This window comes from Myotis myotis, unplaced genomic scaffold (genome assembly GCF_014108235.1).
Source record: "Myotis myotis isolate mMyoMyo1 unplaced genomic scaffold, mMyoMyo1.p scaffold_m19_p_4, whole genome shotgun sequence".
NCBI classification, from domain to species: domain Eukaryota; kingdom Metazoa; phylum Chordata; class Mammalia; order Chiroptera; family Vespertilionidae; genus Myotis; species Myotis myotis.
Window position 1 is genome coordinate 90,045,744 of NW_023416346.1, and position 72,089 is coordinate 90,117,832.

General features: G+C 42.9%; 1 protein-coding gene and 1 pseudogene across 1 annotated transcript; both read left to right on the top strand.

The window, feature by feature from the left end:
- Positions 1–21,492: 21,492 nt before the first annotated feature.
- Positions 21,493–23,629, top strand: LOC118653515 (pleckstrin homology domain-containing family G member 5-like). Its single transcript, XM_036304182.1, is given in 6 exon segments — positions 21,493–21,573; positions 21,775–21,922; positions 21,925–22,917; positions 22,920–23,144; positions 23,147–23,323; positions 23,556–23,629. Coding segments are annotated over 6 exon segments (1,698 nt in total).
- A 21,325-nt stretch (positions 23,630–44,954) lies between these two features.
- LOC118653786 lies at positions 44,955–45,416 on the top strand (annotated as a pseudogene).
- Positions 45,417–72,089: the final 26,673 nt, after the last annotated feature.

The window sequence follows — 72,089 nt, forward strand, 5'->3', positions numbered from 1 at the left end:
TTCCCATAATAACAGGAAAAAGACAGGAATGCGCACTTTCACCTCTCCTGTTTGACATAGTACTAGAAGTGGTCAGACATTGTGATCAGACAAGAAGAAGAAATAAAAGGCCTCCAATTTGAAAAGGAGAAAGTAAAATTGTCACTATTCGCATATGACATGATACTGTACATAGAAAACCCTAAAGACTCCGTCAGAAAACTGCTAGATTTAATAAATGAACCTGGCAATATTGCAGGATATAAAATTAATACCCAGAAATCTGTGGCATTTTTATACACAAGTCATAAACTCTCAGAAAGGGAAACCAAACAAACAACCCAATTTACCATTGCAACAACAACAACAAAAATTAAATACTTAGGAATAAACTTAACCAAGGAAGTAACAGAATTCTATTTGGAAAACTACAAGACATTGAAAAAAGAGTTAGAGAAAGTTATATGCAAGTGAAAATATATACCATGTTCATGGATTGATAGAATCAACATCATTAAAATTTCCATACTACCCAAGGCAAGCTATAGATTCAATCCAATCACTATTACAATATCACTAGCATATTTCCCAAAGATAGAACAAATTCTCTGAAAGTTTATATAGAATAAAAAAACGAATAGCTGTGTGAATGCCACATCCATTTGTGGCTAGGGTTCAAGATCTGGAAAAGGGCCCTACACAAATGAAGACATTAGACAAGAAATATGAATTTAGAAATCATGGGAGGCCAGGCTGAAAACCTTTCTCTAGTGGAAAGGCTTCACTGGGGCCCAGGCCCGGTTAGCTTTTATTCAATTTTAGAATACTCATCTTGCCCTTAGTTAGGCAGGCAATGCAGTAGCAGACAGACTATCTTAAAGGTCAGTAAATATTAGTAAAGATTTACTTTGAGACTATTAGGTCAGGAAATTGCTTGAGCCACCATTGTCTCGACAGAACAATCAGTGCATAGCTTTAGCCTTTGCTAAATCTCAAGGTCTATCAGCCTTCCAAGTTCCCTGTTACACTTTCATTATAGTGTAGACAATGGATAGCTTCCACATCTCCCCCTTTTTGTTTTCTTAATAAATCTTGAAAAGTGTATGCCACCTGGAGGGCTGGAGTTCTTTTTAGACCCTTCATTCCGCATCTGCAGACTAGAAATAAACATATAAGAACAAGAATGAGACAGGCAATCGTGGTTATGCTAAGAGGCAAATGTAAGGAGATCCAGTGAAAGGGATTAAATTCTTTCATGTACTTTTTAAATTGCTGCCAGGCATCTAAGGAATTAGTTTGTAAGTTTGCCTGGGATAATTGTACAATATGCTGTTGTAATTCTAAAATATCAAGGGTTGTGATACCTTTACCCCAAGCACCAAGAAGGTGATTTTTTATTGATTCCCAAGGGTGTAAGGTACTATTGTAGGGAACGGGGGTAACACAAATCTGGGAAAAATTATAATGACACTTGCCGGGGTCCAGCCCCAGCAGGTCCAGGGGCGGCAGACACTGCAAGGATATTCTTTGCTCTAGGCTGTGGATTTTATCACCCATCCACAAAACTGTAGACTTTAGTGCTGATAATTCTATCTCAAACTGGCTGTCAATTCTTTTTTGTATAGACAAGGTCTTAGTTACATTTTCCTTAACTTGATGCACAAACTGAGAAGTTTGAACAGTTTGTACCATGGATGAAGCAGCAATTCCCACAGAAGTAAGTAACATTACGAGGGCAAAGAGTCCGGCAATTAACATTCCAAGAAATCTTTTTTGTCATTTTAAGATTTTTACTAGGTCATGTAATAGTTGGTAGGTTTGATGAGATTCCCAAGGCTCGGTTAGGTTAGTAGGAACCCAAGCGAAAGCAGGTTGTTTTAAATCATGAGGGAATCCTTTTGGAACGTAGAATTAATAAAATGGGATAGTGTGCAGCCTGTGCATGACACCTCATACAGATGGCTTGTAGCATTAAGGCACATCTGGATGGGGCCTGAGAGAAGTACAGAAGGATCAAATACACAAGTGGTGGCAAATGCTGTCTTAATTGGGAGTTCCCCATAAGGTATGAATGGAATTTTCTAAGCTATACTTAAAACTATACCATGTAATAAGTGCAAGTGTAGCAGTTAATTTCCATTGCATAATTTTTAGAGGCCAATTATCATGTTGTAATTGAAATCCAACAAATCCTCCTCCATACCAGGAGATGGCTTGATTAGCTTCAACATATAGATAGGATACAGTCCCATTCCATTTTAGGGTACGATTATTACTATATGGAGACCCATAGGGGCTCCAATCCACAAAGGAAAAACTGTTATTAAGTTTTCTGCTGGTGGGTTGGTCACTATAACAGTCTTGCTGATTGATTTATTCCTCTGAGGGGTGCCATTCATAAAACTTTTTACATAATGGCTTAGTGGGGGGACGTTTTAGTAATGTTACATTTTCTGTACTTTTCCAAGGAACAAGTAGTGACAGTAGATATATTTGGGCTTTTGCTTCCCTCTCCTTTGGTGTCCATGCTAACCAGAAACCTCTTTTTAATTCAATACACAAAGGAACAGTAGTTGGATTCTGTGTCATACAAAAGGGAAGCTGGGTGGTAACACCCGTGTAATTATATTTTGCCCAGATACTTCCTTGTCCCACCCGTTGTCCCCCTGGTTGACCAAGGTGCTTGGTATTATTGGTGACTACATTAGGCGGGGGATCAGCCCACGTAAGGGGTCTTACCCATGGAGGGTCAAGAACATAAGTCCAATATACTTCCCCATTTGCCCCTGGTAGTATTACCACACAACTGATGACTGCTAGCATGGCAAGAAAGATGTTCTCAGGCATTCTTGGGGGTACTGCTATCTGTGGCTGGAGTAGTCTATTGTCTGCAGCTGCAGGTACAGGGTGCGACTCCAGATGTAAGGTCCTCATGAATCTGGTCAGTTCCTCCCTTGGATTCATATTGAAGTTTAATATTTCTTGCAGGAAGCCACATGGGCTTAGAGAAGTTTTCTAGAAATACACAAGCATATCCTCGACCATTTGTTAACAGGGGGTCGGGGCCTTTCCATAAATCAGACTTGGGATCTTTCCATTTAACCAGACCATTTTCCTTTGGCTTATTCTGACACCGGTGTAATTCCATGGGTGTCTTGCCATCAGCATTACAAGTGAAAAAATTTAAAGTAATTAAGGCTTGATGTAGTTTACTTACAGGAGATTTCTCCACTATTCCCCTTTTTTGTTTTTTTTCAAGTTGGGATTTTATCCTCTGATATTGGCATTCTATAATTGTCTGTCCCGTAATTTGTTGGATTTTCTACTTTTTACAAAATTGCTGGAAATGACAGCTTGTGTCACTGAGTCATTTTAATTGACTAATAAATTTTTCATTTCTTCCATAAATATTTATAGATAAGGTCTTAACTAATTAATGTTTTTTATAATTTCTAAAAAGTCATTTAAGGTCTTAAGGCCATTCTTTTTGTATTTCTACTTTTTAAGGCCTAATACATTGACTTTTAATTATAGTTCCTAAATATTTGAAAGGTGTTTCCCTCTGTATTTCCTTCCAGAGTAATTTCTAAACCACATTTACAACTTTTGCAAATAGTTAACTTTAGAACTCATTTCTCTCTTCCAAAACGTCTTTTTTCCTTCTCATCATATACATAACCTTCATAAATTTCATACTTTCAAATTAATGTTCAAACTTTCTTTTTATGTCCTTTAAAAATGCATTTCTACTCTAATATTCTTCCTTTTTGTCATTAATTTGTACATATAAACTTTCAGATATTTGTATAGAACTTTTTCCTCCTTTTCCTTTAAAATGTATTCCCTGCCTTCTATTATTAAAACTATACAAAGTTTAAACCTTAATTTTCCAATGATAATTAAAAGTAAACATCCAGTATTTCTTAGATTGACATTTATCAACATACCTTTTGTAATTATTCTAAAAGACATTAATTAAATTTAAACCAGTTTTAATATTAAAAATTTGGTTCAGACCATAGAATTAATCCTTCTTTTTTCGTCAAGCCAATAAAATATTATATTTTAGGTTGAACTTTTACCACACATAGTACACATAAGGACTATAATATATTTTGAACTACTAATTTTTCCAGAGAAAATACAAGAATTATTTTTCTCAAAACTGAATTTCTATACTTTATGCATTTTGTTATCACAACTATATAATTTCTTCCAACTTAATTTGAATTTTAAACTTTTAGAAGCCTTAAATTTTAGGTGGCAAATTAAATACTTAGCATTTTCAGATTAATAATATTTTTATATTTTTAAAGATATATTTCAAATAAAATACAAGACATATTCAATTAATAGATTCAATTCTGTCCTCTAGATTTTTCATATGAGGCAAACTCAGATTAATATTTCAGTATTTTTGGGAAAACTAAGATGGCGGCGTAGATAAACACCGGGAAATTGCTGCCTCCCACAACAATTGAAAAATACAATCAAAACACAAAACGGACATCATCCAGAACTACAGGAAGGCTGGCTGAGTGTAAATTCTACAACTAGAAGGAAAGAAAAGCACACTGAGAGCCAGAGGAGCTGCGGAAGTAAAGTGCAGAGGTACGGGGGTTCGCACGCACGGAAAGGGGCTGGCACCTGAGGACGCAGCTGTCTTTTTGAATCGGGAGGGAGTCACAAGCTCCCGGCAGCTCTGAACGCTGGTTCCGGGAAGTCTCTGGGGACCCAGGACTCATACGGGGAGAAACTGGACTGTCTGGCAGCGGGCGAACTTGAGGGCAGCTTTCCCTCAGAGGTGCTTGCAGCTGTTACCGGGACACTGAGACGCGCGACTACTTAGGGCAGGGCTAAGGATCCGCCATAGCTGCTTGCTTCGCCCTTTGATTCCTTGAGACCCCGCCCCACCCAGGCTGGGGCAGAGGCTTTTGCATATGAATGACCTGGCCCTTTGCAACCTGATAATTACCTAACTGCAGCCCAGCCAGAGAGACCCAGAACTTCCAAGAGAAGGCCCAAGGCTCCACAGCAGCTTGCATTGCTTCATAGCTGAGCCTCATCAGGGCACCTCCAAACTCCAAAAAGGAAGGGGAATCTGCAGTTCTCTTCGTAGCTCCTGCTGTGTAACCTCAGGCAGAGGCTAAATTAGCACCTTCTTAGATCCAAGAGCCACTGTACCCAGTGGTCAGAGGGGGACCATCCAGATCACAACTCCTCAGATCCATAAGGGACACACTCAGGGTGCAGTCTGAGTGAGCACCAAAGCCCCACTGAAGCAAGTCTTGCCCCAGAAGGGTGTCTTCAGCACAGAAGTTCTCCCACTGTAGACACAGGTGATTCTCACTGCCAATTGGCCTGGAGGTCAATTCCTCCCAGTGATCCTACAACAACCAAGGCATAACTACAACAAGACTGTCACAAAGCCCACAAGGGGGTGGACCAAGAGTGTCCACCTCAGGTAACTGGGGAGGCTGAGACACTGGGCCCTACAGGACACCTAGCACACAAAGCCACTCTATCAACACAGGGAAGCAGCCAGAATGCGGAGACAAAGAAACAGGTCACAAATGGCAGAAATGGAGGAAAGCAAATAACTGGATATAGAGTTCAAGGCCACGTTTATAAGGTTTTTCAAGAATTTTATGGAAACCGCTGATAAATTTAGTGAGTCCCTCAATAAGTATAGTGAGACCCTGGAGGACGTGAAAAAGGACCAACTAGAAATTAAGCATACACTGACTGAAATAAAGAATAATTTACAGAGATCCAACAGCAGACAAGAGGATCCCAAGAATCAAGTCAAAGATTTGAAATACAAAGAAACAAAAAATACCCAACCGAAAAAGAAAAAAGAAAAGAGATTCCAAAAATATGAAGATAGTGTAAGGAGCCTCTGGGACAACTTCAAGCGTACCAACATCAGAATTATAGGGGTACCAGAAGAAGAGAGAGGGCAAGATATTGAAAACCTATTTGAAGAAATAATGACAGAAAACTTCCCCTACCTGGTGAAAGAAATAGACTTACAAGTCCAGGAAGTGCAGAGAACCCCAAACAAAAGGAATCCAAAGAGGACCACACCAAGACACATCATAATTAAAATGCCAAGAGCAAAAGACAAAGAGAGAATCTTAAAAGCAGCAAGAGAAAGACAGTCAGTTACCTACAAGGGCGTACCCATACGACTGTCAGCTGATTTCTCAATGGAAACCATGCAGGCCAGAAGAGAGTGGCAAGAAATATTCAAAGTGATGAATAGCAAGAACCTGCAACCAAGATTACTTTATCCAGCAAAGCTATCATTCAGAATAGAAGGTCAGATAAAGAGCTTCACGGATAAGAAAAAGCTAAAGGAGTTCATCACCACCAAACCAGCATTATATGAAATGCTGAAAGGTATTCTTTAAGAAGAGGAAGAAGAAAAGGAACTCTTACCATTTGCCACAGCATGTATGGAACTGGAGAGCGGATAAATACCACATGGTCTCACTCATTTGTGGAATATAATGAACAACATAAACTGATGAACAAGGACTGATCCAGAGACGGAGAGGCATTGATTGGACTGTCGGGCCTTGGAGGGAAGGTAGGGGAGGGTGGGGGTAAGGGGGAAAGATCAACCAAAGGACTTACATGCAAGCATATAGGCCTAACCAATGGACACGGACAACGGGGGGGTGAGGGCATGAGCGGGGGGGGGGGGGGGTAGAGGGTAACGTGGGGACAAGGACACATATGTAATATCTTAATCAATAAAAAATATATTAAAAAATAATAAAAAAAATATTTCAGTATTTTTGTCATTCTAAAGTACCTAGATATTTAATAATTTTTATTATTTAATTCAGCAATGTTCTAAAGTTTTAAGTTACCAAAGACTTTGGAAAACTATATATGAGGCTGGTGAAAAGGCAGGAGGAGGAGGGAGCAGGCCCATAGCCCTTTGAATTTTGCAACTGCCACATTCTTCCTTAGAGTAACATCTAAGGTTGCTGCCATGGGAAACCCTACTGGCTCTTTCCTCTAACAGAGTGCAATCAGTCTCCTCTTGAGTGACTGGACTTTAATTATTAATATATTTATAATTATTACTGAAAAGCTTTATTACAAATCCTGTATGTTATTTACATTTATTTATTTATGTTTTAATAACTTTGAGATTTTAAAGCCAATTATTATTACCCAAGGCATTTTCTTTGGCAAATTCTGTAACAGATAACTTACTGACTTTCAGTGGCTTTAATGTTAAAGTTTTATTTTATTTATTTTATTTTATTTTATTTTATTTTATTTTATTTTATAAAAACAGGAGTGCCCCCAAGTTTTGGGAGGCAACCTTGGAATGCAGCACATTATTATTCAAGAATTACCATTATTATGGAAACACTAATCCTTTTGCCCAAACACAGCCTATATATTTTCCTTGTGTCATTTTTGCCATCTTTTAAAGAAAAAACAGTCTTGGGTTTATTCTATAGCATCCGTGAAGAGATGGGGCTCAGTCCAAGAGGCCACCCAAAATTGGATGGGGCGTGCCTTCTCTTAAGCTAGCCTTTTTCTCTTCATGGGTACAGAAATCCCAGACGTATCCCCAAATTGTGAGAAATGTCTCATCTATTCAAATTTTAACTGATGGACGGGAAATAAAAACCTGGCGAAAATGATACTTTTAATAACACTCCCAGGAGTGGGCTTACATTTTACAGGATCACCAAAAGACCTAGTAATTAATGGGCTGGGGTCTTTTTAAGTTACCTCCCTTTATCTATGGAATTTTCTTAGAACCTGTGTTATTGGCCATGTGTACCACTTATATTCTCTTTCTTCCCATTCTCACATTCTGTTTGCTCTGGGGAAATTTAGTAATGGCCTGGACATCTACTGTTTCTTTTCTATAAAATTAAGTTAAATGCATGCTTAATAGACTAACAATTAACAAATTAATCAAACAACAAAGACAGATAAAACAACAATCAACAGACAAGCACCCATAACACATAGATAAGACTTAATAAATAAGCGTTCTTTTCATGGCTTTCTCAGATATTTTATATTGCCTGGGACTTACAGCCAGAATGCAGCAAAAATGTTAGCCCTTTGTTCACAGATTTTGTCATACTCTGCTTTCCATAGAATTGACTAGCATCCAAAGTTATTTTTGCTTAAATCTGCCTGCCCCAAGGCGTCATATGGTAATTTTCAGACAAAGCATTAAGGAGTCCTTTTGTTAAAGGACTATTAGCCCCATTTTCTCTAGCTGTTGAGCCTTTCCATACTGGAGGCAGAGGCGGAGGATCCGGGGGCCTTAGGTATTACAGACTTTTAATCCCCAGTATGAATTGGGCATAATGCAATTCGAACAAGAACCCACCTAGTTAAAGATGACAAGGGCACTCATTTTCCTTGAGCCTGGTTTAAGAGAGTACCTTTTGACACCTTAATTCCTTTATCCTTGAGCACCCAAGCTAGAATTTACAATGATGTTTTTGCCTTTTAATCAAATCCTTCCCCATTATAGCCTGGCTAGAATAAAAGATATTCCCAACCACTTACAGTTCGCAACTTCTGAAGCTGGCATAGGCTTTGTCCGAAGTGAATTTCCCCACCTTTTTGGTGATCTTCCCAACTTTCCACTGAACTTCGTTTTTTGCTCCAGCAAGTCTTCTTCTCCAGGTCCCTTTCGAGGCCTCAGATGTGAATGCCGCATCTATTTGTGACTAGGGTTCAGGATCTGGAAAAGGGCCATGCACAAATGAAGACACTAGACAAGAAATATGAATTTAGAAATTATGGGGAGCCAGGCGGAAAACCCTTCTCTAGTGGAAAGGTTTCACTGGGGCCCAGGCCCTGTTAGCTTTTATTCAATTTTAGAATACTCATCTTGCCCTTAGTTAGGCAGGCAATGCAGTAGCAGACAGACTATCTTAAAGGTCAGTAAATATTAGTAAAGATTTACTTTGAGACTATTAAGTCAGGAAATTGCTTGAGCCACCATTGTCTCCACAGATCAGTGCATAGATTTAGCTCTTGTTAAAGCTCAAGGTCTATCAGCCTTCCAAGTTCCCTGTTGCACTTTCATGGTAGTGTAGAAAATGGATAGCTTTCAGCATAGCTGCAGCAATCTTGAGAGAGAAAAACAAAATTGGAGGAATCACAATACCAGATTTCACATTAAACTACAAAGCCACTGTAGTCAAAACTGCCTGGTTCTGGCACAAGAACAGGCATATAGACAAATGGAACAGAACAGAGACGGCAGAAATCAACCCAAACCATTAAACTCAATTAATATTTTACAAAGGAGGCAAGGGTATACAATGGAGTCAAGACAGTCTCTTCAATAAATGGTGTTGGGAAAATTGGACAGATACATGCAAAAGTTTGAAACTATACCACCAACTTATACCTTAGACAAAAATGAACTCAAAATGGAAAAAGGACTTAAACATAAGATCTGAAATCATTAAAATCATAGAAGAATTCATAGGCAGCAAAATATCAGTCAGATGTTGTAGCAATATCTTTACCAATACAGCTTCTAGGGCATGGAAAGTAGGGAATAAGTAAACAAATGGTACCACCAAGAAATAAAAAGCTTCTGCACAGCAAAAACAACCAGCAACAAAACAACAAGAGAGCCCACTGCATGTGAGAACATATTTGCCAATGTTATCTCTGATAAGGGTTTAATCTCCAAATTTTACAGGGAACTCATACAACTTAACAAAAGGAAAATAAACAATGCAACCAAAAATGGGCAAAGGCTCTAAATAGACACTTTTCGAAAGAAGACATAAGGAAGGCCAAGAGACAAATGAAAAAATGCTCAAAGTCACTAATCATCCAAGATATACAAATCAAAATGACAATGAGGTACCATCTCGCACCTGTCAGAATGGCTATCAAAACAAAGGACAAGTGCTGTTGAGGATGAGGAGAAAAAGGAACCCTTGTACATTCCTGAAAGGGAATGCAGACTGGTGCAGCCACTGTGGAAAACAGTATGGAGTTTCCTTAAAAAATTAAAAATGGAAATACCATTTGACCCAGTAATCCCTCTTCTAGGAATACATCCCAAGAAATCAGAAAGAATATATGCACCCCTATGTTTATAGCAGCACAATTTACAATAGCTAAGATTTGGAAACAGCCTAAGTGCCTATTAGCAGATGAGTAGATTAAAAAATGGTGGTACATCTACACAATGGAATGCTATGCTGTTGTAAAAAAGAACTCTTACCATTTGCAAAAGCATGAATGGACCTGAAGAGCATTATGCTAAGTGAAATAAGCCAGTCCGAGGAGGATAAGTATCACATGTTCTCACTCATTTGTGGATTACAATGAACAACATAAACTGATGAACAAAATTAGATCCAGAGACAAAGAAACATGGAACAGACTTTGAAACCTCAGACAGAAGGCAGGGGAGGTTGGTAGGTGTGTGGGGAGTAAGAGACCAACCAAAGGACTTGTATGCATTCATATAAGTATAACCAATGGACACAGACAGTAGGGGGGTGAGAGCATGTGCTGGGGGGTAAGAGCGGCCCTGGAGACATCAATGGGGTAAAAGGAGACATATGCAATATTTTCAACAATAAAGAATTTAATTTTTTTTAAAGGCCACAAATGTGGGTTTGATATATTCACTTTTTGTTTGTGTGTTTGTTTAAATATCTTTCATTGATTTTTTTATAGAGAGGAAGGAAGAGGGATAGAGAGTTAGAAATATCAGTTAGAGAGAAACATCGATCAGCGGCCTCCTACACACCTCCTACTGGTGTGTACATGCCCTTGACCAGTATTGAACCTGGGACCTTTCAGTCCGCAGGCCGACGCTCTATCCACTGAGCCAACCCAGTTAGGACTAAATTTTTTTAAAAAGAACAGTAAAATAAGCCAGCCAAGTGAAGATTGTCTAGGCAGATTATATTATCCGAGTCTCACTGTTTTCTATGCTGATGTCAAGCCTCCTGAGAGCTTCTTTTGTGTCAATTAATATTAGGAGATGTCCACGTTTGGCTCTCATCATCCTGTTCTAGCTGTGGGAAGCTCTCTCAGGACCACCTCCACCTGTCAGCAACTCTACTTCTCCGCTTAGGTTGCCTGATCTTCCTCCAGTGTCTTCTGAAAATAGTCTTTTGAGTAGAGCCAGGCTAGCAGTGGGACCCCTGCTTAGAGATTACACCTTTAGGCAATTAATCATGGGTAATTAATCTATGTTTCAAAGCCAAAATTCTCCATCTGTACCATATCCTCCAACTCTAGTTCCCCCTCAGGTGGCCTGGTGCAGGTTCAGATTGGCTACAATCTGCTGCCTTTTCTGCAGGAGAAGGTTCAGCTGGCCTAGGCTCAGTGGAATTGATTAAAAGCTATTCTGGTTGAGAATGTTTCCTGCCCATCCCACAGGAGGGGGCTAAGCATTTCCTCCTGGTCCCAGACAATAGCTTCTGAGGGTCTTACTATTGGAATATGCTGCTCTGGGCTGTTCTCCCAACCCCCACCAAATGCACCTAGTGTGGGTATCTGGGACTTCAGAGAGCTGATCCAAACTCTTTCCTGTTGAAAGTGCTGTTCCCAGCCTGCAGGAGGGGAAGACCTGCTCCATCCCTCCTTCCACTAACTGGCTGTCTGAACTCACAGGGTGCTTGGATCCGCCTTCCCATTATGCATTCACAAACCTCAGCTCCCACTGGTCTGTCTCTCCAATATAAGTCTTCCCAGGGGATGCCATGGGATGCCACAAAAAAACAACCCAGCCTGCTCTGTGATGACCCTGCGCCCTTGAGCCAGATCCACAGAAGAGGTTACAAAGTCAGCCCTGTGCAGGATGCTGATCTCTCTCAGTAAAGCTGAGGCTGAGAATCCCAGCCTTGCTCACATTCCCAGCACTCCTCAGTGCAGGTCAAAAACCCCCAAACTTCCCTGCCACCCACTTCAAAAAACGTAGCAGTCCCTGCAGCTCCACAGTTTGGGGAGAGGTTCCAACCCCACACTCGAAGTGGGATAATTCTCTCTCCTTTCCCCATGCCACAGAGCTTAGCCGCTATCTGGGGCTCTGCACATTGCCTTTCAGAATGCAGAGAGTCCTTCAAAGTCACTGCTGGTTGCAACTCTCAACCCTCTCCCATTTTTTGGAGTCAAACATCACAGTGCAGCTTTGCCAGGAGTCAGAACCTGGGGTGAACCTCTCCGACAGGGGATGCCATCAGTAGGCACACTCACTGGGAAGCTTCCCAGGCAGACAGAGTTCCCCTGAATCCTTGTCTGTTGCTATGCAGGCTCTCCTTCCAGACTTTGCTGTTCAGGGTTTGGGACCCCTGCTTGGGGATGTGAACCCACACTCCCAAGGGGAGGGAGTTTTGTAGCCAATATCACTGGGGCATCTTAGCTGAGCACCAGCTCTAGGGGAACTCCCCATTTCCGTGTTTCCCCCCTCTTACCTGTCTCTGTGTTGTTTCTTCGGTGCTTCTTAGACAAATATGTCCAATCAGCTACACTTCTCTTGTTTTCTTCAAGCTGACCATGCAGTCTTTACTGTAAATCCAGTCCTTTGCTGGGAGGAAGGGCACTCAGGCTCCTGTTACACCACAGCCATCTTCCCCTTAACGGTTCCTTTCTTGACTCTTCCAATTTTTGGTGGATACTGGTATTCCTTGGCTTGTAACAGCTTAACTACAATCTGCTGCCATCTTCAGATGAACTTCTTGCCTTATTCTCTATATTACTAATCTTAATGGACACTTGTCATTGGACGTAGGTCATATCTGTTTAATTCAGGATGATCTCATCTCAAGATTCATCACATTATTACATCTGCAAAGACCCATTTCCCACCTAAATTTAAAATCACAGTTATCAGGGGTTTGGAACTGTACATAGATTTGGGGGGATCACCAATCAACCAACTATATCCCCCATATCAAATTAATATCCCCTTGTTTTGACCTTACACAGCACATTCGCATTTCTGTATTATAGGTGTGTGAATACAAATCTGTTTCTATGATCAGAGGTCAAAATCTTCAAGGCTAAGGACTAGGTCTTATTTGTATCTGTATAACTCATTTCTTATCATAGTGCTTGGCATATAGTAAGTGTTCAATTAATTATTGTTGAAATTTTTAAATGGCTGATTTACCTTCCACTTACAGATAGAGGGAAGTAGCTATGGAAGGTAGGCTGGGGCAACAATGTGTTACCTAACCATCGGAGTTATGATGTAGAATAAATGTCTTCCTCTAAGAAAATATTGGCTCCCCTATCACCAGGAGGCAATTGTAACTTCCTGTAGTATTTTAGTCCAAACAGCAAGGGTCTCTTGAGAATTCCCAAGTCAAACTATCCTGTGTCCCTTAGCATATTTGTGATTTACTCAAGTAACTATCATTTATTCATTCAATTAAGTGAGCTCCTATGTGCCAAACACTAGGTTAAGCATGGTATGAAGATACATAAATTGACAAGATATAGGTATTGCCTTTTATGAGCTTAGAGTATATCCAGAAAGGAAATACACACACATATGACATTTATGGGATCATACAGAATCATCTGCATGTAGGTGTGACTGGGGAACTTCTGCCAAGAATAAGCTAGAGAGTTAATTGCCTGACTATAAATTAGAACTATGGACTCAGCAAGGAAAGCCTGCCATTTTTTTTTTTTTTTTTGCCAAAACATCTATTTTCCTTGGGATTCCTGTGATACAATACTAATTACTCAGGTTACATATACTCTGCTCATTTAGTGGATTAGAAAAAAACATGCCTGATTACCAAATCCTATCTAAGAACCCTTTAAACATAAGAATAACCCAACTCTTTATTCTATATTTCAGCCTTAGTTGATTAAGGCAGATCACCAAGAGGTCTATTTTGCATAATGTCCCCTAGATGCACCATCCTTGGGGATGTAAATACTACTTAGGAACTGACAATTTGGCATCTCAGATGCTGGAATTAAGATGCTTAAATAAAGAAGGAGAATTAAAGACTGGGTGAAATTCCTGGAATGAAGTAGGGGAGAATGGAATATGGAAGGGAGATTTGAAGGATATATGTTCCCCTTTGATGTCCAGGGATAAAAAGACAAGAAGTTAAGAATAGGATGGGGGTTGGGTACAAGGAAATAGTCTTTCTCATATATCCCCCTACATACACACACATAAACTAATAAAAAGTAGCCATGGGGTGAAGGGATGGAGTGAGGAATCCCAGCACCAAACTAAGTTGGGAGGATTGGAGCCAGGTGACAACACTATGGCTGAAAACTAAACTCTTGAGCTTTCATTTGGTGTTGAGATTTATAATATTACCAACACGCGTGTATAGTGCTTAACAATTTATAAAGTTATTTCATATCTACTATTACATAGCCTTTAAAGGTTAAAAATAATTACTAAATTCACACATCCACATGGTGCCAGAATTTCATGTTAATCATTGTTTTCTTCTCATATGATCTTAGTGAAATAGTGTGTAAAAACTGACCATTATTATTATACCTACATTTAACAGAGAAGGAAGTAAGCCAGAGGAGCAAGTGACTTGGCCCATTTACATAGTTGGTTAGTGATGAAGTTTAATCTTTACCAGAAGTACTGAACTTACTTAAGCCTTCCCTAACACTACCTACCCTCCCCCAAAGAATTAATGGCCATTTCCTCTGGACTCTTATGGTACCTAGTATAGTTTAAAGCTCTATTAAAGCACTCATCTCTATGTATTATAAGTATTTGAGCATGTGCCTGCTCCCACATTGAATTGAGAATTCCTATATCCTTGAGAGAAGGGACCTTAATTTCTTCCCTGTTTCTCCCTTATCCAGACAGTGCTAGAATACTTTTGAAGAATGAAATGTCTAAATAAATAAATGAACTGAAGTTTTCACACATACTTTTACACAAGTCATGGCCCTGCAAGATAAGTGCTCCTAATGAATGTCTCCAAAGAACAGTTGGTTCTCTCTTGAGCCTGGATCCATCAACACATTTATTAAAAACCTTGATAAGACTGGACCATTTGCCAGCCTCCTCATTCAACATGACTGGGACCACTGTCTCTAAAAGAGGTTCAGTCCCAGGGCTTGTGTGACCCTGAATATAGCCCATCTCACAGAAGATGCCATCATATCTCTCTGTCTGAATTTAGATGGCCCTAGTAATGAAGAGGATATTGGAGGAGGAAACAGGAAGAGAAAAAAGAATAGGGAGTTTCCTCAAAATATTAAAAATGGAACTGCCTTTTGACTCAGCACTCCCACTTCTTGAAATATATCTTAAGAATCCCAAAACACCAATCAGAAAGAATATATGCACCCCCATGTTCATAGCAGTGTTATTTACAATAGCTAAGATCTGGAAACAGCCCAAATGCCCATCAGTAGATGAGTGGATAGAAAAGCTGTGGTGCCCTGGACGGTTTGGCTCAGTGGATGGAGCATCGGTCTGCAGACTGAAGGGTCCTGGGTTCGATTCCAGTCAGGGGCATGTACCTTGGTTGCGGGCACATCCCCAGTGGGAGGTGTGAGGGAGGCAGCTGATCAATGTTTCTCTCTCATCGATGTTTCTAACTCTCTGTCTCTCTCCCTTCCTCCCTGTAGAAAGTCAATGAAATATATTTAAAAAAGAAAAAGCTGTGGTACACTTACACAATGGGATATAATGCAGCTGTAGAAAAGAAGAAACTATTACCTGTTGCAACAGCATGGAGGGACCTAATGAATAAAATAAACTGAAGAACAAAATAGAAACAGAGGCATGGAAATATGAAACAGACTGACAGAGCTCAGAGGGGAGGGAAGAAAGAGGGTACTGGATAAAAGGTGAACATTTGTAATAATGTCAACAATAAGCCACCATCAAAGAAAAGGAGAATAAGGAAGGAAATAGAAAGAAGACAAGGAGAGATGGAAGGGAGAAAATGAGCTAGTACAGAGGGGATACTGAAAATAAGCAGATGTACCACCTTAAATCTGATAGCGAATGGTATAGGAATTAGCTAATTGGCATGTAAAATAATCTGATTTGAGTTCCCAGAAGCATAGAGCTGATGTTTCTTGTCATACAAGCTGACTCTAATGAACACCTGTGCCCTTTACAATTTGCAAGAAAGATAGCAAGGTATAGTAGACATAGGTTATGGTGTAAGGCAAATATGGATTCAAACCCTGAGATGTATTACTGGGCAAGGATCAACTCTCTGAGGCTCATTTTCCTCATCTGTTAGATGAGGATAATATCTACCTTGTAAGGTTATCTACCTTATGAAGATCTAAATATATAAAAGCCTCAGTGACCATTATGACCAATCGCTATGATGCGCACTGACCACCAGGGGGAAGATGCTCAATGCAGGAACTGCCCCATGGTGGTCAGTGCACTCCCACAGCCAACCTCCCATGGCTGGCCAACCTCCCGCAGTCCCTCCCCCTGGGTGGCTGGCCCCAATTGGCCCTGATCACCGACCAGGCCAAGGGACCCCACCAATGCACAAATTCGTGCACCGGGCCTCTAGTTAGTATATAAAGTGTTTGGTAAATAGGCAGTCAGCAAATGATAGCTACATTATTATGTGCTGCTAGTAGGCTGCATAGTGAAGAAAGCACAGATCTTGTGTATATAGACCAAGGTTTGAATCCTATTTCTGATATTTACTAGTTAGATTTCATATCCTTCTCCTGAAAATTAACTATGTTACCCTTTGAATTACTACCTAGGCAGTGTGCATGAGAATTAGGAGCACAACCTCTGGAGTTTTAATCCTTGTTTACTCTGTAACCTTGAATAAGTTATCTAACATTTTTGAGACCCAGTTCCCCCATCTGTACAGTAGTAGAAATAATAATAGTACCAATTTCCTAGGTTTGCTGTGAGGATTAAGTGAGTTAGTTTCTATCAAATGGTTAAAACTATTTCTGGAAGACACTAACATCTCAATAAAAAGTAGCTATTGTTATCCTAGAATGTTTTCCACATTCATCATCTCACAATATCCTGTGAAAGTTGTATTCCCATTCTCATTTTATAGGTAAGGAAAGTGAGGCTTATTCATGTAGGTAGTAATTGACAGAGACCAAACTAAAATGTGTCTGCTTAGTTGCTATAATGTCTCCCTCCCCTGCTCCACTTTAAACACTGATACCTACACTAATTCTCAGTGCTTTTCTTAGAATGCCATGCAATGTGATTAGTATGTCAAGAACTCACTCTGGAAATTTCTAACTATAGATTAATTCTCTACCAAGATGCCAATGGGCTTTGACTTGTCTAGTTGTTAGAGGAGATGACTTCTGAACATTCAGCAATATATCAACTCCTGTGAAAGCTAGACCCACCACTTTCCTGCTTTGCAGAATTCATTGAGCATTTTCTTTCCTGGAAATCAGAATTATCTTACTTTGCACATTTGTTTGTGCTGTCAACATGCTTTCCTCTTTGTCTGGTCTAATCAGGTAGAATTTAAAGCTCTAAAATAATTTCCACAAACACATTTGCAACCCAGAAAAGTTGGCTAAAATGACTGCAAAAAGAATCCTAATTCTTTATTGACTTCTATTATAAGGTTGAAGGCATATTCCCATGGAAACTGTCCCCACAACAAGCTGAATAAAAAGCTTTTAGTGAAACCTTAGCTTGTTTGGCTCAGTGGACAGAGCATTTGCCTGTGGACTGAAGGGTCCCAGGTTCGATTCCAGTCAAGGGCACATGCTTGGGTTGCAGGCTCAATCCCCAGTAGAGGGTGTGCAAGAGGCAGCCAATCAATGATTCCCTCTCCGCATTGATGTTTCTATCTCTCTCTCCTTGTCCCTTCCTCGCTGAAATCAAGAAAAATATACATTTTTTTAAAAGCTTGTGGTAAAGTAAAATATACTGTGTTGTCAAGGACTGGACAAGACTGGAAAGTGTGTGAAATGATGTACATTAAAACAAAGTGCTATATAAATAGAAGATAGTACAAGTAGTCAGCAGTACAGGCATTCAATCTTGTTCCCATAGCCATGCTTACCTACTTTCAACTTCTGAAAAGTAGTAGGACCCTCCCTACCTTAGGATTTTGTAAACTACATTCCAAACCCCACTTCCCAGCATGGTCATTAGCACTTCTTATCATGCTTTGTTGCTTTTTTATTTCCATAGCACTTACCATGTAACATACAAATTATTCTACATATTTATGTTGTTCATATTTGGCCCCTCTCCAATTAGAATGTAACCAACACAAGAACAAGGATTTGGTCCAGTTTTCTTTTCACTATGGTTTCCTCAGCACCTGGAACAATGCCTGATACATAGTAGGTGTTCAGTAAACATTCATTAAATAAATGAGTAAACAAATGAACAAACAAATGATGAATGTTGCTCTCTCTGCCTAAAAGATCAGCTCTCTGTCTCAACACCCTGGTTAACTTCTCCACAGCCTGTAAAATGCAGCTTCCTCAAGCAAGCTTTCTTGCCACAACCTTAGAGTTGGTTGAATCCTCCTATTGAACCTCACAGCAATTTATACATTTCCTACAGATCACAATTGCAATTAAATAAAATTCTATGGAAAGATGATGGCTGGGAGGATAGCAATGAGGAGGAGAGTGTGAGTGAGTGAGGGAGTGAAAGGGGAGTGTGTGGATGTGTAGTGTGTGTGTCTGTGTGTGTGTCTGAGAGAGGGACAGCTAGACCTCACAGGACTTTTGGGGGCTTGCAGACCAGGCTCACATAGCCGGGCAGCTTCTGCTACTGTTGTAATCTCTCCCAGAGCACGGGCTCTGCCACAGAGGCAGCGCCATGTTGAAGGGAAGAGCCAACAGCTGCTGCCTACAACTGCATGGAGCCAGAAGCCACAACCTGTGACCACACTCATAAGGGGAGCTAGCAGACGCCACCTGCAACTGCACAGGGAGCCAGCAGCCACTGCCCAAGACTGCGCATACATGTAGGGAGCCAGCAGACGCCACCCGTGACCACACAGGATCCAGAAGATGCCACCAGTGACCACACCAGGAGCCAGCAGCCACTGCGTACATGTGGGGAGCCAACAGACACCACCTGCAACCGTGAGGGGATCCAGCAGCCACTGCCCTTGACCTCGCACATGTGGGCAGGGAACCAGAAGCCGCTGTCCATGACCTCACAGAGAGCCGGAAGCTACTGCCCACGACCACATGCATGCACAGGGAGCCAGCAGATGCCACCCACGATCATGTGGGGAGGCAGCAGCCATTGTCCACAACCTCATGGGTAGCTAGCGGCTGACTCCCATGACCGAGCATGAGGAGAGCCAGCAGCCATTTCTTGCAACCATGTGGGGAGCCAGCAGCAGCCCTATGACATCCAGGGAGCAGCTGGCAACCAAGTGGAGAGCAGGCACCGCCCACAACCACCCTAGAAGCAACCACTGCCCCATGACTACTAGAGAAGCAGGCGCCATCGGTGACCACACGACCTGCCACCAGGCCCTCTGCTATAGCCTCAGTCCACATGCAATTCAATAACTAGATTTTTCAGTGAGAGCAAAAATGCGAAGACAGAAGAACAACCCCAAAAGAAAAGAAAAGGCAGATCCGCCTGAAACGTAACTAAATGAAACAGAGGCATGCAATATGTCAGAAAAAGAATTCAGAATAAGGGTCATACAGTTCATAAACCCAATGGATGAGAAAATCAACAAACTATGTAAGAAACAAGAAGAAATAAAGAGTGATATAGTTACAATAAAAAAAACATTATGGGAGCTTTCAACAGTAGACTAGGAGAATCAGAGGATCGAATTAGCAAATTAGAAGATAGGTAAGCAAAACACTCCCAATCTGAACTACAATTGGAGAAAAACATCAAAAGACAGGAGAGAGGATGAGGAAGCTTTGGGACAACATGAAACAAGCAACATACGTATAATAGGAGTGCCAGAATGACAAGAAGAAGAGCAAGGGATAGAAAACCTATTGGAAGAAATAATGTAAGAAAACTTCCCTGATTTGGGGAAGAAAAAAGCTACGCAAGCAGAGTCCCAAAGAATATAAACCCAAAGAGATCCACACCAAGACACGTCGTAATTACAATGGCAAACATTAATGACAAAGAAAGAATCTTAAAGACTTCGAGACAGAAAGTTACCTACAAGTGATCACCCATTAGATTATCAAATGATTTCTCAATAGAAATACATCAGGCTAGAAATGAATGGAAGTATACAAAGTGATGCAAAGTAAGGGACTGAATCCAAGAATACTCTATTTAGCAAGGCTATCATTCAAAATTGAATGTGAAATCAGGAGTTTCACAGACAAATAAAAGTTACGGGAGTTTATCACTACCAAGCCAGTAATGCAAGAAATGCTAAAGAGACTGTTGTAAAAAGAAGGAAAAAAAATAAAAAGGGAGAAGAAACACAGGCAAAAAATTAAAAATGGGTACAAACAAGTACCTATCTATCCTATCTAATAATAGAGGAACATGGTAATTAACCGTAACTTCACTATCCTTCCCATTGGCTAATCAGGGCGATATGCAAATTAACTGCCAACCAAGATGGCGGCCGGCAGCCAGGCAGCTGAAGCGAACAGGAGGCTTGGTTGCCTCGGTGATGGAGGAAGCCAAGGTTCCCCACCTGCTGCCACCTGCCGCCCGGCTCTGATCTCCTGAAGCAACAGCTCTAAAAGATACAATGTTTCAATTATAGAAGCTAAAAGATGGCAGTTAATTTGCATACGCAGGCTCCAAGTGGTGGAGCGAGGCCAAACAGCCCTGAAGCCGCAGAGCAGCGAGGCCTCAGGGCCCCGGGATCAGCGGAGTGAAGAGGCATCCTGGCCCCAGGATCAGTGGAGCGGAGAGTCCTCCCAGCCCTGGGATCAGCGGAGCCGCGAGTCCTCCCAGCCCCGGGATCAGTGAAGCCTGATGGAAGCCCTGTGTGTTTATGCACTCTGGGGGTGCAGAGGTCCCATCCTAGGTAGAGACCAATGGGGCAACTTCTAACTCCGAGAAGTGGCCTGGGGGCTGGAAGGCAGCTCCTCTGACCTCAGTGCTAGAGTCCCGCCGCTCCACCAGGAGAGGAGCAGAGAAAGGCCAGAGCCTCCCTCAAGGTGACCCGAAATCCCCACCCACACCAGGCAGGCTGTTGGAATTGTGCGTGGAGGACTCACCTCCAAGCCCAACTCATGGCCCTACCACAGCAATGGCACTCCTGGGTGCAGGCCCCAGCAGGACATGGGGTAGTGGCGGGGGTGCTGTGAGTCCTGGGCTCCTTGCCTGCCTTCCGCGGCTTCCTCCTGTGTCAGGGCCTTTCCCTCCACGGCCTCCTCCTCCCCAGTGCCCAGAACAGCGGACCCACTGAGGGCGCTCCCCACTGGCTGAGGGGGTGAATGGAGCAGCAGGGACTCCCGGGTGAAGGGTCGCTCTAGGGAGGAGTCCAGACACCTGCACGCCCCGCTCCTGGAGCACTGCCCAGGCCCTGAGCGCAGCGTGGAGCCGAGCCGCGCAGGCCTGGAGAGCGCCGTTGGGGGCAGGCGTATATGCACCTGGTGCAGCGGGACATGCTGGGGAGCCGCCCACCTTCTGGGGCCTCCTCCTGCTTCAGGGCCTTGCCCTCCTGGGTGCAGGCCCCAGCGGGACATGGGGTGGTGGCGGGGCACAATGCGTCCAGGGCTCCTCGCCTGCCTTCCACGGCCTCCTCCTGCTTCAGGGCCTCGCCCTCCGTGGTCTCCTCCTCCCCAGTGCCCAGAGCAGCGGACCCACCGAGGGCGCTCCCCGCTGGCTGAGGGGGTGAATGGAGCGGCGGGGACTCCTGGGTGAAGGGTCGCCTTGGGGAGGAGTCCGGACACCTGCACACCCTGCTCCTGTTCAGCAACATCCCTGAGATCCCGAATCTGCACCGTGGGCTGTGGGGCAGCGTGATGGCGCAGATGGTGGAGAAAGTGCTGCGCACGTGGGCACTGCTGCAGCCCAGGACCTCCTCAAAGGCTTTGAGATATTCAGCTCCCTCTTCAAGCCCTACATCCGGTACTGCATGGAGGAGGAGGGCTGCATGGAGTACATGCCCAGCCTGCTGCACGACAACGACCTCTTCTGGGCCTACGTGACGTGGGCCGAGAAGCACCAGCAGTGCCAGCGGCTGAAGCTGAGCAACATGCTCGCCAAGCCCCACCAGCGGCTCACCAAGTACCTGCTGCTGCTCAAGTCGGTGCTGAGGAAGATGGACGAGCTGCATGCCAAGGAGGCCATCATCACCATGATCAGCTCCGTGGAGCGCTTCATCCACCACGTGAACGTGTGCATGCGGCAGCAGCTGGCAGCCGTGGTGAGCCGCATGGACACCTACGAGGTGGTGGAGGGTGGCAACGACGAGGTGGACAAGCTCCTGAAAGAATTTCTGCACCTGAACCTGACCGCGCCCATCCCTGGTGCCTCCCCGGAGGAGACGTGTCAGCTGCTGTTGGAGGGCAGCCAGAGGATGAAGAAGGGAAAGCACAGAAAGATGGATGTGTACTGCTTCCTCTTCATAGACCTACTCTTAGTGACCAAGGCAATGAAAAAGGCTGAGAGGACCAAGGTCATCAGGCCACCACTGCTGGTGGACAAGATCGTGTGCCGGGAGCTGCGGGACCCTGGCTCTTTCCTCCTCACCTACCTGAACGAGTTCCACAGCGCCATGGGGGCCTACACATTCCAGGCCAGCGGGCAGGCTCTGTGCCGGGGCTGGGCGGACTCCATTTACAATGTCCAGAACCAGCTGCAGCAGCTGCATGTGCAGGAGCACGCGGGCAGCCAGCAGCACCTGCAGAGCCTGAAGGAGGAAGAGGAAGAGGAGGGTGGGGAGAGTAGCACTTCCGCTGCCAGCCCCCCCACCATCCTGCACAAAAGCAGCAACAGCCTGGACTCTCAGCACTGCACCTCCAACGGCTCCTTGGAGACCCTGGCCATGGTGGTGCTGGAGCCCGGGAGACGCTCTCCTCTACTGAGTTCGAGGGCGGCCCCTTCAGCTCCCAGTCGGGCGAGATGTTCCTCAGTACCACCGCCTCATCTGTCACACCGACCAGTGAACTGCTGGCCCTGGGCCCCAGGGAGAGCAGCTCCTGCTCCAGGGACTCCACCTACAGCACCCTCTTCCCTACCTCCTTGCAAGACTTTGCGACCCCAGCCCCTGTGGTGGAGCCAGCACCCCGCCCCTAGATTTACCACAGGCCCCTTCACCCCCGCCCTCACCCTGCCTCCGCTGCCGCACCCCTGTCCAGCTGCTCCACAGCCTGCCCCACCTGCTCAAGTCCAAATCTGAGGCCAGCCTCCTGCAGCTGCTGGCAGGGGCCGCCACCCAGGGGTCGCCCCCAGCCCCCAGCCACAGCCTGTCTCTGCTTGGCTGCCACAGCCACCGGCACTAGGACTCGGGGCTCCCCTCAGGAAGCTGGGCCCCGCTGGAATTGCGGGGGCACACCAAGCCCTGGCAGTGGCTCCCAGCTATCAGAGATGGAGGGCAGGACCACCTGCCTGGCGGGGGGGCCCAAAGGGCCTGCCAGGAGGAGCAGAGAGCTGCCCTCAGGGACCTCCCCCAGGGTCCTGCCTGAGCCGCACCCACCCCCCCCCAATCTCTGCCCAGCACAGGAAGCTGACCCAGCTGGCCCAGCTCTACTGCATCAGGACCACACTGCTGCTTAACTCCCAGGCCCTGAGCACAGCGTGGAGCCGCCATGCTTGGAGGGCACGGTGGAGGGGGTGGGGGCGGGCGTGTGAGCCTGGTGCAGCAGGACTTGCTGGGGAGCCGCCCGCCTTCCTGGGCGGGCCTCAGGCCCGGTGCCCAACCTGTTAGGGCCACAGTGCGGCCACCAGGCCCTGAAGGCTGCCCTGAAAGCCATACAAAGACAACCTGCTGCTGGAGGGCAGGCATGCGGTGCTCTGTGAAGACGCCGCAGGTAGGGAAGGAAGGTCATGGAAGGGAACAATTACAAGCGGAGATTCCAAAGGTTCTGAAAGCAGAGGACCAGCTCCCTGCAGACCTGAACTCCATGTGGGCCTCTTTCTCGGCCCTGTGGAAGTGGTGCGACACACAGGAGGAGGTGATGGACCGGGGCTGCGCCCAAGGAAGACTCGGAGGAAGCAACGTGTGGACAGGGCCAGGAGGAGCAGGCAGGCCTGTGCGGAGCCTGCTGGAGCACAGCCAGACCCCAAGGCTGAGATAGAAATCGCAGGGTGGCGGGGCTCAGCCAGGGTGGAAAAGTACTGAACATAGCTTGTAACTTGAATCAGACATAGGGGAAGACCAGACTTGAAAAACAAGTCAAGATAAGGGTGCCGTCTGGGGAATGAAGGAAGTTGAGCAAAGCCTGTCAGGGAGAAGAATAGCCTGAAAAACAGCAGGAATTCTGCCTGGCCCTCGCCCGGGGGGTGGGCTGTTAGTTCAGTAGCCAAACAATAGAAATAGGACAGAACCGCCAAGGTCGGGAGGGGTGATAAAAGGAAGGACTGCCCCTCCGCCCTTCGGCCTTCGCCTGGTGATTGCCTGCTGCTGTGTCAGCTACAGCAGGGGCCCAGATTCGAATCTGTAATCAATAAATGTTTGCTTGCTCTAACTAATTATGAGTCGGTGGTCTGTCTCTGGGGAACTCGCTCCGTAACAAAGGTGACCACCAAGCCAGGCCCAGGGAGAAGCGAGCAGATGCCACTCCACTCGCTGGAGAAGACCATTGAGCAGAAAACTAAAGAAACAGATTTTACATCATTTCCCAGGTGGAGAACAGTTGGCATGTAAGCCCCTGACCAGTGCCGAGCCTCTCCTCTGTCTATCTCACTCTTAGGTACCATGTTCTTTGTTCTCTCTTAACTGCAACTCATTTTTAAACTAGATTGCTTTTAAAAGAAGACTAAATAAAGTTTCCCTTAAGTTATTTAGGTGGTGCTGGGGCTGCTGGGGCTGCTGGGGCTGCTGGGGGCCGGATTACAGACACAAACATGCAGGGGAGCCCGGCACCCAACAGCCCCAAGCCCCGCTGAGGCAGTGTTGGGGCTACTGGGGGCTTGATCGGAGACACAAACCTGCAGGCTTGGCACCCAGCAGCCCCAAGGCCCACCATCTCGGTGCTGAGGCTGCTGAGGGCATGATAGAAGACACAAACACGCAGGGGGGGGCCTGTAACCAGCATCCCAAGGCCCACCACCTTGGTGTTGTGGCTGCTGGGGCCCTGATCGAAGACACAGATCCGCAGTCCCAGCACCCAGCAGCCCCAAGCCCTGCCATCAAGGTGCTGGAGCTGCTGGGGGTATCAGAGACACAAACCCGCAGACCCAAGGCCTTCGCAGCAGCACTTAGGAGCAGCAAGCTGAGCGGTAGGAAGCAGCAAGCAGGTAGGTGGTAAGAAGGGAGGGGTCCTGGACTGCGAGAGGGCACAGGCTGGGCTAAGGGACCCCCTACTCATCCCCAGTGCACAAATTTCATGCACCGGGCCTCTAGTCTATATATAAAAGCCTAAGTGAACTTTAAGACAAAACGACTGGAACAACCAGTTGCTATGATGTGTGCTGACCACCAGGGGGCCGACACTCAATGCAGGAGCTTCCCCCAGCCTGCAGGCCCTGATCGCCAATAGAGCATGTAGGCCAAGCTCCTGCTCCATCCCCCAGGTCGGCAGGCCCTGACTACCCAATCGGAGCAGTGCCCATGGGCTAGGACAGGCAATCAGAGGTGGGTGGCAGTGGATGCAGTCCCTTTCCCAGAGGGGCCAAGGGCCAGCTCCCTCCTCAGGGCCAGCGGCCAACCTCCTGGGTTTCTCCCTCATTCCTCCCCCCAGGCAGCAGACCCCGATTAGCCCACCACCCGTACACCACAGTGGTGGTTAGCCCCTCCCACTGGCCGGCAGACCCCAATCACCCAAATGGGGCCTGCCAGCCAACTTCCTGGTCCCTCCTCCCAACCAACAAGTCTTGATCACCCAATAGGGACCAGGCCCTAGGCTGGGATGGGGAACCAGGAGTGAGTGGTGGCAGATGTGGGCAGTGAGGGAAGGAGTAAAGCAGTGAGGAAGTGGGGAGACAGGGAACTGCATGTTGGCAGCACATGGGCGGCGAAGGAAGGAGGAGGCAGGGAGGTGTGGAACTTGATCAGCCCTGATTGAAAGCCAGGCCTAGGGACCCCACCCATGCACAAATTTCATGCACCAGACCTCTAGGCAATAATAATTTTAAATGTAAATGTACCAAATGCTCCAATAAAAAGACAGCAAGTGGCTGAATGTATAACAGAACATGACCAATATATTTGCTGCCTACAAGAGACCCACTTCAGAACAAGAAACTCACATAGACTGAAAGTAAAGGGGTAGAAAAATATCTTTCAGGCAAATGGAAATGAAAAAAAAAAAGCTGGGGTAGCAATACTGACAAACTCGACCTCAAAGCAAAGGCCATAACAAGAGATAAGGAGGGACACTTTATAATACTAAAGGGATCCATACAACAAGAGCATATAACTCTGGTAAACATATATGCACCCAATGCAGGAGCACCCAAATACATAAAGAAATTGCTAGAAAGTATCAATGGAGAGATTGACAACAATACAATCATAGTAGGGGATTTTAATACACCACTGACATCACTGGAGAAAATCTGTAGACAAAAAATCAGCAAAGAAATAGCTATCCTAAATGACTCACTAGATCAAATGGACTTAATTGACATCTGCAGAACATTTCATCCCAAAGCTACAGAATATACATTCATTTCAAGTGCATATGAGTTATTTTCAAAGATAGATCACATATTGGGACACAGGCAAAGTCTCTCGAACTTCAAGAAGATTCAAATCATATCAAGAATCTTCTCAGATGACAATGGCATAATATTAGAAGTAAACTACAATAAAAACAATCAAAAAAATTCAAACACTTGGGGGCTGAGTAGCTTGCTATTAAACAATGATTGGGTTATCAAAGAGATCAAAGAAGAAATTAAAAACATCCTGGAAACCAATGACAGTGATAACACAACAATCCAAAACCTATAGGACACAGTGAAAGCAGTCCTGATGGGGAAGTTCATAGCATTACTGGCCTACCTCAGAAAACAGGAAAAACTAATAATAAATTATCTAACTCTACAGCTTAAAGAATTTGAAAGAGAACAACAAGAAAAGCCCAGAGTGAGCAGAAGAAAGGAGATAGTAAACATCTTAGCAGAAATAAATGACATAGAGTCCAAAAAATCCTCAAAAAACAGATCAATGAAACCAAGAGCTGGTTCTTTGAAAGGATAAACAAAATTGATGAACCTCTAGCAGGATCACCAAGAAGCAAAGAGAGAGGACCCAAATAAACAAAATCAGGAAAGAAAGAGGCAAAATAACAACAGACCCCACAGAAATACAAAAGATTGTTTTTAAATACTATGGACAACTCTATTATAATAAACTACACAACCTGGAGGAAATGGACATATTCCTAGAAAAACACAACCTTCCAAAACTTAATCAGGAAGATTCTAAAAACCTCAAGAGGCCTATAACTATGGAAGAAATTGAAGCAGTCATCAAAAATCTTTAAGCAAACAAAAGCCTGGGTCCAGATGGCTTTACAAGTGAGTTTTTCCAACCATTCAAAGAACTAAAACCTATTCTTCTCAGACTGCACCAAAAAATTCAAGGGGAAGGCACACTTCCTAGCTCTTTCTATGAAGCCAGCATTACTCTAATCCCAAAACCAGATAAAGACACTACAAAGAAAGAGAATTACAGGCCAATATCCCTCATGAACATAGATGCTAAAATCCCCAACAAAACTGTAGCAAATTGGATCCAGCATCTATTTATATTAAAACACTGGCTGTAACTCATCATGTCTGAATCTCGACCAACCAGAAGGAAGTCAGTCCTGCAGGGGTCATCTTGGCAACAGCTGCACCCTCCCTGAGCTGTTTCCTGTGAGGCCTGAGGGAAGAACCCACCCTCGGAGTGCCAGGAGCTCCCAGAGACAGTCAGTCCTGGGTTGCTGAGGTGGAGGCCATGGCGTGGTAGAACTCTGTGTCTGGCCCAACAGGGGGCATGGCCGGCCTTCAAACCAGACCCTGACAGTAGGGAGGAGGGAGCCCCATTCCTCACAGAATCGACAGGTGGCTAGCTTGCTCTCAGGGGCCTGACAGCTAGGAATCCTATTCACCTGCATATCTGTATAAAGTTTTAATACATTATATTAGAGGTCGTGGTGGTACTGTTTTACCCACAGCGTCTACAGGAATTCCTGCAAATTTACTTCTCAGTGGAAGCACCTTTCATTCCCAATATAAACTACCAATTCCATTAAATGAAACTTCAATTTCTAGACTTGATATAAACAGTGAAGTTGCTAAAACTATTAAAAAGGCCCAACTTCTCATTATTGATGAATGCACCATGGCATCTAGTCATGCTATAAATGCCATAAGCAGATTACTAAGAGAAATTATGAATTTGAATGTTGTATTTGGTGGGAAAGTTTTCCTTCTTGGAGGAGATTTTCGACAATGTCTCAGTATTGTATTGCATGCTATGCGATCAGCCATAGTATAAACAAATTTAAAGTACTGTAATATTTGGGGATGTTTCAGAAAGTTGTCTCTTACAACAAATATGAGATCAGAGGATTCTGCTTATAGTGAATGGTTAGTAAAACTTGGAAATGGCAAACTTGATAGCAGTTTTCATTTAGAAATGGATGTTATTGAAATCCCCTGTGAAATGATTTGTAATGGATCTATTATTGAAGCTACCTTTGGAAATACTATATCTATAGATAATATTAAAAATATATCTAAACGTGCAATTCTTTGTCCAAAAAAAAATGAGCACGTTCAAAAATTAAATGAAGAAATTTTGGATATACTCGATGGAGATTTTCACACATATGTGAGAGATGATTCCATTGATTCAACAGATGATGCTGAAAAGGAAAACTTTCCCATCAAATTTCTTAATAGTATTACTCCTTCGGGAATGCTGTGTCATAAATTAAAATTGAAAGTGGGTGCAATCATCATGCTATTGAGAAATCTTAATAGTAAATGGGGTCTTTGTAATGGTACCAGATTTATTATCAAAAGATTATGACCTAACATTATTGAAGCTGAAGTAATAACAGGATCTGCAGAGGGAGAGACTGTTCTGATTTCAAGAATTAATTTGTCCCCATCTGACCCTGGCCTCCCATTTAAATTGATTCAATGACAGTTTACCGTGATGCCAGTATTTGTGATGACTATTAACAAATCACAAGGACAAACTCTAGACAGAGTAGGAATATTCCTACTTGAACCTGTTTTTGCACATGGTCAGTTATATGTTGCTTTCTCTCGAGTTCAAAGAGCATGTGATGCATATAAGCATAACCAGTGGACATAAGACATTGGGAGATAGGGGAGGCTAGGGGACTGTCTAGGGCGGGGGGATAAAATGGACACATATGTAATACCCTTTGTAATACTTTAAGCATTAAAAAAAAAAAGAGCATGTGACATTAAAGTTGAATTTCTAAATACTTCATCACAAGGGAAATTAGTCAAGCCCACTGAAAGTGTTTTCACTTTTAATGTGGTATACTGGGAGATATTAGAATAAGTTTAATCACTTTATCAGTCATTGTTTGCATCACTGTTGTTTTCATATCATGTTTTTGTTGTTTTTATATCATGCCTCTGTTGTTATATTCTTTTGTTACTGTTTATTTATTAATAAATTTATATATTATTTTCATATACATTTTACTAATTTCCATTCATCTCTCACACTTCTAATATAGAGAAAGGATAAATAGCAATATTAAAATATCTCCGCTAGTTAATTCCCTTTTAATGTGCACGAATTTCATGCACCGGACCACTAGTTACATTAGAAAGATCATACACCATGACCAAGTGGGATTTATCCCAGGGGTGCAAGGCTGGTATATGATTGCAAAACAATAAACGAGATATATCACATAAACAAATTGAAAGATAAAAATCACATAATCCTATCAATTGATGCAGAAAAGCATTTGAAAAACTCCAACACCTTTTCCTGATAAAAACTCTCAGCAAAGTGGGAATAGAGGGATCATACCACAACATAATAAAAGCCTTATATGACAAACTTAAAGCCAACATCATATTCAATGGGCAAAAACTAATACCATTTCCCTTAAAAACTGGAAGGAGACAGGGATGCACACTTTAACCACTCTTGTGGTGGAAGTGCTAGACATAGTGATCAGACAAGAAGAAGAAATAAAAGGCGTCAAAATTGGAAAAGAAGAAGTAAAATTGTCATTATTCACAGATAACATGATATTGTACTTAGAAAACACTAAAGACTCCATCATAAAACTACTAGACTTAATAAATGAATTTGGCAATACAGCAGGATACAAAATTAGCACCCAGAAATCTATGGCTTTTTTATATACCAATAATGAACTCTCAGGAAAGAAACTAAAAAAATAAAAATAAATCCCATTTACCATTGCAACACAAAAATTAAGGTACCTAGGAATAAATTTAACCAAGGAGGTAAAAGACCTGTACTCAGAAAATTATAGAACACTGTAAAAAGAGACAGAGGAAGGCATAAACAAATGGAAAAATATTCCTTGTTCATGGATTGGTAGAATCAACATCATTAAAATGTCCATCCTACCCAAAGCATACCAACGGCATACTTCAAAGATCTAGAACAAAGTCTCCAAAAATTCATCTGGAACAAAAAATGACCCCGAATAGCTGCAGCAATCTTGAGAAAAAAGAACAAATTAGGAGGGATCACAATACCAGATATCAAGCTATATTACAAAGCCACTGTTCTCAAAACTGCCTGGTACTGGCACAAGGACAGACATATAGACCAGTGGAACAAAACAGAGAACCCAGAAATCAACTCAAGCCAGTATGCTCAATTAATATTTGACAAAGGAGGCAAGACCATACAATGGAGTCAAAGCAATCTCTTCAATAAATGGTGCTGGGAAATTTGGTCAGATACATGCAGAAAAAATGAAACTAGACCACCAACTTACACCATACACAAAAATAAACTCAAAATTGATAAAGGACTTAAACATAAGAACTATAAAAATATTAGAGGAATCCACAGGAAGTAAAACCTGAGATATATGGTGAAGCAATATCTTCACTGATACAGCTCCTAGGGCAACTGAAACTAAAGAGAAAATAAACAAATGGTACTACATCAAAATAAAAAACTTCTGCAGAGCAAAAGAAACCATCAACAAAACAACAAGAAAGCCCACTGCATGGGAGAACATGTTTGTCAATGTTATCTCTGATAAAGGTTTAGTCACCGAAATGTATAGCAAACTCCTACAACTTAACAAAAGGAAGATAAACAATCCAATCAAAAAATGGGCAAAGGATCTAAATAGACACCTTTTGAAAGAGGACATACAGAAGACCAAGACACATATGAAAACATGCTCAAAGTCACTAGTCATCCGAGAGATGCATATGAAAACAATGAGGTACCATCTCACACCTGTCAGAATGGCTGTCATCAAAAAATCAACAACGGACAGGTGCTGGAGAGGATGCAGAGAAAAAGGAACCCTCTTGCACTGCTGGTGGGAATTCAGACTGGTACAGCCACTATGGAAAACAGTATGGCATTTCTTCAAAAAATTAAAAATGGAACTGCCAATTTACCCAGTTATACCACTTCTAGGAATATATCCCAAGAAAACAGAAACACCAATCAGAAAGGATATATGCACCCCTATGTTCATACCACCACAATAATAGCTATGATTTGGAAACAGCTTAAGTGCCCATGAGCAGTTGAGTGGATTAGAAAACTGTGGTACATCTACACCGTGGATTACTATCCTGCCTCAAAAAAGAAGGAATTCTTAACATTTGCAACAGCATGGGTGGAACTGGAGGCCATTATGCTCAGCGAAATAAGCCAGTCAGAGAAAGATAAATATCACATAATCTTACTCATTTGTGGAATATAATGAACAATATAAACTGATTAACAAAAACAGAACCAGAGTCAAAGAGGCATTGAATAGACTGTCCAACCTATCAGGGAAGGCGGTGGGGTGAGGGGGTAAGAGATCAATCAAAGGACTTTCATGCATGCATATGAGCATAACCAATGGCACAGATGTGGTGGGTGAGGGCATGTGCTGTGGGTTTGGGGTGGCCGGGGAGAAGTCAATGGGAGGAAAATGAGACTTATGTAATACATTAAACAACAAAGAATGTAAATTTAAAATAAATAAATAAATAAATAAATAAATAAATAAATAAATAAAATTCTATGATTTTTTATTGGTTGTCTGTTCTCCTCTAGACAGAAGCCCCATGGAGGCAGGGATTGTATTGTCTTCATCTCTACCTCCTCAGTGTCTAGAAAAGGGCATATTAAATATTCAGAAAAGAAGGTATTAAGGATTTAATGAAAATTGTATCAGTTATGGGATGAAGCAAGTAGTCTCAACTTAAGCACATACTGTTTAGCATAGGATTGAGACATGTCTAGAGAACTGATGGGGTAGTCTCTTTAGGGATCTATTTAGATGAGGGATTGAGAAATCTTCTGGGAGAGAATTCCGCCCAAGGAGAAAAAGAATAGAGACCTACATGGTGGGTTCAATAGCATGAGAGAGAAAGGTAAAATGGAATAGAGCACTGGTTGTGTTATCACTTACACTTAGCTTGTGGTTTGGCCCAAATCTTGGCACACTCAAGCTTTTTTAAGGAGTGTACCAGTGGAGGAAAACCATGACAATTCCTTTGCCAAAAACAGCAGGTATAAGAAACATGAAACATCATTAATTTGGGGCTATCTTGTTAAAGGTAGCCTAAAAATGGAAGCATGTCTTGACTCAAAGAAGCTCCATGATGTAGCTCCACGAGGAACCTTCTTTGGTTACCTTGGTAGAAGCTAAGCGCTGCAAAGAAGAAGAAAATGATGGAAGATAAGCTTTAGCTGTGAGAACTGTGCTTGTGAGCACATTTCCTGGCAATGCTTGGACATAATTAGATTACAATATTCTAATCCCTGCCCAGTAATATACTTTGCCAACTAGGTTATTCTCTCTCCTTCTGTAACCACCAGGAACAATCTAGCCTCAACTAGCCCAGCAGATGTCTTTTTATTTCTTACAACAATATTTTACAGTTTTCAGAATATAAATTCTATATTTATTTTGTTAAATTAATTTTTAAGTAATTTTTATTATTTTTATACTATTATAACTGGAATTGTTTTCTGTCTGACTTATTTCACATAGCATAATACTCTCAAGATCCATCCATATTGTCGCAAATGTCAGTAATTTATATTTTTATGGCTAAGTAGTATTCCACTGTATATACTAGTATGTATTACATCTTCTTTATCCAGTCATCTTTTAAAGGATACTTAGGTGGTTCCCATGTCTTGGCCACCTTTAATGCTGCTGCAATGAACATAGGAATACATAAATCTTTACAAACAAGTGTTTTCAATTTATTTTTTTTTCAGTTAGATACACAGAAAAGTAATTGCTGGGTCATATGATAGCTCTATTCTTAATTTTTGAGGAATCTCCATATTGTTTTTCTTTGTGGCTGCAATATGATATCACTTATATGTGGGATATAAAACAAAAAACAACTAATGAACAAACAAAATAAACATGCAAACAAAGAGAAAAAACAAACTCATAGATTTAGACAGCAGAATGGTGTTTACCAGAGGACAAGGATGAAGAGGCTAAAGAGAGTAAAGGGAGTAAAATACGTGGTGATGAAAGGAGACTAGTGTTCAGGTACTGAGCACACAACAAAGTATACAGATGTTGTATTATAAATTTGTATACCTAGAATTTATGTAATATTATTAATCAATGTTATACGAATACATTTAATAAAAATAAAAATAAAATAAAATGAAATCATTTTCCTAATTTCATTTTTGGAGTTTTCATTGCTGCTGTATATAAATACTAGGGATTTTTGTGCATTGATTTTGAAATTACACTCACCTAATCCCAGAACCAAACTGGAATTACAACTAAATTATAAAACAATCAACCTCAATAACCAACTGAAGACTAGCTGTAGAGGAGTCTTATAACCAAGGATGTACAGAAGAAGCCATGTTGAGACTGATAAGAAAGGCAGAGATGTGAAAAGGACTGGCCCTGCTCCCACAGGCAGCAGTAGAGAATCCAGAGGGGTATCTCAGCTGCAAAGGTCCTCCCTGAGGAGCTAGGTGTCTAAACCCCAAACCAGCCTCTCCAGCCCAAAGCACCGGAACCAGGAATAGAAGCCCATATAATATCTGACTGTAAAAATCAGTGGAAATTCCATCTGCCGGAATGAGACTAGAAGGGGTGGGCAAACTTTTTGACTCGAGGGCCACAATGGGTTCTTAAACTGGACCAGAGGGCCAGAACAAAAGCATGGATGGAGTGTTTGTGTGAACTAATATAAATTCAAAGTAAACATCATTACATAAAAGGGTACGGTCTTTTTTTTTTTTAGTTTTATTCATTTCAAACGGGCCGGATCCGGCCCGCAAGCCGTAGTTTGCCCACGGCTGGACTAGAGACTGCTGGAAACCCAGGTGCCCCCTTAAAGGGCAAGCACAGAAACCTCACTCGTGGACATTCATCCTAGACTCCAGAAGATGGATGGTGACTCAAAAGGGATCAAAGGCATACAGGGAGAGACTGGGTTGTATGGCTTCAGGGAGAGGGCTTGAGGGGATAGCTGCCAATATCCCTTTGCTGAGTCCTTCTCCCACACTGCCCACAGATGCCATCTTTCCTGGGTAGAACACTCCTTTCCTTATGGCATTAGCCTGGGTGGATCCATTAGCTCCACCCTGCGAACCCCCTGAGGCCCTGTTTTGTCAAGCTCACATCTTGTGAAGGGATCTTCTGGTAGTGGTGCAGTCTTCCTTGAAAAACTCTCAAGCAATTTATGGCAAAAGTCGGGGTTGTGAGACATACACTGGGAGAGACTGAGTTATGTGCCTTTAGAGAGAGAGCCATTTTTTCCACCCTGTACACCCTATTGGCACCAACATTCCTGTGCTGGGAAGGCCCCACCCCCTTCAGGGTATTAGCCTGGGGAACTGCAATAGCCTCATCCTGATGAGCCTCTGGGTTTCCACCTTATCAAGTTTTCAACTGGCTGTGGGATCTGCTGGAGGAGGCCAAACTGGGCCCATGTTAGAATCTTTCTTGTAAAACTCTCAACAGGAACCATTGTTCCTGTGCAGAGCTTTCCCTCTACATGGCAAATTCTTAATGTGTTTTAGCCTGATGAACTCTACTGAGCCCCACCTGCTAACTCCTTGAGACCCACCCACTGCAAAAATCTTCAGGCCCCAGGCAGGTGGTGGATGGCATCTGTTTGAACTGAGAACTTTTATGAATGGCTTCAGACTGAGCACTGGGGCTAAGTTTGAATTTCTATCAATCTTGAAAACACCACTCACCCCTATCTGGTGACTCACTGAGAACCTGCCTCGTGCATGTCCTAAGGCTCTTTCAGAGGCTTAGCTTAACAGGCAGCCACTAGGTGGTGATGAATATTGAGGTGACTTGGGCCTTTTGTTAACCAGTCCCAGGCCCAGTGCAGGTGGCAGCTGCAAGGTATACAGCTTGGCTTCTCCCACACACACCCAGGCCAAGTACAGACAGCTACTAACCACAGATCGCCTTATAGCTCCTATAGGTAGCACAGGGACTGTCACAGGCAGCATCTGAAAATAACATGTACTGGAGTCCCCCACAAGAGGCCCCATAAACACACAGGTGCGCTAGCTTCAGACCACAAAAGAACACAAACCAATTGGCTCCAGAAATGGGACACCCAAAGGGAGGTCTCAGAAGACACCAGACCCTACTGGGGTGAATTCGAATTCATAAGGTATTCCCCTGCATAGCAGCTTATACACTATGGACAGTGTCAATACTCACAGTTAGAAAGCCAGAAGTTCAAAACTATAAACATATGGGTAACAACAATCAAACATCAACTAAAACAGGAGGACTCACATAGTCCATAAAAAGGACATTAATGGAGCACCCAGCTTAGGTGATCAAGGAGACTGCACCATTGAGCCCCACAGGATACCTAATACATAAGGCCATCTTAACAAGACTGGGAGAAATAGCACATCTACTAAATACACAGAAACACAGAGAGACAACCAAAATGGGGAGACAAAGAAACAAGACCCCCCCAAAAAAAAGAAAAAAATCTCAAGAAATGGAACCAACTAAATTAAAGGCAAGCAATCTACAAGATACAATGTTCAAAACCATGGTTATAAGAATGCTGAAAGAAGTTAGTGAGAACTTCAACAGCATAAAAAAGTATCAGTCAGAAATGAAGAATACAATATCTGAAAAGAAGAATACACAAGAAGAAATGAGAATCAGATTAGATGAAGCAGAGGACAGAATAAGTGATTTGGAGAACAAGGTAGCAAAAAACACCAAATCAGAGCAGTAAAAAGACACAAGAATTTGTTAAGATAAGTAAAATGTAAGGGATTGCTAGGACAATATCAAGCATAACAATATCTGCCTCATAGGCATAACAAAAGGAGAAAAGAAAAAGGAAGGGATTGAGAACCTATTTGAAGAAATAATTACTGAAAATTTCCCTAACCTGGTGAAGGAAAAAGACACAAGTTTAGGAAGCACATAGGGTCCCAACAAGATGATTCCAAAGAGGCCTACACCAAGACACATCATAATTAACATGGAAAAGTTTTTTTAAATATATTTTTAATGATTAAGATATTACATATGTGTCCTTATCCCCACGTTAACCCCTACCCACCCACACTCCCGCTCATGCCATCACCCGCCTGTTGTCCGTGTCCATTGGTTAGGTCTATGTGCTTGCATATAAGTCCTTTGGTTGATTTTTCCCCCTTACCCCCACCCTCCCCTACCTTCCCTCCAAGGCCCAACAGTCCAATCAATGCCTATCCATCTCTGGATCAGTCCTTGTTCATTAGTTTATGTTGTTCATTATATTCCACAAATGAGTGAGATCATGAGTGGTATTTATCCTTCTCTGACTGGCTTTTTTCACTTAGCATAATGCTCTCCAGTTCCATCCATGCTGTGGCAAACGGTAAGAGTTCCTTTTTCTTCTTCCTCTTCTTAAAGAATACCTTTCAGCATTTCATATAATGCTGGTTTGGTGGTGATGAACTCCTTTAGCTTTTTCTTATCTGTGAAGCTCTTTATCTGACCTTCTATTCTGAATGATAGCTTTGCTGGATAAAATAATCTTGGTTGCAGGTTCTTGCTATTCATCACTTTGAATATTTCTTGCCACTCTCTTCTGGCCTGCATGGTTTCTGTTGAGAAATCAGCTGACAGTCGTATGGGTGCTCCCTTGTATGTAACTGACTGTCTTTCTCTTGCTGTTTTTAAGATTCTCTCTTTGTCTTTTGCTGTTGGCATTTTAATTATGATGTGTCTTGGTGTGGTCCTCTTTGGATTCCTTTTGTTTGGGGTTCTCTGAACTTCCTGGACTTGTAAGTCTATTTCTTTCACCAGGTAGGGGAAGTTTTCTGTCATTATTTCTTCAAATAGGTTTTCAATATATTGCCCTCTCTCTTCTTCTGGCACCCCTATAATTCTGATGTTGGTATTCTTGAAGTTGTCCCAGAGGCTCCTTACACTATCTTCATATTTTTGGATTCTTTTTCCTTTTTGCTTCTTCGGTTGGGTATTTTTTGTTTCTTCATATTTCAAATCTTTGACTTGATTCTTGGGATCCTCTTGTCTGCTGTTGGATCTCTGTATATTATTCTTTATTTCAGTCAGTGTATGCTTAATTTCTACTTGGTCTTTTTCATATCCTCCAGGGTCTCACTAAATTTATCAGCGTTTTCCATAAAATTCTTGAAAAACCTTATAAACATGGCCTTGACCTCTATATCCAGTCGTTTGCTTTCCTCCATTTCTGTCATTTGTGACCTGTTTCTTTGTCTCCACATTTTTTATGCTTCCCTGTGTTGGTAGAGTGGTTTTGTGTGCTAGGTGTCCTATAGGGCCCAGTGGCTCAGCCTCCCCAGTTACCTGAGGGGGACACTCTTGGTGCACCCCCTTGTGGGCTTTGTGCACAGTCTTGTTGTAGTTATGCCTTGATTGTTGTAGGTATCACTGGGAGGAATTGACCTCCAGTCCAATTGGCAGTGAGAATCAGCTGTGTCTACAGTGGGAGAACATCTGTGCTGGAGACACCCTCCTGGGGCAAGACTTGCTTCAGTGGGGCTTTGGTGCTCACTGTGTCTGCCCCCTGAGTGTGTCCCTTATGGATCTGAGGAGTTGTAATCTGGATGGTCCCACTCTGACCACTGGGTACACTGGCTCTTGGATCTAAGGAGGTGCTAATTTAGTCTCTGCCCGAGGTTACCCAGCAGGAGCTACGAAAAGATCTGAAGATTCCCCTTCCTTTTTTAGAGTTTGGAGGTGCCCAGATGAGGCCCAGCTGTGAAGCAATGCAAGCTGATGTGGGGCCTTGGGCCTTCTCTTGGAAGTTCTGGTTCTGTCTGGCCCAGCTGCAATTTGTTAGGTAATTTTCAGGTTGCAAAGGGCCAGGGCATTCATATGCAAAAGCCTCTGCCCCAGCCTGGGTGGGGCAGGTCTCAGGCAATCAACAGGGCAGAGCAAGCAGCTATGGCTGATCCTCAGCCCTGCCCTAAGGGGCCGTGCGTCTCGGTGTCCCAGTAATTTAATTGCTGCAAGCACCTCTGAGGGAAAGCCGCCCTCAAGTTCCGAGTTCTGCCTGCTGCCAGACAGTCCAGTTTCTACCCGTATGAGTCCTGGGTCCCCAGAGACTTCCCGGAACCAGAGTTCAGAGCAGTCAGGAGCTGTGACTCCCTCCCGATTCAAAAAGACAGCCACGTCCTCAGGTACCAGCCCCTTTCCGTGCGCTCGAGCCTCCGTACCTTTGCACTTTACTTCCGCAGCTCCTGACCCTCAGTGTGCTTTTCTCTTTCCTTCTAGTTGTAGAATTTCCACTCAGCCAGCCTTCCTGTAGTTCTGGGTGATGTCCATTTTGTCTTTTTGTTTTATTTTCGAAGTGGTTATAGGAGGCAGCAATTTCGGTATTTACCTATGCCGCCATCTTGGTTTCTCCCAACATGGAAAAGTTTAAAGAGAAAGAGAGGCACTTAAAAGCAGCAGGAGGAAAACAGTTACCTAAAAGGGAACTTCCATAAAACTGTCAACTAATTTGTCAACAGAAACATTTCCAGCCAGAAGAGATTGGCACAAAATATTCAAAGTGAAGAAATGCAAGGACCCGGACTATTCTACCCAGCAAAATTAAATAAGAAAGTAAGATTATCTCAGACAAGAAAAAGCTAAAGAAGTTCATTAGGGAAAAAAAAAAAACACAAAAAAACAAACAGTATGACAAGAAATATTAAAGAAACTCGAAAAAACATAAATATTAATAATAAAATGGCAGTTAAGTATGTACCTATCAATCATCACTTTAAATGTAAATGGATTAAAACATCCAATCAAAAGGCATAGGGTAGCTGAATGGATAAAAAATAAGACACACATATATGCTGTCTACAAGAGACCTACTTCAGATCAAAAAACATGCACAGACTGAAATTAAAGGGATAGAAAAATATATTTCAAGAAAATGGTAATAACAATACTTATATCAGACAAAATAGAGTTTAAAACAAAAGCTATAGCCAGCCGGCATTGCTCCATGGTTGAGCATCGACCTTTGAATCAGGAGGTCACAGTTCAATTCCTAGTCAGGGTATATGCCCAGGTTGCAGGCTCAATCCCCAGTGTGGGGTGTGCAGGAGGCAGCAGATCAATGATTCTCTCTCCATCATTGATGTTTCTATCTCTCTCTCCCTATCCCTTCCTCTCTGAAATAAATAAAAATATTTTAAAAAACAGAGGCTATAAAGAGACAAAGAATAATATTATAAGTATAATGATAAAGGGAAGTTACAACCCTTGTAAACATTTATGTACTCAACAAAGGAGCAGCCTACCTAATAAAAGAGAAACATGGTAATTAGCCATAACTTCGCTACCCTTCCCATTGGCTAATGAGGGCAATATGCAAATTAACTGCCAGCCAAGATGGCGGCCGGCAGCCAGGCAACTGACGCGAACATGGAGGCTTGCTTGCTCCAGTGACAGAGGAAGCCAGGTCCCCCCCCCGCCTGCTGGGCTCTGAGCTGCTCCTAAGAAACATTGTTACAAATATAGAAGCTAAACAAAACCCCAGAAACCTGCTTTCAGTCAGCCAGGATCTCAGAGCTGGAGTCCCAACAAAGTTTCAAATACAGAAGGTAAACAAAGTCCAGAAACCTGCTTTCAGCAGCCGAGGACTCAGAGCTGGAGCCGAGCCTCAGAGCTAAAGATGGCTCTCAGCTCCAGTGACAGCCATAGAAGGTAAATAAAATCCCAGAATAAAAAATAAAACAGAAATAAAAGAGAGGTTGGGAGCTTCAGTCACCCACCAGCCTGACAACCGCCTTCAGCCCCTCACCCAGACTGGCCAGGCACCCCAGTGGGGACCCCCACCCTGAAGGGGATGTGACTAGCTGCAAACAGCCATCATCCCCTCATCCAGGCTGGCCAGGCACCCAAGCGGGACCCCCACCCTGATCCAGGACACCCCTCAGGGAAAACCAGCTGGCCCCCACCCATGCACCAGGCCTCTATCCTATATAGTAAAAGGTTAATATGCCTCCCAGCACCAGGATCAGTGGAGCTGCAAGGCCTCCCGGCCTGGGATTAGCGGAGCCACAAGGCCTCCTGAACCCGGGGTCAGCAGAGCCGCGAGGCCTCCCGGCACCAGGATCAGCAAAGCAGCGAGGCCTCCCAGCACCAGGATCAGCGGAGCCACGAGGCCTCCCAGCCTGGGATCAGTGGAGCCACAAGGCCTCCGAACCCAGGATCAGCGGAGCCGCGAGGCCTCCCGGCACCGGGATCAGCGAAGCAGCGAGGCCTCCCAGCACCGGGATCAGCGGAGCTGCAAGGCCTCACTGCCCTGGTGTCAAGCGGAGCCATGAGGGCTCCCAGCACCGTGATCAGCGGAGGAGCGAGGCTTCACTGCCCTTGTGTCAATCGGAGCCGCGAGGCCTCCCAGCATTGGGATCAGCGGAGCCGCGAGGCCTCCTGGCCACTGGAGCAGTGTGAAAGGGGGCAGTGCTCAAAGCCCCTGATCGCCCTGCGGCTCTGTTTGTGACAGGGGAAGGCGCCACAACCCCCTGATCGGCCCTGCTCTGTGCCTGATTGGGGGGAGCTCCCCAAGCCCCTGATAGGCCCTGCTCTGTGTGTGACAGGGTGGAGCCGCAACCTCCCCATCAGCCCTGCCTTGAGTGTGACAGGGGGTGGTGCCCCAACCCCCCAGTCGGCCCTACCCTGAGCGTGACTTAGGGTGGCATCGCAACTTCCTGTCTGCCCTGCTCTGTGCATGGCAGGGGGATCTCCCCAACCCCCTGATTGGCCCTGCTCTGTGGGTGACAGGGGGGAGCTCCCCAATGCCTTGATCGACCCTTCTCTGTGTGTGACAGTGTATGGAGCCCCAACCCCCCCTGATCGGCCGGCTCTGTGTGTGATAGGGGGAAGCACCCTAACCCCCTGATTGGCCAGCTCTGTATGTGACAGGGGTGGTGCCAAAACCCCCTGATCTGCCCTGCTCTGTGCGTGACAGGGGGTGGTGCCGCAACATCCCCATCGACCCTGCCTTGAGTGTGACGGGGGCGGCACCCCAACCCCCCAATCAGCTCTTCCCTGAGTGTGACTGGGGGTGGCATCGCAACCTCCTGATCCACCCTGCTCTGTGCATGACAGGGGGTGGCACCCCAACTCCCCAATCGGCCCTGCTCTGAGCCCGACCAGGGGCTGCGGGGCAGGCACCTAGGGATTGGGCCTGCCCTCTGCCACCCGGGAGCGGGCCTAAGCCAGCAGGTCGTTATCTCCCGAGGGGTCCCAGACTGTGAGAGGGCACAAGTGGGGCTGAGGGATACCCCCCCACCAGTGCACAAATTTTTGTGCACTGGGCCTCTAGTCCTAATATATAAACCCCGGGGTAGTAACGACCAAAGGCTGACCAAACCGAAAGTCCTTCAGTCAGGACTGGGTTGCTGTGGCAACCCAGCACTGACTGCCCAGGGAACTGAAACCCAGAGAGAGAGAGGCAGGTTCCGATCCACAGCCTCAGTGGAAGCTGTTGATCAGTACTTGCCTCTTTCTTTCTCTCCCTCTTTTTTTCCAGGCTTCACCAGCAGCTGGGCCTTTTTTCTCTCCCAGCCTCTGGGGGGCTGCTGTTCAGCACTGCCTCTCTGATCAGGCCCAGAGATACTGACTGGCATAGAAACCGACCAATCAGTACCAAATGTGGGTGCTCTGAAGAGCCAATGGCTGCCTAGGAGGCAGAGCTTTTGATGCTGATTGGCATAGGAACCAACCAATCAGAACCAAATCTAGGTGCTGTTAAGAACCAATGGCTGTCTAAGAGGTGGAGCTTTTGACACTGATTGGCATAGGAATCACCAATCAGAACCAAATGTGGGTGCTATGGGGAGCCAATGGCTGCCTAGGAGGCAGAGCTTCTGATGCTGACTGGCATAGAAACTGACCAATCAGAACCAAATTGGCCAGCAGAGGAGGGCAGTTGGGGGCGAGATCAGGCTGGCAGGGGAGGGCAGTTGGGGGCAACCAGGCTGGTAGGGAGGGCAGTTAGGGGTGATCAGGTTGACAGGCAGAGGCAGTTAGGGGCAATCAGGCAGGCAGACAGGTGAATGGTTAGGAGCCAGCGGTCCCAGATTGCGAGAGGGATGTCCACAGGGATTGGGCCTAAACCAGCAGTTGGACATCCCCCAAGGGGTCCCCAGTTGGAGAGGGTGCAGGCTGGTCTGAGGGAACCCTCCTCCTCCATGTATGAATTTCGTACACCAGGCCTCTAGTATAAATATTTAAAGCAAGTATTGATGGACATAAGGAGAGAGGTCTACAGTAACAGTCATAGCAGGGGGTTTTATTTTTATTTTATTTTATAGCAGGGGATTTTAATACCCCATTGACATTAAAGGATATATTTACCAGACAGAAAATCAATAAGAAAACATAATAAAGCAATATATAACAAACCTATACCCAGAATCATATTCAATGGGCAAAAACTAAAAGCATTTTCCTTAAAAACAGGAATAAGATAGGTCTTTCCACTTTCACCACTCTTAGTCAACATAGTACTGGAAGTTCTACCCACAGTGATCAGAAAAGAAGAAAAAACAAAAGGTATTTAAATTGGAAAAGAAGAAGTAAAACTGTCATTATATGCAGATGACATTACATTGTACATAGAAAACCCTAAAGAATACACCAAAAATTACTAGATTCAATAAATGAATTCAGCAAAGTAACGGGATATAAAATCAACATTCAAAAATCGATAGCATTTTTATATACCAATAATAAACTCAGAAAGAGAAACTAGAAAAACAATCCCATTTACCATTGCAATGAAAAAAAATAAGATACCTTCTTAGGAATAAACTTTAAAAAATGAGGAAAAGACCTATACTGGAAAAGCTACCAGGCTTTGAAAAAAATAGAGAGATACAAACAAGTGAAAACATATACCATATTTATTGATGGGAAGAACTAACATAATTAAAATGTCCAAACTACTCAAATCAATCTATAGATTCAACGCAATTCCAATTAAAATACCGTCAGCATACTGATTTAGAACAAATACTCCAAAAATTTATATGGAACAAAAAAGACCCCAAATAGCCTCAGCAATCTTGAGAAAGAAGAATAAAGTTGGAGGGATCACAATATGGGATATCTAACTATACTACAAAGCAATTGTAACCAAAACAGCCTGGCACCAGCACAAGAACAGGCATATAGATCAATGGAACAGAGCAGGAACCCCTGAAACTTACCCACACCATCGTGGTAAATTAATATTTGACAAAGGAGACAAGAGCATACAATGGAGTAAAGACAGTCTCTTCATTAAATGGTGCTGGGAAAATTGAACAGGTATTTGTAAAAAAAAAAAAAAAATGAAACTAGACTACCAACTTACACTATATACAAGAATAAACTCAAAATAGATAAAAGACTTAAATGTAAGTAGTGAAACCATAAAAAATCCTAGAAGAAATCATAGGCAATAAAATCTTAGATATCTCATGTAACAGAATTTTCACCGATACACCTCCTAGGGCAGTGATGGCGAACCTATGACACACGTGTCAGAGGTGACACGCGAACTCATTTTTTTGGTTGATTTTTCTTTGTTAAATGGCATTTAAATATATAAAATAAATATCAAAAATATGTCTTTGTTTTACTATGGTTGCAAATATCAAAAATTTTCTATATGTGACATGGCACCAGAGTTAAGTTAGGGTTTTTCAAAATGCTGACATGCTGAGCTCAAAAGGTTCGCCATCACTGTCCTAGGGCAAGAGAAACAAAGGGAAAAAGTAAACAAATAAAGACTGGATAAAAATAAAAAGCTTCTGCACAGCAAAAGAAACCAGCATCAAAATGAAAAGGTAACCAATTGATTGGGGTAACATATTTACCAATGATACATCCAATAAGGAGTTAATTTCAAAAATATATAAAGAACTCATACAAATTAACAAAAGGAAGACAAACAATCCAACTAAAAAATGGGCAGAAAACCTGAATAGACAACATCCCCAAAGAGGACATACAGATGGCCCAGAGAAATATGAAAAAATGCCCAATGTCACTAATCATCAGAGATTCAAATTAAAATTACAGTGAGGTATCACCTCATACTTGTCAGAATAGTTACCATCAATAAATCAACAAACCACAAGTGCTGAGGAGGATGTGGAGAAAAGGGAACCCTAGTACACTGCTGGTGGGAATGCAGACTGGTGCAGCCACTGTCAAAAACAATATGGAGAGGGAGTTCTGTGAGAGACACTCGACCTCGCTCTGGAGCTGCAGGTCCCAGCATGGTCGACCAGCCCGGTGTTGTGGTCCAGGAGGACCCATGGATGTCCGCCCAGGCCCTGAACAGGCTGTTGAAGATGCCTCTTCCACTGCCATGGATTCGCGCCTGGCCCTGGTGGTTTCCTGCGCTGGAGCTGAGAGACCCATTGGTGTTTTACCTGGAGGCATGTCTGGCTGACCCCATCTTCGGCAAAAACGGAGTCATGATTCCGGAAATAGAGTGGATGAACCAGGTCCTGCTGACGGTGGAAAAGGTGAACTCCGAAAGCTTAATCGAAATCACTGTTTTCGGACAGCCCTGTGTCCAAAATAGGATGAAAAGCATGCTCCTGAGCCTGGCAGCAAGGCACTGGGGAAACCGTGCCTGAGATAAGAAGATGAAACAACTGGAGAAGTTCTTAAAGGCCCATGGGTCACCTCCCCCAACTCCCCAGTCTCCCTGGTCTCGGTCTCCTGTCGCATGATATTGGCAGGAGCATTATGAGAACCAACCTGCTCCTGAAGTTCAAAAGAAGCAAGTGTCCTTAAATCTCAGCTTCTTTCTTTCTTTTTGGCTGGATGGATGGTGGTTTGGTTATTCTGATGCAGATGTGAGTGCTGTTGTAATAAAATGAATTTCCTTTTTGTCCACTGGCAAAAAAACAAACAAAAAAAACAACAAAAACCAAAAAAAAACCAATATGATGATTTGTGAAAAAATTAAAAATGAAACTGTTTTTTGACCCAGAGATCCCACTTCTGGGGATATATTCTAAGAATCCCGAAACACCAATCAGAAAGACTATATGCACCTTTATATTCATAGCAGCATTATTTACAATAGCTAAGATCTGGAAAAAGCCCAAGTGCCCATAACGAGTGGATAAAAAAGCTGTGGTACATTTACACAATGGAATACCACGTGTTATAAATAAGAAGGATCTCTTACTGTTCCAACAGCATGGATGGACCTGGAGATTATTATGCCAGTCAGAGGAAGATAAATAGTAGTATCACATGATCTCACTTATGCATGGAAGCTAATGAACAAAATAAACTGATGAGTTAATAGGTCCAGAGACATGGAAGCATGCAACAGACTGATAGATCTCTGATGGAATGGGAGGTGGGAAGAGATTAACCAAAGATCTTATATGCACACATACATAATCCATGGACACAGACAATAGTGCAGTAAATGCCTGGGGTGTGGCAGGTGCTGTGGTAAGGAGAGCCAAGGAGGGTGAGTGAGGGACATACATAATAGCCTAGCCCTAGACAATAAAAATAAATTTTAAAAAACCTGTAACCAGACTCATCAAGAAATAGAGATCGAGAACTCAAAAAAATAAAATCAAAAATTGAAGAGGAAAAGTTACAACTGACACCAAGAAATACAAAGGAATATAAGGAAATACTATGAGCAACTTTATGCCAAAAATTGGACAATATGAAATAAATGGATAAATTCCTAGAAATATGCAATCTTCCCAGATTGAATTAAAAAATAAAAACAGAAAGTCTGAACAGTCTAATTAAAAGCAATAAAATCAAGGCAATAATAATAATAATAATAATAATAATTATAAAATACTCCCAAGAAACAAAAGTCTTGGATTAGATGTTTGCATTAATCTTCTCAAACTATTCAAAAAATATTAAGAAGAAGGAACACTCTTAAGCTCAGTGTATAATGCCAGCATTATCCTAATTCCAAGACAAGATAAAGACACTACAAAGAAAAAAATACAGGCCAATATCCCTAATGAACATAAATGCAAAATATTTCAAGAATATATTAGTGGACCAAATCCAGAAATATATGAAAAAGCTCATACACCATAATTGAGAAAGATTTATTCCTGGGATGCAAGAATGCTTCAATATTCACAAGTCAATTGATGTAATACATCACATAAACAAAATGAAGGATAAACATCATATGATCATATCAATAGATACAGAAAAAGCACTTGACACAATCCAGCACTTGTGATAAAAATTCTCAGCAAAGTGGGACTAGAAGGAACAAACCTCAAAATAAAAAAGGCCATATATGACAAATCCACAGCCAACATCATACTCAACAGGGGAAAACTAAGTGTTTCCTTTAATATAAAAAAATAGGGTGGCAAAGGCCTGGGTTGGGGGGCACTGGTGGGCTGAGAGAGATCAATGGGGGGGAAGGGGGACATATATAATACTTTCAACAATAAAGATTTTAAAAAGAGGAGAAACTAAGATGGCGGCATAGGTAAACACGGGGAAATTGCCGCCTCACACAACAATTGAAAATTACCGCAAAGGACAGAGCAAACATCATCCAGAACAACAGGAAGGCTGGCTGAGTGTAAATTCTACAACTAGAAGGAAAGAAAAGCACGCTGAGAGCCAGAGGAGCTGCAGAGGTGAAGTGCAGAGGTACAAGTGCAGAAGTACGGCGGCTCGCACGCGCGCACGAGTAAAGGGGGTGGCACCTGAGGACGCGGCTGTCTTTTTGAATCACAAGCTCCCGATTGCTCTGAACTCCGGTTCCGGGAAGTCTCTGGGGACCCAGGACTCATACGGGGAGAAGCTGGTCTGTCCGGCAGCGGGCGAACTTGAAGGCGGCTTTCCCTCAGAGGTGCTTGCAGCAATTAGCGGGTCACTGAGACCCGCAACTCCGGGCGGAGAATCAGCCATAGCTCCTCGATCCGCCCTTTGATTCCCTGAGACCCCGCCCCACCCAGGCTGCGGCAGAGGCTTTTGCATGTGAATGTACCTAACTGCAGCCTAGCCAGGCAGACCCGGAACTTCCAAGAGAAGGCCCAAGGCCCTGCAGCGGCTTGCATTGCCTCACAGCTGAGCCTCTTCGTGGCTCCTGCTGTGTGGCCTCAGGCAGAGGCTGAATTAGCACCTCCTTAGATCCAGGAGCCACTGTACCCAGTGGTCAGAGGGGGACCATGCAGATTTCAACTCCTCAGATCCATAAGGGACACACTCAGGGAACAGACTCAGTAAGCACCAAAGCCCCACTGAAGCAAGTCTTGCCCCAGAAGGGTTTCTTCAGCACAGAAGTTCTCCCACTTTAGACACAGCTGATTCTCACAGCCAATTGGCCTGGAGGTCAATTCCTCCCGGTGATCCTACAACAACCAAGGCACCAAGAGTGCACCAAGAGTGTCCACCCCAGGTAACTGGGGAGGCTGAGCTACTGGGCCCTACAGGACACCTGGCGCGCAGGGCCACTCTATCAACACAGGGAAGCTGCCAAAATGCGAAGACAAAGAAACAGGTCACAAATGGCAGAAATGGAGGAAAGCAAACGATTGGATATAGAGTTCAAGGCCACGTTTATAAGGTTTTTCAAGAATTTTATGGAAACCGCCGATAAATTTAATGAATCCCTCAATAAGTATAGTGAGACCATGGAGGACATGAAAAAGGACCAACTAGAAATTAAGCATACACTGACTGAAATAAAGAATAATTTACAGAGATCCAGCAGCAGACAAGAGGATCCCAAGAATCAAGTCAAAGATTTGAAATACAAAGAAACAAAAAATACCCAACCGAAAAAGAAAAAAGAAAAGAGATTCCAAAAATATGAAGATAGTGTAAGGAACCTCTGGGACAACTTCAAGCGTACCAACATCAGAATTATAGGGGTACCAGAAGGAGAGAGAGGGCAAGATATTGAAAACCCTTTTGAAGAAATAATGACAGAAAACTTCCCCTACCTGGTGAAAGAAATGGACTTACAAGTCCAGGAAGCGCAGAGAACCCCAAACAAAAGGAATCCAAAGAGGACCACACCAAGACACATCATAATTAAAATGCAAAGAGCAAAAGATAAAGAGAGAATCTTAAAAGCAGCAAGAGAAAGACAGTCAGTTACCTACAAGGGAGTACCCATACGACTGTCAGCTGATTTCTCAACAGAAACCATGCAGGCCAGAAGAGAGTGGCAAGAAATATTCAAAGTGATGAATAGCAAGAACCTGCAACCAAGATTATTTTATCCAGCAAAGCTATCATTCAGAATAGAAGGTCAGATAAAGAGCTTCACGGATAAGAAAAAGCTAAAGGAGTTCATCACCACCAAACCAGAATTATATGAAATGCTGAAAGGTATTCTTTAAGAAGAAGAAGAAGAAGAAAAAGGAACTCTTACCATTTGCCACAGCATGGATGGAACTGGAGAGCGGATAAATACCACATGGTCTCACTCATTTGTGGAATATAATGAACAACATAAACTGATGAACAAGGACTGATCCAGAGACGGAGAGGCATTGATTGGACTGTCGGGACTTGGAGGGAAGGTAGGGGAGGGTGGGGGAAAGGGGGAAAGATCAACCAAAGGACTTATATGCAAGCATATAGGCCTAATCAATGGACATGGACAACGGGGGGGTGAGGGCATGAGCGGGGGGGGGGTAGAGGGTAACGTGGGGACAAGGACACATATGTAATATCTTAATCAATTAAAATAAAAGATTTTAAAAAGAAAAGAGAATAGCTTATCATCTGTCTGTGTAGAACCTGTGTCCCTGAGCTACCTGATTTTTTTTTTAATATATTTTATTGATTATTTACCGAGAGGAAGGGAGAAGGATAGACAGTTAGAAACATCGATGAGAGAGAAACATCGATCAGTTGCCTCCTGCACACCCCCCACTGGGGATGTGCCTGCAACCAAGGTACATGCCCTTGACCGGAATCAAACCTGGGACCCTTCAGTCTGCAGGCTGATGCTCTATCAACTGAGCCAAACCGGTTAGGGTGCTACCTGACTTATTGACCTTATTTCATGATTTGTACAAAGTCTCTCAGGGTGTATGTATCTGAAAGGCTTATACATAGTCAAAGAATTACAAGACTAAAATAGTTTTAAGAAATCTTCAACATACTTGTTTCTCTTGCAGTGATTTTATTTCAGATTGATTTGATATTCAAATAGATTTTAAACTTGGAGTTGAAGGGAGTGGTATAGTCCAGCCTTGAAGGCATGAGTAAAAGGGTGAAGGAAGGGGAAGGGCTGGTATTTTTCATTAATGGGACAGGAATGAAAAGTAATATGGAGATAAAACGTGCAATATAAAACACTAGAGATCTGGTGCACAAAATTTGTGTACAGGTAGGGTCCCTAGCCCTGGCCAGCCATGAGGGCCAATTGGGGCCTTCCGGCTGCCAGCCAGGGCCCTCCTTACCTGACTGCCAGCTGCCCACCAGGGCCTTCCTTCATTCTGTGCCACTCCCTGGTGATCAGTGCATGTCATAGCGAGCATTCGAACTCCCCGTCTCCTGGTTGAACTCACAAGGGGGCACTTTGCATATTAGCCTTTTATATATATAGACTAGAGGCCCGATGCACAAAAATTTGTGCACTGGCGGGGGGGGGTGTCCCTCAGCCCCACTTGTGCCCTCTCACAGTCTGGGACCCCTCGGGATATAACAACCTGCTGGCTTAGGCCCACTCCAGGGTGGCAGAGGGCAGGCCCAATCTTTAGGTGCCTGTCCCGCAGCCCCTGGTCGGGCTCAGAGCAGGGCCAATTGGGGAGTTGGGGCACTGCCCCTGTCATGCACAGAGCAGGGAAGATCAGGAGGTTGCAATGCCACCCCCAGTCATGCTCAGGGTAGGGACGATTGGGAGGTTGGGGTGCCGCCCCCTGTCACACTCAAGGCAGGGTCGATGGGGAGGTTGCGGCGCCACCCCGTCACACACAGACCAGGGCCCATGGGGGGGTTGGGGCGCCACACCCTGTCACACACAGAGCCGGGCCAATCAGGGGCTTGGGGAGCTCCCCTTATCAGGCACAGAGCAGGGCCGATCAGGGGGTTGGGACTCTGCCCCCTGTCACACACAGAGCAGGGCCAATCAGGGGATTGGGGAGCTCCCCCCTGTCATGCAAAGAGCAGGGCCGATCAGGGGGTTGGGGAGCTACCCCCTGTCATGCACAGAGCAGGGCCGATCAGGAGGTTGCGATGCCACCCTCAATCACGCTCAGGGTAGGGCTGATTGGGGGGTTGGGGCACTGCCCCCTGTCACACTCAGGGCAGGGCCGATGGGGAGGTTGAGGCTCCACCCTTCACACACAGAGCAGGGCCCATGGGGGGGTTGGGGCACCGCACCCTGTCACACACAGAGCAGGGCCAATCAGGGGCTTGGGGAGCTCCCCTTATCAGGCACAGAGCATAGCTGATCAGGGGGTTGGGGTGCCTTCCCCTGTCACGAACAGAGCAGAGCGGATAGGGAGGTTGTGGCCCTGACTCCTGTCACACGCAGAGCCACAGGGCAATCAAGGGGTTTGGGCGCTACCCCCTGTCACGCTGCTCCAGGGGCCAAGAGGCCTTGTGGCTCCGCTGATCCCAGGCCAGGAGGCCTCGCTGCTCCCCTGATCCCGGTGCTGGGAGGCCTCGTGGCTCCGCTTGACACAGGGGCAGTGAGGCCTCGCTGCTCCACTGATCCCGGTGCTGGGAGGCCTCGTGGCTCCGCTTGACACAGGGGCAGTGAGGCCTCGCTGCTCCACTGATCCTGGTGCTGGGAGGCCTCGTGGCTCCGCTTGACACAGGGGCAGTGAGGCCTCACGGCTCCGCTAATCCTGGTGCTGGGAGGCCTCACGGCTCCACTGATCCTGGTGCTGGGAAGCATATTACCCTTTTACTATATCGGATAGAGGCCTGGTGCATGGGTGGGGGCCGGCTGGTTTGCCCTGAAGGGTGTCCTGGATCAAGGTGGGGGTTCCGCTGGGGTGCCTGGCCAGCCTGGATGAGGGGATGATGGCTGTTTGCAGCTGGTCACATCCCCTTCAGGGTGGGGGTCCCCACTGGGGTGCCTGGCCAGTCTGGGTGAGGGGCTGAGGGCCGTTTTCAGGCTGGTGGGTGAATGAAGCTCCCAACCTCTCCTTTTTTCCTTTCTTTTAATTCTGGGATTTATTTACCTTCTATGGCTGACACTGGAGCTGAGAGCTGGCTTTAGCTCAGACCTCGGCTGCTGAAAGCAGGTTTCTGGGCTTTGTTTACTTTCAGTATTTGAAACTTTGTTGCGACTCCAGCTCTGAGATCCCGGCCGGCTGAAAGCAGGTTTCTGGGGTTTTGTTTAGCTTCTATATTTGTAACAATGTTTCTTAGGAGCAGCTCAGAGCCCAGCAGTGGCAGGCCGGGAACGTTGTCTTCCTCTGTCACTGGAGCAACCAAGCCTCCTGCTCGCATCAGTTGCCTGGCTGCCGGCCACCATCTTGGTTGGCAGTTAATTTGCATATTGCCCTGATTAGCCAATGGGAAGGATAGCGGAGTTATGGCTAATTACCATGTTTCTCTTTTATTAAATAGGATTGCAACTTTCAACTCCCTTAAAATGATTATGCAGTTCAGATAGGGTAGGTCAGCTAAGTAGCTCCATCAGCCTTAGCAGATACAGTCAACCAGGCATATGTGATAACTTTGTAAATTTTTTACTTGATAAATTTTGACATCGGTATATATCTGTGAAATCATCACCACAATCGAGAGTATGAACATGTCCATCACCTCCAAAAGTGAAACCAATTCTTTTATTTTTTTAAGAGTTTGGAAATGGTTTCTTTTTCTTTTTTTAAAAATATATTTTTATTAATTTCAGAGAGGGAGAGAGATGGATAGAGAGATAGAAACATCAATGATGAGAGAGAATCATTGATCAGCTGCCAAGCCTGCAACCAGGCATATGCTCCTGACCGGAATCGAACCTGGGACCTTTCAGTACACAGGCTGATGCTCTATCCACTGGGCCAAACCAGATAGGACAAAAAAGTTCTTAATGGAGAAAAATACTGTTGAATGAATCTGGTTAGCAGAGCAATGTGACAAAAAATAAATAAATGAAATATAAAATAAAATAAAACAAAAGAAAAGAAAAGAAATTTTTAAATTTTTTAAATTATTTTATTGCTTAAAGTATTATAAAGAGTGTTATATATGTCTCCTTTTTTTTTCTCCCCTTGACCCTCCCCTAGCCTCCCAAGCCCCCGAGTGTCTTGTGTCCATTTTTTATGCTTATATGCATGCATACAAGTCCTTCCGATGCTCTCTTACCCACGTGCCCAACCCTCCCCCGTCTTCCCGCTGTAGTTTGACAGTCTATTCGATGCTACTCTGCCTCTGTATCTATTTTTGTTCATCAGTTTATAATGGTGTTAATTATCCATGAATGAGTGAGATCATGTGGTATTTTTCTCCCCTTGACTGGCTTATTTCACTTAGCAGAATGCTCTCCAGTTCCATCCATGCTGTTGCAAATGGTAAGAATTCCTTCTTTTTTACAGCAGCATAGTATTCCATTGTGTAGATGTACCACAGTTTTCTAATCCATTCATCTGCTGATGGGCACTTCGGCTAATTCCAGATTTTAGCTATGGTGAATTGTGCTGCTATGAACATAGGGGTGCATATATCCTTTCTGATTGGTGTTTCTGATTTCTTCGGATATATTCCTAGAAGTGGGATGACTGGGTCAAATGGGAGTTCCATTTTTAAGTTTTTGAGGTAACACTATACTGTCTTCCATAGTGGCTGCACCAGTCTACATTCCCACCAGCAGTGCATGAGTGTTCCTTTTTCTCCACATCCTTTACAGCACTTGTCGTTTGTTGATTTGTTGATGATAGCCATTCTGACAGGTGTGAGATGGTACCTAATTGTTATTTTGATTTGCTTTCTCAGATGATTAGTGACTTTGAACATGTTTTCATATGTCTCTTGGCTTTCTGAATGTCCTCTTTTGAAAGGTGTCTATTTAGGTCCTTTGCCCATTTTTTTGATTGGATTATTTATCTTCCTTTTGTTAAGTTGTATGAGTTCCCTATGAAGGTTGGAGATTAAACCCTTATCGGTGATAACATTGGCAAATATATTGTCCCATGTAGTGGGCTTTCTTGTTGTTTTGTTGATGGTTTCTTTTGCTGTGCAGAAGCTTTTTATTTTGATGTATTCCCATTTGTTTATTTTCTCTTTAGTTTCCATGCCCTAGGAGCTGTATCGGTGAAGAAATTGCTTCGGCATATTTCTGAGATTTTGTTGCCTTTGGATTCCTCTAGTATTTTTATGGTTTCCTGTCTTACATTTAAGTCCTTTATCCATTTTGAGTTTACTTTTGTGTATCGTGTAAGTTGGTGGTGTAGTTTCATTTTTTTGCATGTATCTGTCCAATTTTCCCAACACCATTTATTGAAGAGACTGTCTTGACTCCATTGTATGTTCTTGCCTCCTTTGCCAAATATTAATTGAGCATATTGGTTTGGGTCGATTTCTGGGTTCTCTATTCTATTCCATTGATCTATATGTCTGTTCTTGTGCCAGGATCAGGCAGTTTTGAGAACAGTGGTTTTGTAACACAGTTTGATATCTGGTATTGAGATCCCACCTACTTTGTTCTTCATTCTCAGGATTGCTGCAGCTATTCGGGGTCTTTTTTTATTCCAGATGAATTTTTGAAGAGTTCATTGTAGATCTGTGAAATATGCCATTGGTATTTTAATGGGAAGTGTGTTGAATTTATAGATTGCTTTGGGTATTATGGACATTTTGATGATGATGATTCTACCAATGAAAGAACATGGTATGTTCTTCCATCTGTTTATGTCTTCCTCTATCTCTTTTTCAACATCCTGTAGTTTTATGATTAGAGGTCTTTTACCTCTTTAGTTAAGTTTATTCTTAGGTATCTTAATTTTTTGGTGCAATGGTAAATGGGATTGCTTTTTTAGTCTCTCTTTCTGTAAGTTCACTATTGGTGTAGGAAATGCCATAGATTTCTTGGCATTAATTTTGTATCTTGCTACATTGTCTAATTCATTTATTAAGTCTAATAGTTTTTTGATGGAGTCTTTAGGATTTTTTATGTATAATAGCATGTCATCTGCAAATAAGGACAGTTTTTCCTCTTCTATTCCAATATGGATGCCTTTTCTTTCTTCTTCTTGTCTAATTGCAATGGCTAATACTTCCAGTACTATGTCAAACAGGAGTGGTGAGAGTGGGCATCCCTGTATTGTTCCTGTTCTTAGGGGAAACGGTTTTAGTTTTTTTTCATTGAGTATGATGTTGGCTGTGGGTTTGTCATATATGGTTTTTATTATGTAGAGGTATGATCGTTCCATTCCCAACTTGCTGAGAGTTTTTATCAGAAATGGGTGTTGGATTTTGTCAAATGCTATTTCTGCATCAAGAGATATGACCATGTGGTTTTTTTCCTCTCAATTTGTTTATGTGATGTATCACGTTTATTTATTTGTGGACATTGTACCATCCTTGCATCCCTGGGATAAATCCAACTTGGTCATGGTGTATGATCTTTCTGATGAACTGCTGGATCCGATTTGCTAAGATTTTGTTGAGGATTTTGGCATCTATGTTCATGAGGGATATTGGCCTGTAATTCTCTTTCATTGTGTTCTCTTTATCTGGTTTTGATATTAGGGTGATGGTGGCATCATTGAATGAGCATGGAAGTGTTCCTTCCTCTTGAATTTTTTGTAGTAGTCTGAGGATAGGTTTTAGTTCTTCCTTGAATGTTTGGTAAAACTCCCCTGTGAAGCCTTCTGCCCCTGGGCTTTTGTTTGCTGGAAGCTTTGTGATGACTGCTTCAATTTCTTCCATAGTTATTGGCTTATTGAGATTTTTAGATTCTTCCTGATTGAGTTTTGAATGTTTTATTTTTCTAGGAATATGTCCATTTCTTCCAAGATGTCTAGTTTGTTAGGGTAGAATTGTCCATGATATTTTTTAACAATCAGTTGTATTTCTGGGGGGTCTGTTGTTATTTTACCTCTATCATCTCTGATTTTGTTTATTTGTGTCCTCTCTCTTTGCTTCTTCGTGAGCCTGGCTAGAGGTTCATCAATATTGTTTATCCTTTCAAAGAACCAGCTCTTGGTTTCGTTGATTTTATATATTGTTTTTTTGTCTCTATATCATTTATTTCTTCTCTGATCTTTATTATCTCCTTCCTTCTGCTCACTCTGGGCTTTTCTTGTTGCTCTCTTTCTAATTCTTTGAGATGTAGGGTTAGATGATTTACTACCATTTTTTCTTGTTTTTTGAGGTAGACCTGTAGGGCTATAAACTTCCCTCTCAGGACTGTTTTCATTCTGTCCCATATGTTTTGGATTGTTGTGTTTTCATTGTCATTAGTTTCCAGGATGTTTTTAATATCTTCTTTGATCTAATTGGTAACCCAATCAATATTTAATAACATGCTATTCAGCTTCCAAGTGTTTGAGTATTTTGGGTTGTTTTTATTGTAGTTTATTTCTCATATTATGCCATTGTTGTCTGAGAAGATGCTTGGTATGATTTCAATCTTCTTGAATTTGGAGAGTCTTTGCTTGTGACCCAATATGTGGTCTATTTTTGAACATTTCCCATGTGCACTTGAGAAGAACGTATATTCCGTGGCTTTAGGGTGAAATGTTCTGAAGATGTCAATTAAGTCCATCTGATCTAGTGAGTCTTTTAGGACTGCTGTTCATTTGCTGATTTTTTGTCTAGAGGATTTATCCAGGGATGTCAGTGGTGTATTAAAGTATCGTACTATGATTGTATTGTTGTTGATTGCTCCCTTGATATGTTCCAGGAGGTGTTTTTTTTTTATGTATTTGGGGGGTTCCTGCATTGGGTGCATATATGTTTATCAGGGTTAAATCTTCTTGTTATATCGATCCCTTTAGTATTATGAAGTGGCCTTCCTTATCTCTTATCATGACCTTCACTTTGATGTTTATTTTTTCAGATATAAGTATTGCTACCCCAGCTTTTTTTTTCATTTCCATTTGCCTGAAAGGTATTTTTCCATCCCTTCACTTTCAGTCTGTGTGAGTCCCTTATTCTGAGGTGGGTCTCTTGTAGACAGCAAATATATGGTTCATGTTGTTTTATCCAGTCAGCCACTCGATGTCTTTTGGTTGGAGCATTTAGTCCATTTACATTTAAAGTTATTAATGTAAGGTACTTGTTTGTAGCCATTTCTAATTTTTGTGCCTGTTTTCTTTGTTAGCTTTTTATTTCTTCTTTTTACATCAGTCCTGTTAGCATTTCTTGCATTGCTGGCTTGGTGGTGATAAACTCCCTTAACCTTTTTTTGTCTGTGAAGCTTCTTATTTCCCCTTCAATTTTGAATGATAGCCTTGCTGGATAGAGTATTCTTGGATTCAGCCCTTCGCTTTGCATCACTTTGTAAATTTCTGTCCATTCTTTTCTGGCCTGATGTGTTTCTGTTGAGAAATCATTTGATAATCTAATGGGAGATCCCTTATATGTAACTTTCCATCTCTATCTTGCAGCCTTTACGATTCTCTCTTTGTCCTGAACATTAGCCATGGTAATTATGATGTGTCTTGGTGTGGGTCTTCTCTGGTTCATCTTGTTAGGGGCTCTCTGTGCTTGTGTGATTTATTTCTTCCCCACCCCAGGGAAGTTTTCTGATATTATTTCTTCCAATAGGTTTTCTAACCCTTGTTCCTCTTTCTGTTGTTCTGGCACCCTTATTATTCGTATATTGTTTCATTTCATGTTGTCCCTTAGCTCACTTAGGCTCTCCTCCTGTCTTTTAATTTGTTTCTCCAATTGCTGTTCATTTTGGGTGTGTTTTGTTTCCCTGTCTTCTGATTCACTAATTTGGTCCTCCGCTTTTCCTAGTCTACTGTTGAAACTTTCCACGGTGTTTTTTATTGCAGCTATATCACTCTTCATATCCTCTTGGTTATTACATAAGTTATTGATTTTTTTCATCTCTTTCTTTTTGATTCTTACATAAGTTGTTGATTTTTTCATCTGTTTCTTCTTGCTTCTTGCATAAGTTGTTGGTTTTTTCCTCCATCTGTTTTATGCACTCTAGGACCCTTAATCTGAGCTCTTATTCTGACATGTTGCATGCCTCTGTTTCACTTAGCTGCTTTTCTGGCGAGTCCTCTTCTTTCCTTTGGGGGTTTCTTTGTCTGCCCATGTTTGATCTCACCAACAGACCTAGATGTTGAGTCATTCAGGGGCTGCTCCTTGGGTGGCTGTGGCTCCTCGGGCTGTGGTTGCTCCTCAGGCGGTTGTGGTAGCAGTTGCTCTTCAGTTGGCAGTAGCTCCTCTGGTGGGTGCTGTTCACAGCTGTGGTGGCTCCTCTGGCTGGTGGGGGGAGGCTTCTCACACAGCTGCTGTTCCTCAGACAGAGGGTGTGTTGATTACGAGGCTGCTGTTCCTTGGATGGGTGCGGGCTACACATGCATCTGCTACTCCTGGAACTGGGGCAGACTTCTTATGTGGCTGCTGTTACTTGAATGGCGGCTGGCTGCAGGCTGCTGTTGTTCCTCTGATGTGGTAGGCTGCTTGTGGGGCTACTGCTCCTGGGCTTGGACAGGTTGATTGTAAATCTGGTGCTCCTCGGATGGGGTTGGGCTGCTTGCACGGCTGCTGCTCTTTGGATGGGAGTGAGCTGCACCCATCGCTGCTCCTCCTCTCAATGTGTCTGGTTATGTGGCTTGCTCTCTAGCACTTTAGCCAGACAGGATAAAATTCACCTTAACAAGACATGACTCAAGGGGAACAAAGCATGAATGTACTCATGACATTGATAACCCCAATATAAGTGACCACCTGATAAATGAGAATTAGGGGAAAGAAAAGAGAGTACAACTGATATCTAAGAGAGAGAGAGAAAAGAAAAAAAAAGATAGGAGAGAAAAGAAAAAGGAAAATACATATATATGGAAAAAACACCACAGAACCAATAGATAAACCAAACAAATACAAACACCAAACACCCAGTAAAGAGAGTGGGGGTAGAATCTGTAGAGGCTGAGCTGATATACAGGAAATAAGGTTAAGAATTGGATAAATGTGCAGAGGACCTCACTTCAGTATAGCAGAGGTAGAAAAGAGATGAGTGGCTAAGAAGAGACAGGAAGGGAACAAAATAATATATTTTCAAAAAGAATTGATTAAAAAATGGTATAAAAATAGAAAATAAGTAAAAATAAAATAAAATTGAATGATGAAAAAATAATGTGAAAAGTAGGAAATAAAGCAACAAACGAAAAAGGAGAACAAGGAAAAAAGGAAAAATAGCAACAAACAAATAAAGGGAAACAAAGAAAAAAGCAAAAAAAAAGCTAATAAAAATGAAAAATTGAAATGTCATTCCTTTGGCTGGCTTAAGAGCCCAGTTTTCTGGAGTGTCTGTGATTTTTTTTTTCTGTTGCTGTGACTGAAGGCCCCTCTATAGGCCAGACTCTTTTAACTCCCAGGGACTAATCAGATTGGTTTAATCCTTCATACCATTCTGGGTGGAATCTGGGTGTGGCTGTATTCCTTGCCTGGGAGCTGGAGGGAGGAGTTATATCCTCAGGAGAAAATGGCTGCCCAAGTCCTGGGCTCAGGCATGACTCAGCACTCAATTTGCTGCCACCTCTCCTGGGCCCCCTTCTCTCCCCAGCCTCTTCCCAGATTCCACTCATCCGCACCTTCTCCTGCTCCTCAGCACGGGTGAGTGTCTGTATCCAAAATGTCCTATGAACAGGATTCAGTGAAAACAAACAAACAAATGCCGGCCACAGAAACGAGGGAGACTGAGTCTCCGTAAGCTCCTCTCTTACCGGCACTGCATGGTCTGGTCAGCACTTCAGGCTGCCCCCTTTAGGCTCAGTCCTCCGTAATTATGGAACCCAGATCTCAAATCCCCCAACTCCCACAGTCTTGCAGATTTCCTTTCCCCAGTCAGGGGCTGTGCCTGTCCCAAGGGACGCGTCTGGGTGTCGCATGGTCTCCCTCTGACCCTATGGGCTCAGAGATCTTGCAGACTTTCCTGCCCAGGTCCCTAGTTTTTACCTTTCCGGGGGAACTCTGCCCTTCCCGGCTGCAAACTGTCTCACCAGCTGAGTATACTTCGCCAGTTCAGGGGTGGACGTTATCTATTTCAGCTGCTCGTTCTATTTGCTCCAGGACAAGCCTTGGGATGCATCTGCCTATTCCGCTGCCATCTAGTCTCTCCCCAAGGAATTTTTTTAAATGATTTAAAAATAAATTTAGAAAACAAACACAGGCCCTAGCTGGTTTGACTCAGTAGATAGAGTGTCAGCCTGTGGATTGAAGGGTTCCTGGTTCAATTCTGGCCAAGGGCATGTGCCCAGCTTGTGGACTCGATCCCCAGTGTGGGGTGTGCAGGAGGCAGCCAATCAATGATTCACTCTCATCATTGATGTTTCTATCTATTTCTCCCTCTCCCTTCCTCTCTAAAATCAATAAAAATAAAATAAAATCAGAAAACAAACACAGGGATGAGAAGAGGCAAAATGGCTGCAGAGTAGTAATTTTTAGCTAAAATCCTGCATGAACAACTTGAAAAATCAAGTAAAGTGTAGCTGATTTGACATGTTATACCTAAGGAGCACCAGAAAAAAACATATAGAGATTGGTAAGAGGAGGGTAGTTGTGGAAAAGGGGAGCCCTCCCCTGAAGCTGGTGCAGTGGCTGAGAGACCCAAGGGATATTAGCTTCAAAACTCCCTCCCCCTAGGTGTGTGGGGTCACAACCCCATGCAGGGGTCCCAAACCCAGAGCATCAGAGACTGGAAGAAGAGTCTGCACAACACTGGATAGAGGGAACCAGAGCAATTCTGTCTGCCTGGGAGACTGGAACCAACCTTCCAATGAGGGAGCTCTTGTATTGTTAACAGCCAGAGCCTGAGAAGTCTGCTGCAGCTCTGACTGCTGGCAATGTTGTGCTGCCATATTTGGTTCCAGCGGAGGGGCTTGTGGGCTACACACAGCAGTGCCTTTCTTGTTAGGCATTGTTCAGAGCCCCAGTCTGTGACTAAACTGATTTGGGGGAAGGGGAAAGGTTTCTCACACTTGAAGTGTAAGGTTGGATCCCCTCACCCTATCTGTGGAGCCTCCCAGACTGCTCTGTCCTTCTGGGTTGGCAGCAAGAAGCAGCACAGATTGGGGATTTTGGACCCACACTGCAGAAAGTTCAGAGCACAAGTGGATCCGGGAATTTTGCCCCACCCCCACCCGCATTACTGAGACCAGCCATGCAGAGAGATTGGTGTCCTGCACCTGGCTGATTTTCTAACCCCTCCTGCTTGGACTGGTGGTGTGAGGGCACCAGTTTTGCATAGAGCTCCGATTTTTAGACTGTATCCCCCAGGAAGACTTCTGTTGTGGAAACAGATGGGTGAGTGCTAGGTTCTGTGAATGCATTGTGGGGAGGCTTCTATGAGGGAGACAGATGGATGAGTGCTGGGCTCTGTGACTGCATTGTGGGGAAACTTCTATCAGGGAGACAGATGGGTGAGTGTTAAGCTCTTTGACTGCATTGTGGGGATGCTGAGCCAAGCTCCTATGAGTGATGGAGTGAAGAAGAGATAGAGTCTGCCCCTCCCTCCTGCAGGCTTGGAACACTACCCCCAACAGGAAACTGGTGCAGCTCTGTGAAGTCCTGATATACCTCTTGGGTGCAGTTCTGTGGGGGATGGGAGAGCAGCTCAGAACAGGACATTCCAAGTGTGAGACCCTCAGAGACTATTGTTTGGGATAAGAAGGAAGTGCTTAGCCCTCCTGCAGGCTGGGCCAGCAGCATCCTCAACCAGGGATTATTTTGATGTATCCCTCTGAGCCCAGGGTTGCTGAAACTGTCCTGCAGAGAAGACTTCAGGTTGTACCCAACCTGAACCTGCAGCAAGTCATCCTAGGTGGAACTAGAGTTGAGGTATCTGGTATAGACTGAGTTTAGCTTTGAAACAGAGACTAATTTCCCCTCATTGAGTGCCTGATGATGTAATCTTTAAGCAGAGGGCCCACTAGCATGAGCTAGGATAGTTTGGGCCCATCCGACAGACTCTCTTCAGAAGGTTCTGAAGGAAGACCAGGTTACCTCAGGGGGAAGATGGAGTAGCTGACAGGTGGAGGCAGACCTCAGTGAGCTTAGGTCTGAACACAGACCTGCCCCCAGCTCTAAGCTAAAATAACCCGACCAATTTACACAGATTGATCCCTTGCATGAACACACAGGTCTAGCAGACACAAACACAGTAACAGACTGGTAACTACACACAGGCATCCCAAGGCCAGTTAAACACAATGTCTGACAGTGATCTGCATCTGAAACCCACCCAAAAGAACCCAGAACCAACAAAATGAGTGGTGGGCCTCAGACCACACCAGAGTTCGAACAAACTAGACAAACTGCATACTGAATTGTGGATTCCAGTAGGCTCCAGACCCTGCTGGGAACAACCCCACCTTTGGGGAGAACCTATGCACAGAATCTCATACATAGTGACAAAGGTTTACCTCTATAGACACCCAGCCTGAAGGGTTAATGATTGTGCCACTAGACCCATCAAGACACTTTAAGATTGTACCTGCACAGCAGTTTGGATGTCATGGTCAGAGTTAAGTCTCATAGCCAACTGACCTGAGGGTTGATCTAACCCAAGAATGGGCCATCAACAATCAAGACACAATTCCAAAAGGAAGTACAAACAAAACACACATGAGACATTCCTAGAGCACCCATCTCAGGAGATCAAGGAGACTGCACCACTGGGAGCCAAAGGATACCTACTACTGAAGGTTCATCCCAATAAACAAAAAGAGACAGCCAAAATGAGGAGGCAAAGAAACAGGCCCCAAATGAAAGAATAGAAGGAAAATCTAGAAAAAGAGCTAAATGAAATGGAGGCAAATAATTTATCAGGTGGAGAGTTCAAAGAAATGGTTATAAGGATGCTCAAAGAACTTAGTGACAACAACAGCATGAATAAGGATATAGAAACCATGAAAAATAATCAGTCAGAAATAAAGAATGCCATATCTGAAATACAGAATGGAAGGAATCACCAATAGGCTGGATGATGCAGAAGATCAAATCAGTTAATTGGAATATAAAACAGAAAAAAATCACTCCCTCAGAAAAGAAAAAAGACAAAACACTTAAATATCAGGCGGATAATTTAAGGGATCTTTGAGACAACATGAAACATAACAACACCTGCATCATAGTTGTACCACAAAGAAAAAAAAGCAAGCAAGGGATTAATGACAGAAAACATCTCTAGCCAAGTGAAGGAAAATGTCACACAAGTTCAGGAAGCACAGAGTTTCCCAAACAAGATAAACACAAAAAGACCCACACCAAGACACATCATAGTTAAAATGGCCATGATTAAACACAAAGAGAGAATCTTAAAGTCAGCAAGAAAGAAATAATCAATTACCTACAAAGGAGTTCCCATAAGGTTTTCGGCTGATTTCTCAACAAATACACTTCAGGCCAGAAGGGATTGGCATGAAGTATTCAGAGTAATGAAAATCAAGAACCTACAACCAAGACTGTTCTATCTAGCAAGGCTATCATTTAAAACTGAAGGCAAAATAAAGAGCTTCCCAGACAAAAAAAAACTAAAAGAGTTCATTACCACCAAAACAACATTACAAGAACAGTTTAAGGGACAGCTATAAGAAGAAGAAGAAATATTGAGACAGAGGAACACAGCATTAAAAATGGCAATAAATACGTACTTATGAGTAAGAACCTTAAATGGAAATGGAATAAATTCTCTAACCAAAAGACATAAGGTGAAGATGGCAGCATAAGTAAATGTGGTACATGTTGCCTCCCACAACAACATCAAAATTTAACCACCTGAAATCTAGCTGAATGGAAGTCCTACAACTAGGAAATTAAAGAAGCACATTGAGGTTGGTAAGAGGGGTGGAGATGCGGGGCAGAATCATGGAACTGACTGGTCCCAAACCCACATGTGGTGGTTTAAAATCAGGAGGGATATCTTGCCTGTGGGGGATTTCCAGAAGAGCGAGGGGTACTAGCCCCACAACAGGTCCCCAGCCCAGGGTTCCAGTGCTGGGAAGAGAAGGCCCCATAACTTCTGGCTGTTAAAAAAAAAAACTGCAAGGATTGTGGTTGAGTAACACAAAGGCTACTGGAGTCCCAGGTAGTTCCTCTTAAAGAGCCTACACATGAACATACTCAGACTCACTGGGGCAGCAGCTTGAAAGGAACCTGGGACATTTAGGGTGGAACTAACTTGTCTGGAATTAGTGCAAGAGCTGGAGGAGCAGCTTTCTCCCAGACAGAAGTGCTGGCAGAGGCCAGTGTTCCTTTGATGAGCCCTTCCTGCTAATTGGCTGCGCCACATCTGAATCTCCAACAACCTGATTCATACATTTCACCCTGCCCTGGTGATTCCCTGAGACCCAGCCCCTTCCTAATTGCAGACTCATCCAAGCCAGTGCCTTTTCCATACAGCTGGCCTCTATTGCTACATGCTTTCGATTTTCCTAAAATCTCTCAACCAAGCAGCAGCTAGCATCAGCATGCACCATACCTCTCTATAAGTGGCCCTAGAGTTGGCACTAGTGGCAGCCTGCCCTGGTTCACAGCTTGGCCTCTCTTTGTTATCCTCAACCTCAACACAAGTAGAAGCCATCTGAAGATTGCTTTGTAGCTCATGCTGGGGGAGGGGGCATGAGCAGGGCACAGGCTATGGCTGATTTTGGAGGCCGAAGAGCCAGTGCACCAAGTGGACAGCTTCAGATCATACAAGGTTACAACTCTATATATCCACAAGCAACAAAATCAAGGGACAGACTCAGTGAGAACCAAAGCCCTACTGAAGCAAGTCCTACTTTATAGAGGTGTCTCCACAAAAGATCTACCATTATAGTCACAGATAGTCTTCACAGCCAACTTGCCTGAAGGTCAATTTTTCCCAGTGACACCAACAGCAATCAAAACTTAACTACAATAGGACGGTGCACACAGTTCACACAGGGGTGCACCTGGAACGCCCAGCTCAGGTGACAGGGGAGACTGAGCCACTAGATCCTACAGGACACCTACTACACAAGGCCACTCTACCAAATCAAGGAGACATAGCAGATCAACCTATTACATAGAAACAAAGAGAGGGAAGCAGCCAAAATGCTGAGATAATTAAACATGTCACCAATGAAAGAATGTAAGAAATCTCCAGAAAAGCAACTAAATGAAGTGGAAACAAGCAAACTACTAGATACAGAGTTCAAAACAATGGTTATAATGTTGTTAAAGGAACTTAATGAGAACTCTGAGGAACTTAGTGATAATTGCAAGGAACTTTATGGACATTTCAAAGACATGAAAAAGGACCAGTCAGAAATTAAGTATACACTAACTAAAATAACGAATAATTTACAGGGATTCAACAGTACAGTAGAAGATTCAGAGGATCAAATCAATGATTTGGAATATAAGGAAGTAAAAAAATATAGAATCCCGAGAGAAAAAATAAAAAACAAGCCAAAAATATGAAGATAGTGTAAGGAGCCTTTGGGACAACTTCAAGTGTACCAACATTCACATTATGGGGGTGCCAGAAGGAAAAGAGAGAGAGAAAGATATTGAAAACCTATTTGAAGAAATAATGACAGAAAAATTCCTCTACCTGGTGAAAGAAATAGACTTATAAGTCCAAAAAGCACAGACAGTCCCAAAGAAGAGGAATCCAAAGAGGCCCACAAAAAGACACATCATAATTAAGATGCCAGAGGTTAGAGACAAGGAGAGAATCAGAAAAGCAGTTAGTTACCTACAAGGGAGTGCCCATACATACAACTGTGAGCTGATTTTTCAAAAGAAACATATCAGGACAGAAGGGAATGGAATGAAGCATACAAAGTGATGCAACTCAAGGAACTGAATCCAAGAATATCTTATCCAGAAAGACTACCATTCAAAGCTGAAAGTGAAATCGAGAGCTTCACAGAAAAAAAAAAAAAAAAAGGCTAAGGGAGTTTATCACCACCAAGTGATCAAGGCAAGAAATGCAAAAGAGACTATTGTAAAAAGAAGTAATGGAAAGGGAAGAAGGAACATGGCCATAAAGAATAAAAATGGTATATAATGTCTACAAGAGACCCACCTCAGAACAAGGGACTCACACAGACTGAAAGTAAAGAGATGGAAAAATATCTCTTAGGCAAATGGAAATGAAAAAAACGCTGGGGTACCAATACTTATCTATGACAAAATAGAATTCAAAGTGAAGTCCATAACAAGAGATAAGGAAGGCCACTACATAATACTAAAGGGATCAATACAACAAGAGGACATAACCCTGGTAAACATATATGCACCCAATGCAGGAGCACCTAAATACATTTTAAAAAACTGCTAGAAAATATCAAGGGAGAGATCAACAACAATACAATCATAGGAGGGCACTTTAATACACCACTGATATCACTGGACAAATCCTCTAGAAAAAAAAATCAGCAAAGAAACATCAATCAAACAAACAACATAATTTGCAAAGAAAACATCAGCAAAGAAACAACAAAATCAGCAAAGAAACATCAGCAAACAAACAACATAATTTGATGAACAAGAATAGTTCGATCTAGAGACAAATGCGGGGGGGGGGGCGGTTAGAGAGCAACCAAAGGACTTATATGCATGCATATTAGCATAACCAATGGACACAGACTCTGGGGCAGGTAAGGCCTTGCCTGGGATGGGAAGGCATGGGGGAGGGGGTCAATTGGGGAAAAAGGAGGCATATGTAAAACTTTAGACAATAAAAAAAATAAGAAATGTAACAAAAGAAACATCAATCCTAAATGACTCACTAGATCAGATGGACTGAATTGACATATTCAGAATATTTCACCACAAAGCTAAGGAAGATACATTGTTCTCAAGTGCACATAGGACATTTTAAAAGATAGACCACATACTGGGTCACAGGCAAAGTCTATTCAAATTCAAGAAGATTGAAATCATATAAAGCATCTTCTCAGAACACAATGGCATAATATTAGAATTAAACTACAATAAAAACAATCAGAAAAAATTAAAACAATCAGAAGCTGAATAGAATGCTATTAAACAATGACTGGGTTACCAAAGAAATCAAAGAAGAAATGAAAAACATCCTGGAAACGAATTACAATGAAAACACAACAATCCCAAACCTATGGGACACAATGAAAGCAGTCCTGAGAGGAAAGTTTATAGCTCTACAGGTCTACCTTAAAAAAAAAAAAAAAAAAAAAAAAAAAAAAAAAAAAAAAAAGAAAAAGAAAAGAAAAAATGGTAGTAAATCAACTAAATTTACAACTTATAAAATTAGATAGAGAGCAACAAGAAAAGCCGAGAGTGAGCTGCAGGAAGTAGATAATAAAGATCAGAGAAGAAATAAATGCATAGAGACCAAAAAAAAAAAATACAAAAGATCAATGAAACCAAGAAGCAAAAAGAGAGGACCCAAATAAACAAAATAAAAAATGAAAGAGGTGAAATAACAACAGACCCTACAGAAATACAAAGGATTATTAAAAAATATGATGAACAACTCTATTCCAACAAACTAGACAACCTAGAGGAAATGGACATATTCCTAGAAAAATACAACCTTCCAAAGAAGAATCTAAAAATCTCAATAAGCTGATAACTCTGGAGGAAATTGAAGCAGTCTTCAAAGAAGATTACAGCAAACAAAAGGCCGGGCCCAGACGGCTTCACAGGGGAGTTTTACCAAACATTCAAGGAAGAACTAAAACCTATCCTCCTCAGACTACTACAAAAAATTCAAGAGGAAGGAACACTTCCAAGCTCATTCTATAAAGCCAGCATCACCCTAATACCAAAACCAGATAAAGATAACACAATGAAAGAGAATTACAGACCAACACCCACATGAACATAGATGCTTAAATCCTCAACAAAATTCTAGAAAATCAGATCCAGCATTACATCAGAAAGATCATACACCCTGACCTAGAGGGATTTATCTCAGGGATGCAAGGATGGTACAATATCTGCAAATCAATAAATGTGATACATCACATAAACAAATTGAGAGATAAAAATCACAGTCATATCAATTGATGCAGAAAAAGCATTTGACAAAATCCAACACCCTTTCTTGATAAAAATAACCTACAGCAAAATGGGAATAGAGGGATGATGCCTCAACATAGTAAAAGACTTATATGACAAACCTAAAGCCAACATCATACTTAATGGGCAAAACTAAAACCATTTAACCTAAGAACAGGAACGAGACATGGATGCCCTCTTTCACCCATCCTGTTCAACATAGTACTGGAAGTACTAGCCATTGTAATCAGGCAAGAAGAAATAAAAGGCATTCAAATTGGAAAAGAAAAAGTAAAACTGTTCTTATTCGCAGATGACATGATATTGTACATAGAAAACCCCAAAGACTCCATCAAAAAACTACTAGACTTAATAAATGAATTTGGCAACGTAGCAGGATACAAAATTAACACCCAGAAGTCTATGGCTTTTCTATACACCAATAATTAACTCACAGAAAGAGAAACTAAAAGAGCAATCCCATTTACCATTGCAACAAAAAATTAATATACCTAGGAATAAATTTAACTAAGGAGATAAAGGACCTGTAATCAGTAAATTTTGGGACACTGAAAAAATAGATAGAGGAAGACATGAACAAATGGAAGAATATACCATGTTCATGGGTTGGTAGAATCAACATCATTAAAATGACCATACTACCCAAAGCAACCTATAAAGTCAATGCAATCCCCATTTAAAATACCAACGGCATACTTCAAAGACCTAGAACAAACTCTCCAAAAATTCATCTGGAATAAAAAAAGACTCAGAATAGCTGCAATCTTGAGAAAGAAGAACAATGTTGGTGGTATCACAATACAAGATATCAAGCTATACTACAAAGCCGCTGTTCTCAAAACTGCCTGTACAGGCACAAGAACAGACATATAGACCAGTGGAAAATAACAGAGAACCCAAAAATTGACATAAGACATTATGCTCAATTAATATTTGACAAAGGAGGCAAGAGCATACAATGGAGTCAAGACAGTCTCTTCAATAAATGGTGCTGGGAAAATTGGAAAGATATTTGCAAAAAAATGTAACTAGACCACCAATTTACACCATACACAAATATAAACTCAAAATGGATAAAGGACTTAAAATAAGATGGGAAACCATAAAAATCTTAGAAGAAGCCATAGGCACTAAAATAGCAGACATTTATCATAGCAATATCTTTACTGATACAGCTCCTAGGGCAATGGAAACTAAGGAGAAAATAAACAAATGGGAATATATATATATATATATATATATATATATATATATATATTATATATATTATATATAATATATATAATATATATAATATATAATATATATAATATATATATATAGCTTCTGTACAGCAAAAGAAACCATCAACAAATCAACAAGAAATCCCACTGCATGGGAGAAAATATTTGCCAATGTTATCTCTGATAAAGGTTTAATTTCCAAAATGTACAGGGAACTCATACAACTTAACAAAAGGAAGATAAACAATCCAATCAAAAAATGGGCAAAGGACCTAAATAGACACTTTTTGAAAGAGGACATACAGGAAGCCGAGACACATATGAAAACATTCTCAAAGTCACTAATCATCCAAGAGATGCAAATCAAAACAACAATGAGGTAACATCTCACATCTGCCAGAATGGCTACCATCAACAAATCAACAAACAAGTGCTGGAGAGAATGCAGAGAGAAAGGAATCCTCCTTCACTGCTGATGGGAATGCAGATTTGTGCAACACTGTGGAAAACATTATGGCATTTCCTCAAAAAATTAAAAATGAAACTGCCATTTGACCCAGTGATACCACTTCTAGGAATATATCCCAAGAAACCAGAAACACCAAATAGAAAGGATATATGCATTCCTATGTTCATAGCAGCACAATTTACAATAGCTAAGATTTGGAAACAACCTAAATGCCCATCAGCAGATGAGTGGATTAGAAAGCTATGGTACATCTACACAATGGAATACTACACTGCTATAAAAAAGAAGGAATTCTTACCATTTGCAACAGCATGGATGGAACTGGAGAGCATCATGCTAAGTGAAATAAGCCAGTCAGTGAAAGATAAATACCACATGATCTCATTTGTAGAGTATAAAGAACATTATAAACTGATGAACAAAAATAGATACAGAGGCAAAGAAGCATTAAACAGACTGTCAAACTACAGCAGGAAGGCAGGGGAGGGTTGCGGGGTAAGTGATCAACAGAATGATTTGTATGCATGCATATAAGCATAACCAATGGACGCAAGACATTATGGGTGGTGAGGGTATGTGCCAGGGGATGGGGGAGGCTGGGGAGAGGTCAATGGGGAAAAACAGGAGACATATGTACTACTATTTATAAAACTTTAAACAATAAAATAAATTTTAAAAAAACATAACTGCCAAATGCTGTGCATTAACCTTGATTGGAGGCAGGATTGTAGAGTGAAGGGTAGATAGCTACAAAGAATATTTTAGGGACAACTGGGGAAATTTGATCTTAGATTCTGTTTTAATGTTATTGAATTAATAATTTTTTTCTTAGGTTCAGTAATAGGACTGTTGTTGAAGAAAAACTTCTGATGTATTTAGGGATAACTTGTAATCACTGCAACTTTCTTTTGGATACTATATCAAAAAGAGAAGTGAGAGTGTATATGCTGAAAGGAAGATGGAATTGGGGGTCTTTCCTGTGGGTTTGAAAGATTTTGAATTAAAAAGAAATTGTTTTTGTTAAAATAAGTAAGTAAATAAATAAATAAATAGTCCAGTCAAAAGACATAAGGTGACTGCATGGATTAAAAAAAAAAACATGATATATATGTATGCTGTCTACAAGAGACCCACCTCAGAACAAAAGATGCACACAGACTGACAGTGAACGGATGGAAAACTATATTCAATGCAAATGGAAAAAGCTGGGGTAGCAATACTCATGTGAGACAAAATAGACTTCAAAACAAAGACCATAACATAAGACAAAGAAGGCAAGATCATAATACTGAAGGGAATGATTCAACAAGAAAATTTAACCCTAGTAAACATATATACACCCAATGTAGTAGCACTCAAGTTCATAAAAAAACTCTTGATGGACTTTAAGGGAGACATTGACAGCAATATAATCATAGTAGGGGACTTCAAAAGCACACTGACATCCTTGGATAGATCTTCCAGACAAAAAAATTAACAAGTAAACAGAAGCCTTAAATGACACACTAGAGTAGATGAATCTAATCAATATGTACAGGACATATTATCCCAATGCAAAATACTATAAATTCTTCTCTAGTGTACATGGAACATTCTCAAAATTAAACCACATGTTAGGGCACAAAACATGTCTATACAAATTCAAGAAAATTGATATAATACCAAATGTCTTCTCAGATCACAATGGCATGAGGTTATAAATCAACCACAATAAAAATAAAAACCTCAAAAACACTCAAATACATGGAGGCTAAATAGGATGTTATTAAATAATGAATGGGTTACCAATGAGATCAAGCAAGAAATTAAAAACTTCCAGGAGCCCAGAAAAGAGAGACAAAATGGCAGTGGTGTAGACGGACGGAGGTGTCCCATGCCTTGTCCGGGAGCAGATAGGGTGAGCAGTTGAAACGAGTAACATCCAGCATGAATTGGCAAAGGAGATTCAGCTGGAGGATGGTTTGCAGCCGGGAAAGGCAGAGGACTCCTGGAGAAAGGTAAAATCAAGGCTCTGGGAAGGATAATCTGCCAGACCTCTGAGCCCTGAGGATCAGAGGGAATCCAAACAGCACTGGTGCCAAGCCACGTCCCTTGGGACGGGCACAGTGGAAAGAAGGTACGCAGAACTGCTGGTCGGCAGGGGATTCTAGATCTGGGTCCACAATCAGGAAAGGCTAAGGAGTGCCAGCAGAAGAGCACACAGAGGCGCAGCCTTTCCCCCCTTGCAGGGGATTCTAGATCTGGGTCCACAGTAAGTAAAGGCTGAAGAGTGTGGGCAGGAGAGGAGTGGGTAGAGGTGCAGCCTCTCCGGCCCCTGTAGCTTGTGCCTTTCTTCATTGAGCCTAGTGCATAGGACCTTTTGGATACAGACACTTACCCGTGGCTGGAGTGTGGGAGAAGGTGTGGAATTGTGGAATCTGGGAAGAAAGGGGTGTCCAGGAGAAGTGGCAGTGAGTTTGGTGCTGAGTCATGCCTGAGCCTGGGACCTGAGCAGCCATTTTTCCTGAAGAGATAGCCCCTCCCTCCAGTATCCAGGCAACTAATACAGTCACACCCAGATT